This window comes from Monodelphis domestica, chromosome 3 (assembly GCF_027887165.1).
Source record: "Monodelphis domestica isolate mMonDom1 chromosome 3, mMonDom1.pri, whole genome shotgun sequence".
Classification (NCBI taxonomy): domain Eukaryota; kingdom Metazoa; phylum Chordata; class Mammalia; order Didelphimorphia; family Didelphidae; genus Monodelphis; species Monodelphis domestica.
The window spans coordinates 393,131,101-393,203,189 of NC_077229.1; the positions used below are offsets into that span (position 1 = coordinate 393,131,101).

The 72,089-nt window shown below is 35.9% G+C and overlaps 1 long non-coding RNA gene and 1 pseudogene across 1 annotated transcript; one reads left to right on the plus strand and one right to left on the minus strand.

Moving 5' to 3' along the window:
• Nucleotides 1-4,075: 4,075 nt before the first annotated feature.
• Nucleotides 4,076-4,945, minus strand: LOC100618568 (YTH domain-containing family protein 1-like; annotated as a pseudogene).
• Nucleotides 4,946-19,045: 14,100 nt separating this feature from the next.
• On the plus strand, nucleotides 19,046-55,933 carry LOC103094255 (uncharacterized). The gene is made up of 3 exons (XR_464069.3): nucleotides 19,046-19,190; nucleotides 19,945-20,043; nucleotides 55,703-55,933. It is a non-coding gene; the product is annotated as an uncharacterized LOC103094255 (long non-coding RNA).
• The last annotated feature ends 16,156 nt before the right edge of the window (nucleotides 55,934-72,089 follow it).

The following is a 72,089-nucleotide window of genomic DNA, read 5'->3' on the forward strand; positions in this document are numbered from 1 at the left end:
TGACTCTGTATTTTTTTAAAGAGTTTTTTTTTTTACTCTGCCTCAGCCTGCTGTTAAACATTTTCTTCCTAGTTTTAAAGTCTGTCCTTTTGAAATTCATTGTTTCTGTATTATCCCCAGAGGAATCACCCTGCTCTTAAAATATCAAATCTAATTGTGCAGTGATCATTGATCCTAGTGGGATTCCTTCACCAGTCTTCTCCACTCATTTCCTGTATCTGAGGGTCCCTGAATATCATTTGAATAGCAAGACATCCATTTGAATCTCATATGAACTAGAATAATGGGCTGTTTTCTTAGTACTCTTGTGAACACAGTAATGGATTCTTTCCAGACTGGCTGATGATCAACCAGGAAAATACATTAAAAAGGGACTAGAGTCTCAGGTTGCTTTTTTTTTTTCTGGACAAATTTCACAATCCTTAACCCCATGGACTGGAGTCTATAAAAAGAGCAGAATATTCTGTCTGGATAACAGGAAAAAAGCTGCCCATTCTTTGACCTGGATAGAGTGTAAAAAAATCCCCAAACATCCCAGATAACTAAGCCATGTTTTACAACTCAGTTAACTCTGTTATCAATGCATAGAACTGTAGTCCTAAAAAAATGAATTATAATAGCAGAACAAGTTAAAAAGGACCCATACATAGCTTCTACAGCTTTGGATAGGCCTCAATTTTAATAAGAACTCACATTTAACATTTAAACATTTAAAGTTTCCAAAGTACTTTCTTCACAATACTCCTGTGAGGTAATACAAATGTTGCTACCCCTACATTATAGTAGTGGGAGCTAAGATTAAATGGCTTATATTCTCCAGTGGAGAGTATAGGTAGAACCGACAGAAAAGCTAAGTGTAATTAGGCTTCTAGGTATAGCACTGGAGGGAACTTGAAAGAGGAAATCCCGTTCAATAACTCTCCTCATTTTGTAAGTGAGAAAACTGAGGCCTACAGAGGTTATAGCGATCCAAGGCAATCCTCAAGAACTCATGATGAAAAATGCCATCAGCCTCCAGAAAAAAGAACTAATAGAGACTGTATGCAGACTGAAACATACTATATTTTCCTTTTATTTCTTCACTTTTCTTTTGTTTGTGCTTTCTTTCACAAAATGACAAATATGAAAAGATGTTTTACATTATTATTATACATGTAAAAATCTATATCCAATTGTCATCTCAGGGAAGAGGGAGAGAAGGAAAGGAGAGAGGATAAGAATTTCACTCAACCTTTTAAAAATGGTTAAAATTTTTTCCACGTAATTTAGGAAAAAAATTTTTTTTTTCCTTTAAAACTAGGGCAGGCTAGATCTGGAAAGTGAAGATGACTCTCTGAATCCCCAAAAAAGACTTATGGGAAAACAAAATAAGTAAATAAAAGTAAATTTCAAAATCCTCACTCAATCAACAAGCCTATTAAGCAACCACCATGCTGAGCACAGTGCTAGGTACGAAGTCTATAAGTAAAACTAATAAAATAACTCCTACTTTTAAACTGAAATTCTAACGAGGAAGAAAATAAATACCTTGGCTATGTATGTTTACACTCATATGTAGTATAAATATAAAGGAAACTGTAGCAGTCCACCCCTGGCTATGAGCAAGGGAAACAGTTAGTATGTACAGAGTGGCTTAGAAGAGAGCATGCTCAGTCTTGAGCATGCTCAGTCTTGCATATGGCTGGGAAAGCCTCTGACCCTTGACCCCAGCTTCCCCCAGGTTAGGCGGGAAAACAGGTTTCTTTGTGTTCACCTGGCTAAGAGAAACCACACCTATACCTTGTCATTAACCAATGATAATCATCCCTATGTATTGTGTATATTTGCATATCAAAGAGATTAAATACCTGGCCACAGCAAGCTCCGCCTCTCTTCCCTCTCTTCCTCACTTGGATCTCAGTTCTCACTGATGCCTGTCCTTGCTGGAGGCCTCTGGCCAAGCTCCATCTTTGATTCCTTTCCTGATCTACCTCTCCCACCTGGGACCTGGCCTTCGGCCAGGCACTTTCCTTTCTCTATCATGTCTCTGACCTGTGTGGTATTAAATTTGGATCACTGGAAGGTATAAGCCTTCTGAGTAGTCCACTGATCGGAGTTTCTGCTGTGGCTCCTTTGTAATCAATAAGGCCTGGATTTCTGACTCATTCCTGCCACCTCATATCTCTAACTTGACTCCGCCACCCCCCTCGCGGCATACAGAATTTCTATCCTTCCTCTATCTTCCTATCTTGAGGCTTCTCACAGTTTCAAGGAAGCTTCAGAAATAAATACAAAGTAGTACAAAGTATCTAAATATAAGGGAGATTAGAAGGGAGAGTATTAGCAGTTGTAGTAGATCAGGAAAGTCATTAAAGCAGGGGTCCCCAAACTTTTTACACAGGGGTCCAATTCATTGTCTCTCAAACCATTGGAGAGCTGGACTATAAAAACCTAACCTTAACCCTAACCCTAACCGTGCAGCAGTATACACAGTGTGGAATCTCCTCCCTTAGATCACTGTTAACCATGCTGATGTCTTCCATTGTGCAGCCACATAATTCTTTGCAGGCTGCCTCATTCTAAAACTCCATGCAAAGGTATACATCACTGGAAGTAGTACTGTACGTGAACAATGCCACGATTTGGGGCTCCGCCACATACAGTGCTCTTCTCACTGACCACCAATGAAAGAGGTGCCCCTTCTGGAAGTGTGGTGGGAGCCAGATAAATGGCCTCAGGGGGCCACATGTGGCCATAGTTTGGGGACCCCTGCATTAAAGAAACACATTTTTCAAAGAGATAAACAAGTCAACTGTGTGGTATAAATAATTCTAACCTGTTTTTTTGTTTTCAGTATTTTTAAGAGAAAGTATTTTTAAAAGAACATTTTACTTGACAACACAATGCATGGTTTCTTATGTTCTCCAAAAAAACATAGAAGGAAGACAGTATATGAAGGCTCATATTTATACATATTTGGTTATTATCTTATATTGAATATAAGAAAAGGAACATAATTTTTGCCAAAACTAAAAACAATTAATAATAATCTTTGGGAAGCATTAGGCCTTTAAATTTTTTTTAAAGGATGCTTATCTTATAGTTTATTAGGTCAGTCTGATTAATAGCTGACTTAAAAAAAATACAGCTTTATTAATGGATTCCATAGCATTGTACATAGAAAAAATAAAACAAATTAATACAGATCCACCTGGGGAGGGGGGGGAAGCTACAAAGTAATTAAAGATACAACAACTTAATTTCCCCTGCATGAGAAGAAGATACATTGGAGCTGAAAGCTTTAGTCAGTCCTGATGCCTAGATAAAGCACCAGCATTTTTAAAGTTTCTTTTCAGAGTTGAGTTTGTCAACAGTTCTAGGTTTATCTTTATTTTTATTGTTTGTTCCATTTCTGCTATTCCTTGTGTACTACTTCTTCCTCTTGGCACTTTTCATAATGAGAAAAGTCATCAAAGATGGAGGTCGTATGCTTGTAGGTGAAAATAATTTTAAGCACTTGTTTAGCTTTTTCTAAGGGTACCTCCTGTGTGTCACAGAAGTTTGTTACTGGTTTGTTGTCATTATTCTCCAGTCTGATGTGTGGAAGTTGGTTGTTGGGCACATCCTTGACAAAGATCCACTTGACATCAAATTTTCCCTTCCATTTGTACTGAGGCCAAACACTAGTACTAGTACCATAGTCCACAGGTGACTTCATCTCTGCCACTCCACAAAAATGTCCACTACCATTGACACTGAAGAGCAAATAGACAGAACTTTTACTGTTCAGAGAGTGGAAAGAACTCTCCAAACTTTTGTTTCCATGTTCTGTGCAACACCAAGGGATTATTTAATGGAACAATGAATATCATCCTCAGCTCTTTATTATGAACACACGTCCATTTTTAAGGTTCCAATCAAATTCTTTAGGATTATAACTATGGGCAGCTTCAGTTTTCAAGGACAGGGTGTGATTCTCCACTTGGAACAGAATTAGTCGGGGTATTTCAGTAGAATTGCTATCGCTACTAGTTCCTCCACTTTATTCAAAAACTGCATTTCGATTGCAAGGGGCTACCCAGCGGTTTGGGGGTGGTTATTGAGGGTTCTGATATTGTGTTTGGGCCAAAGGAAAAGGCTGAGTTGGGATAGGATGAACAATCTGTTGTTGTGCCTGTGGGAGAGACTGAGGTAATGGAATCTGTTGGAGAGTAGGAGCTTTGTTCACAGGCCCCTTATTATCCCAAGGACCAATGCCCATATTGTATTTTATAGGTGGTGGAGGTAAAGCAACTCCAATTATAAGTCCACTTTTTGTTTTCACTTTAGTTTGTGGTTTTGCAGGTTTGCTAGCAATGGCGGCCCAAGATGTTGGTTTTGAAACTGGTAAGTTTATATTTAATCCACCATTACCAGAAAGAGCCAGTCATTACAGTACTATTAACAGATCCTACTGTCTTAACTCTCTCCATCTCCATCAATCTTAAGTCCAACCATTCCCTGCTCAATGTTATTCATCCCAGGTGCTTTAGTTAAAGTGTCATTATGAAATCCTGTCTATACATCAACAATAGTACCACCCAAAGAACTGGGTGGGTAGCTATAACTGTTTCCATCAGCTGAACTTTGATTCTGTTTTCCTTGGGATCCACTTGTTCCCCATGCTGAAAATTCAGGGTTTTCTGGGGAAAAAATAAACCTGTGTTGATAGATATTGTTTCAGAGACCCCCAGGTTGTCCAAAAACAGCATCATGCATGAAATGATGATCTCCATTACTAAGCTGTCCATAAATGGTGAGATATGGAATAGGTGGATCACCACCAGTAGACCATGGTGCTTCACTGAGTAAGGAAATCCAATAGATGGTGGATAGTAACTAGAAAGGTAGGGATCAGTCATTGAGGGGTAACTATTATTATGATTCGACTGTCCAGAAAGGTAGGGTTCAAAGTCATTGTCATGTACTGTATCCTTCTGACGTGGCGAACCACTTTGTACTTTATTATCTTGTCCTTTTGTTCTCCTCCACTCAGGCACCAGGCTCCCAGAGTTGGGGCAAAACAGCAATGGAGGACCACGAGGAGGAGTAGTAAAGGGCTGAGGAGATGGAGACCAGAGCCTCAAGATGGAGATAAACAGAGGAAGCCCCGACTCCAATGGCAGCAGCGGAGACTGGGATGAAGCTGTGCAGACCTAGACCTGGTTTTAAATCATCCCTCTGATGTTTGTTGTTTGTATGATTTCCTTTTTCTGTTTTCCTTTTTCTGCTTCTCTTTAGTCTTCTTTTTGAATGTCAAACTTTCTATGCAGCTCTGGTCATTTCATTAAGGATTCTTGAAAATTCTCAATATTGTTAAGTATCTATATCCATATTTTTTTTTCTTTGAAGTATTATATCAAGTTTCACTGGGCTATAATTTTAGTTCTTTTGCCTTCTGGAATATCATAATCCAAATACTGAGATACTTTAAACTGGAAGCTGCCAATTCCTACATAATCCTGATTGTGGCTTCTTTCTGGTCCTTTGAAGTATTTTTTCTTTGGTCTGAGAGTTCCAGAATTTGTCTATAATGTACCTGGGATTTTTCCTTTTGGGATTTTTTTCATGAGGTGATAGACGGATTCTTTCAATTTCTATTTTTATCCTCTGCTTCTAGAATGTCAGGAAATATTTCCTTGAAAATTTCTTGAAGTATGATTTTTTTTGTTCTTTTTGTTAATATTGGCGGTAGTTTTCAGGCAGTTCAATAATTCTTAAATTTTCTCTCTGCAATCTGTTTTCCAGGTCAGTCATTTTTACAATGAAGATTTCATATTTTCTTCTTTTTTTCCCATTCATTTGCTTTTGTTTGATTGTTTCTTAAAGCCTCATGGAGTCATTATTTTCCATTTGCCCAATTCTAATCTTTAATATATTATTTTCTTCAGTGAATTTATATAGCTCTTTTTCTTTTTGGCCAGTTCTACTTTTTGGTAGAATTTTAAGAACTTGTTTTCTTCAGCAAATTTTTGTATCTCCTTTTCATTTGGCCAGTTCTACTTTTTAAGGAGTTGTTTTCTCCTAATCAAAGTTTTTAATATCTTTTCCCATTTTTTGTATTTCCTTTATCAAGATGTTGGAGCCTAAGACCAACTTATTTATTTTAATACTTCACATGTAGCTATTTTTATAATACTATCTTCATCTCTGTTTCTCTTTTGAACATCTCCATCACCATAGTAGTTATCTCAAATTAGATTTTTTTGTTTATTTGTTCATTTTTACCTGTTTATTTTGTAATTTTTATTTTTATTTTTTTTTACTGTATAGTAAAGTTGAGTTTTGCTTATGGATTTGAGGAGAATTTGGAAGGGTTTAGGGGGTAGCTTCCTTATTCTGCCATCTTGACATCCTCTAGTTTAAGAAAAAAACAAAACATAAACACAAGAAAGTGACCTGGTAATAATTAGGCCAAATTTGTGAGATGGTATTATATCAGATATCCTCATCATATTAAGATATAATGAAATTTACAACTTTTCAAGTAGTATTTCTTGCCAAATTTCTATTTTGCCTCCATTTAGAATGCTATTTAACTTATTAGAATAGTTCTACATTATCCCAAGAAACACACAATACTTTCTTGAGAATATCTATATGGTGGAACTAGTTTTTAATGTTCCTTTAAAAAAATCTATAATTTCATCAGTTTTGGTTTCTACCAGTCCAGGTCATGACTTTTGAGAATCTTTTTTTTTTTTAAACATTATTTTATTTGGTCATTTCCAAACATTATTCATTGGAAACAAAAATCATTTTCTTTCCCCCACCTCCCCTCCCACCACCTCTCCCATAGCTGATGGACTTTTGAGAATCTTTGTAGATTTTTTTTTTTCAGTTTCTATGTATATGAAAAACCATCCATCAATGGCCAATTTCCTGATAAGAATTTTTGCACTTCAAATAGACACAAAATAGATTGCTGGACCTCAACTTAAGACATGAAAGTCTTTTAATAAGTGAAGAGGGCACGGACAGGATGAAATGCTGAGTTTAGGGAACAAGTTGACCTGTTCGTCTGGAATGTAGCATTTGGAGGAAAATTCATTAAGCTTTGTGAGACATTGAAATAGACCTTAAATAGAGATTAAGAATAAAGAATCAAAGTTAAATATAGTGTCATCAGAAACCCAAATCATAAGGTAGGTAGAGTAATCTAAATGCTTTATATTTGCTACCAGTGAAATTTATTGATCTTTTGAATTTGGGAATTCTAAGCTGCTGTGGCCCAAACTAATTGGGCAACTAAACTAATTTAGTTATTAATATGATGAATTCCCAGAAGCATGGTACAATCAGGTTCCTTAATGGAAATGGGGGAGAGCTGCCCCAAGACAGAAATGAAACAGATTATAGCTCCCATGCTGATTAGATACTCACTGGGGATATCCAATCTCAGAAAGAAAGAAAGAAAGAAAGAAAGAAAGAAAGAAAGAAAGAAAGAAAGAAAGAAAGAAAGAAAGAAAGAAAGAAAGAAAGAAAGAAAGAAAGAAAGAAAGAAAGAAAGAAAGAAAGAAAGAAAGAAAGAAAGAAAGAAAGAAAGAAAGAAAGAAAGAAAGAAAGAAAGGAAGAAAGAAAGAAAGGAAGGAAGGAAGAAAGAAAGGAAGAAAGAAAGAAAGGAAGGAAGGAAGGAAGGAAGGAAGGAAGGAAGGAAGGAAGGAAGGAAGGAAGGAAGGAAGGAAGGAAGGAAGGAAGGAAAGAAGGAAGGAAGGAAGGAAGGAAGGAAGGAAGGAAGGAAGGAAGGAAGGAAGGAAGGGAGGGAGGGAGGGAGGGAGGGAGGGAGGGAGGAAGGAAAGAAGGAAAGAAAGAAAGAAGGAAAGAAAGAAAGGGATGGAGGAAGGGAGGAAGGAAGGAAGGAAGGAAGGAAGGAAGGAAGGAAGGAAGGAAGGAAGGAAGGAAGGAAGGAAGGAAGGAAGGAAAGAAGGAAGGAAGGAAGGAAGGGGAAGGGAAGGACAGGACAGAACAGGACAGGAAAGGAAAGGAAAGGAAAGGAAAGGAAAGGAAAGGAAAGGAAAGGAAAGGAAAGGAAAGGAAAGGAAAGGAAAGGAAAGAAAGGAAAGAAAGGAAAGAAAGGAAAGAAAGGAAGGACAGGACAGGACAGGAAAGGAAAGCAAAGCCCTTACTACTCTTCTGCCTTGGAGCCAATACATAGTATTGACTCCAAGATGGAAGGTAAGGGTTTAAAAAAAAAAAAACTTGACTTGAAGGATAGTTACACATCTTAACTTAGAGATGGTTTGGTATCAAGTCTATTTCCTATGTTTTCTTAATTTAAAGGGAATTTTCAACTTATAATTGAAATTTGGGTAAAATTATAAAATAGCTTTGTTAGGTGGTAGAATTGTGTCACTTGTGAGGACTGAACTTTGCTTAGTGCAGTTCTATTAGCTGGAAAGCAATAAAAGCCAACTTGTTTTTACATTTCAGCTCCTTATGTTTCATGGTCACAGTGTCATATCAATGAAATATGTCCTTCTTGATTATATTGCCCATGAAATGCAGCTTTTGTCAATAACTTTAAGTGCAAATTTTTCTATATGAATACTCAGTAGTCATAAAAGTAATCACACAAACTCTCTTTTTCCCCAAAATGATGGTGTAAATTTTTCCAGTCATATTATAAACATTAGCTTGTTATATAGACCACATATATGGTGGGCATCACAATTCTAGCAAAGCTGGTTATTTAGCTTTTTCAGATTTCCTTATCCCTTTCCATGGAGCTCAAGAATTTTTTTTCTTCAAAAGGCCTAATTATTGTTATTAAGAACAATGGATTCTATTAAAGCCTTAGCTTTAGAAAAAAGAATATTACATATGTCAGAAGTCTTCTTGGTTGTCTCTTCTCAAAAAAAGGGGACCACTTTTCTCCTTTCTTATGGATATAAACAGACCAAATTATAATCACTAGGAAGATATTTTCTTTATTAACAATAAATTTGATAATTCAATGCTATTCATAGTTCATAATTAACTTCAATAAACATTGATTAAACACCTGCTATGTGTAAGGCACTGGGTCAGGCACTAGGGATATAAAGACAATTTGAAAAATTTTGCTTTCAATCTACTTTTCATTTTATTTTATTCATTCTTCTAAAGGTGGAGCTGGAGAAGGGAAGGAAAGACACAATATTTCAGATAAATAAATATAACTTAATTTGGAGAGGAGGAGGAGAGCAATAAAATCTGGAATAAGGGTTATTAGTTTAGTTTAGTTTAGTTTTTTTTTGTTTGTTTTTTGGTATTATGACCTTGTTGGCACACTAATGAAGCTTATTAGCCTCTTCTCTGAATAATGTCCCTTAAATGCATAAAATTGAATATATAAGATTATTCCCCCCAAAAAGGGAATCATAGTTAACATATAGAGTCATCAGAAACTAATTCATAACCTAAGCATGCAGTACATGACTAGTTCCTCCTACCAGGAAAATTGAGAATTATAGATCTCTTGGGTTTGGGAATTATGATCTGCATTGGACTAAGCTAATAGTGTCCAGAATAATTTGGACTTTAATATGGTGATCCTTCAGAAGCATGAGGCCATCAGGTTGACTAAGAGATAGGAGGACAAGAGGAGCTGGCCCAGGTCAGCCCAGTTATATTAAAATAAAGATCTAATTTATTTCCCATTCTTACTCATAGACTTCCTGAAATCTATCCATAGATCCTGTGGACCCCAGGTGAAAAGCCCTTGAAGCAGAAGAATTCAGAAAGTCTTTCCATAGAATAAAACATATATAATTGAATCTTGAAGGCAGCTAAGCATTCTAAGTGAAGAGGGCACGGACAGGATGAAATGCTGAGTTTAGGGAACAAGTTGACCTGTTCGTCTGGAATGTAGCATATGTGCATTCTGCTGTTTTTCTCTAATAGAATATAACCTCAATGAGTGTAAGGGCTGTGGCATTTTTTTCTATGTACCCTCTGGGCCTTAATTGGTGCCTGATACAGAGTATTACTTAATAAATGACTAACAACAACAACAACATTGAATACTGTGAAGGAGAATATTGTGCAATAACTATGAAAAAGTGGGCAGGATCCAGATTGTGAGCCACTTTGAGAAGTTTGTAATTTATCTTAGAGCTAATAGGGAGCCACTAAAGATTCTTGAACAGATTTGAGTTTTTTTACTTCTAAGGGAAAGAAAAGTTATAGTAATTATATTTATTTCCAGACAAAGTAAATGACATAAGAAAATGGATAAAAATGAAAAAAAAAAACCCAAAACTTAAGCCTCATGATGATATGGATTTGTTTGAACATATTATATATGAACTGCCCAGGAGCATTAGGTCATCTACTTTTCCTTTTCTCTTTCTTTGCTTCCATTTTAAAGATTCAGTTATAGTTTAGTTTATAGTTATAGTTTAGCCAAACAAATCTACTCAGTGACCCTAATGATATTTAAAATAAGTCATCATAACAAAGATTGCCTGTAAAGGGTTGCTATCCTTATACTGTGACACTAATATTTTGATAGGAGTTTTTCATATAGAATATTGTAAACATCTTTATATGGTATTTTCACATCAACCATATGTTATATACAACAAGTATCACTAACATTATTTCCAGGAGATTGTAATATCTCAAAGGCACAGTGGATTCTGTCTTATTTCTGATTATTGACATAAATGTCCTCTCAAGATAAGTTTAAGGTTTTTGGCTTTTTATTTAAAACCCTTACCTTCCTTCTTGGAATCAAAACTGTGTATTGGTTCCAAGGCAGAAGAGTGGTAAGGGCTAGGCAATGGGGGTCAAGTGACTTGCCCGGGGTCACACAGCTGGGAAGTGTCTTAGGCCAGATTTGAGCCTAGGACCTCCCATTTCTAGGCCTCGCTCTCAGTCTACTGAACTACCCAGCTTCCCCCAAGTTTAAGTTTTTTAACCTTTTTTCTCTGGATTTACAGTCAATAGAAATTTTGATGAACAAAGAGATTGAAAAGTAAAGAGTTTTTGTTTCAGGAAATCAAATGAGCTTGAAAAGAGGTAAGGATGTATATAGTCTAACTGAAGCATATATTCTGCTGTGTCCCCAACTTTTAACCTATCTTCCTTACAAACAATAACCTATAAAAAAAACCTGTTAGGTCTGTCTGAATTAACAAATACACATTCAATTTAACTGAAATTGCCATGCATTACTTTTGTGAAATTAGTCTGATTACTTGAAGCTTGCTGAGTTTCAGTTTCCTCACTTGTAGAATACGATGGTGGTGTTGGACTAGGATCTGTGTTAGTGAAGGGGAGGCATGGGTGCCCTAGGGGCATGGTGGGGGCTGCTGCATTCCCCCTCTCTACAGTGCCTGAGGACAATTTTTATACATCCCACTCCTCTGCCCAGCAGCTGAATACTAGCACACTTCTTCCACTCTCTGGGGGTAATGTGGAGAAGGGCCGAGGGGCATCACAGATGGCTTGAAGTTGCAGTTTGTGCACGAGTTCTTGAAAAGGGTTGCCAATGCTGGACTACGTGAACTTTAAGTTCTTCTCTAGCCCCCAGTCTCTTGTCCTATGAATGATATGCTTATTGTGTAGTAAAATCAGATGTTTTGTTTGGTAGATATTATTCTGACATTAGATGAGTCTTTTTGTTAGCATGACAGGTAGTGTGAATTTTAGATTTATGCCACCCTGCTTAGTCTTTAGAATTCTAGAAACCAGGAATGTATACACCCCCACTGAAGGATTAAGTGTGGGAGAGGAAGGTCTATGACCAACATGTGCTAGCAAGTGACAAATCAGAAACAATTGACAGACCCCCTGGAATGTCCTAAGCCAAGCTTAAGCTACCATTGGTACATGTGAGATGCAGGAAGTGATGTAAAGAACTACCTATATATTTCACATCACTTCCTGTGATCGCTCTCTCGGTGGTGTTGGGAGCTCTGGGCTGCATTTGACATACTTGCGGGTTTTGGCTCTGTAGCGTGATTTAGGTGAGGTGTCTTCCCTGAGCAACCTTGGTGAGTGGTAAGGCTGATTCCTCCTTTCCTTGACCTCCTGAAAAGCACTAACCTCCTGGACCCTCATCTTGGAGGGGGCCTCGTGGCTAGAAGCAGAGCTAGATTTAATCTTCTGAGAAGGCCCTTTGGCTGAGGCCTGTGAACTCCCCTTGGCTTAGGCTAGGCTGGTGAAATCTTATACCCTTTCTTCTCTCCCTTCTTAATTTCTTCCTACTATTGTAATTAAACCACCATAGAAAACCCCAGTTGACTTGAGTATTTTATTGGGATTGAATTTAAATCCCTGATGACCACTAATATAATATATTCAGTCAACAGCCCTAATTTTGCCTTTAACAGTTGTAGAGTGTCATCTGCTAAATTCTAAATCTGTACTTATTTTTAAATTTTATATCTTTGATTTTTTCTCATTTATCAACTTTTCTTGGATCCAAATAGCCTTTAGTTTTAGTCCATACAGACTGTGACCCTGGGTAGTTCACTTACCAAGTTAGTAACTCCAGCATCTTTCTAAGAATACGTATCTAAGATTATTACCTAAGAATAAAAGTTAAAGAAAAGTTGTCATATTGCATTGATGAGGGGACTTTCTTTATCAGAGAATTTTCTATACCAATGAATTGAATCACAGGTCCTAACAATGACAAAAATTAAACAAAGTTTTCCATAAGGATGGTGCTAATGTTAAAATAAAAAAAAATCTTGTAAAAGCATTGGGAGAAAGAGGAAGAGTATAAAATGATGAATTAGTTATAATTGTAAGCCCTGTATTCAAGGAGCATATAAGCTAGTAGGTGAGATAATAGCTATAAGATGAGTTAGAATATAATCAGTTCATAAAAGAAATATGATCAAAATGGTATGAAAAACTTGACGTGAAGAAGGTGGCTTCCATTTGGCATGATAAGATAAGCTGCATAGAAATGCCTGAGTTGGATCTGAAGAGACAAGAAAGATTCCAGTAGATGAAAGAGAAGGAAAGTATGGAGGAGAAAGTAGGCTAGGGATGAGAGATCACTTATGATAAAGGGATTAAATCAAAGCTCCTGGTTGCTGGAAGTTGGTTATAAATTAGTTTGATATTTTGCAAATGGTCCCTATGGCATGATTGTGTTTCTTTGACCTATCTAAGACCTCTTTCCATGGGACACCATTCTAGTTCTTTTACAGTTCATAGGAGACATTTAAAGTGATCAAGTCCTTTTTTCTCATTTAGTTGGAATATTTTTTTTTAATTTGAATACAGCAAGACATGACCATTTGGTCAAGTACAAGGATAAAGCCTTTTATTTTAGGTGGAGTTAGGTAAAGTATTTAATGGTCAAAAGACATCAACATGCCCCAATTCAGCTCTCTCGTGGCAGCACTTTGTTTATACTTGTTCCATTACTTTGTTCTGTTCTAGCTGCTGTTATAGCTATTTCCAGAAAAGACATTTTGACTAGAAAACATGTACTAGTGTAGCAAGAGTGAGGATGTAAAAGACTGGCTTTATCACTGAAGGAAGCTAAGTGACTTGGTGAATAGAATGCTGAACCTGGATTCAGGAAGATCTTAGTTCAAATTTGGTCTCAGCCATTTATTAGCTGCGTGACTGTCCCTGGGCAAGTCCCTTAATCTGTGGGGGTCTTATTTTTCTCAATTATAAAATTGTATATAATAAAAGCACCTACCACTCAAGGTTGTTTTAAGGGCCAAATGAGATAATTTGTAAAGAGTTTGGCAAGCCATTTATTAGCTGCGTGACTGTCCCTGGGCAAGTCCCTTAATCTGTGGGGGTCTTATTTTTCTCAATTATAAAATTGTGTATAATAAAAGCACCTACCACTCAAGGTTGTTTTAAGGGCCAAATGAGATAATTTGTAAAGAGTTTAGCTATCATCATCATTATATTATTGTTATTGCCCAGAAATTTAAAAAGAATCAGAACAACTACAGCTTACTTTTCATTCAGTTCCATGCTCCCATTTAACTCAAACACTATCCAAGTTTAGGCTCATTCTGCTCTCCTCACTCTTATTTCCTCTTTCTTCCTTCTTCCTCCTTTATTATACTACTGAAAATTCAGATACAAGGCAGATAAAATCTTGAGCTCTACAATCAATTTAACCAACTCACAATCAAAGCTAGTGGTGTCTCCATGTGCCACCTTTATTTTTATTTTTTCCCCTCTCCCCACATCAAGATTATGCTCTGAAATCTCCAAAGTTCTGTACTTCAAACAACAATGAGACTGCTAGGGACCTGTATCCCATACTCCATGTAGCATAGCAGGCATGTTAGCATCTTGGAAGTATGATTGATGTATTGATATTGTATCCTATGTATTCATTTACCAGAATCATGATCAGATCACTTAAAGATCATTGTATAGAAAGCAACAGTCCAAAGGACAAGTGAATTCCTTGGTGACGCGTTGCCACCATAGTGTCCTAGCTCACACCTTTTCGAACCACATTGCTTTCCGAAGTGCATGCTGGATTAAACTCCTCCTCTTTGATTCTGTGATTGTCAATTCAACCAATGTTAAAACCTATGTCATGTCACATATTCATTAATTGCCTCCCATTTCACATTCCTAAAATCTCCAATAAAAATTGGGGAATATGTGTGAGAATCCCTCTTGCCTTGCCTTTCTTGCTCTTGCTCTTGCTCTTGCCTCTTGCACTTCTTAACCTTACATCTCTTGGTCTTGCCTATATTGCTCCTCATGTCTGCTTGATTTTTGCACTGCTGTTGTACCACATATCTCCCATTAATCTTTTGGCTCACAGGCCCATGGGAGGTATTACAGGGATCCCAGCTCCCCACATATTCTCTTGTTTCTTATACTTATAATTTCTCCATTTATTATCTTGCTCAAGAGAGATATTGATGGAGCTCTCGACTCCCCACATGTTTTAACTTGTTATCTCTGAGTCTTTATTACTGTGTCTCTCCTTCTAACTGCATTATATATTCATCCATATTCCTGCAGCCACCATTCTCCTTCTCAGGTTGCCACCCATGAGTAAACTATATAGGAACTTCAGGCAGTCCCTATACTCCACCCCATTCACAACATACTATGTTTTCTCATGTGCTCTGAAGCACACAACTACTTACTCTTAGAGCCATCTTAGTCATGGCAATACTACTATTATGATATACATACTTGAATTTGTTTCTTAGCATCATGTGACTATGCACAATAGGAGTGGTCTCTTCATAAATCAACTTGCAGTTTCAGGCAAAAATACCATCTTCATAACTTTAAGTGACATTGATCCTTAATGACTGTAGCTACTCAACCCATCAGGGTATAATCATTCCCCCTTCATAATTTAACACTTTAGATTAGGCCGTCAGTAGAATCACTCAACCAATAAATATTTATTGAAAAGCTATTGTGTGTCAAGCATGATGCTAAATTCTGAAGATACAAAGATACATGAAATTATCCATGACCCTAAGCATCTTACATTATATTTGAGTTGGACAAAAAATTGAAAAGAATGAGAAGGTGCTCAGAGGTTTTGAACTGTCCTGGTAGAAGAGATCATTTTAAGTTTGTTTTACTTTTACTAGTTAATCTACATTTTCTATATTATATAATCTACATTTCTATATTATATAAATCTCCCCAGATAGTGATTTAAAGTTTAAGTTTTGTTTTGCTTCTACTGGTCAGACTGGATTTCTATATCATATACCCTCCCCCCAGATATTTATTTAACTTTTCATTTTATTTTGCCTTTGCGGAGTCCAAGGGTGCCTAGTCACCCCAAAAAAATCAGTGATCTTTTTTCTAGTCCTGATAGAAAGGAGTATATATTGGCAATCCAGCCAGAATAAGATGATAATGACATGGCAAAATAAAAAAGTGTTATTTATCACTGTTGCAGTGTCACCAACTTGTTATTTTTATTGTTCTTTAGAATAATGGGATTTATTAAGGCAATTTATCCTCAAGTCGCATGGTCAATGTTATATAAGAATGATGAAGAACAACTCTGAATATCCAAAAAGGACAAGAACTTGCAAATGAATAACAATGCCTGATTTTAAATAATGATGTGCTTTAAATTCTGGCCATTTGTAGAAGGCAGAAATTATTCCTTTCTATTGTAGCAATAAAACAGAAATAGAATTTTTTTTCAAGCTCAATTTGGAAAAATGAGAAAATTACAAGTCTTTTGTGAAATCCCAGACACCAAATAAAATGAAAACAGCTGTGTATACAAAATACCATGTAGACAGTGGTAGGGCATATATCTTAAAAAGTCAAGAAAGGATTATATAAACATATTGACCAATATACATCTGGGAATGGTACAAACTCATTCAATAGGCACAAATCACTAAATAGTTGTTGGTCACTTGAAATTCCAGTGACTAAAAGTATGGCAAGCAAGTCTGCTTCCAGAAAGTGTGCTAAATTCCACTATTCCATAGTGCTTAAAAGCGGAGCATTACAAAAGTTTGTCACATAGAAGGAACCAAGTGATCAAAGTCTACCATTAGCAATTAAAATTAATGAAAGGCTTTGTGGCAACTCTACAGCATGACTCTTGTCCCCTAAAAGAGAAAACTGTTTGCCATGAAGAGCAACATAATGCGAAGGCACTGCAAGTCAGGCTGCTTAGAACAGCGGCAACCCTAAGTCTGTGACGGTTATGAATTAGGACATAAATTCCACTGAGACAGTGCCTTTGCTCCTAAGAAAATCCGAATCTCCATCTGAAGTTCCAAGGACTTTAAATCACACACCAGTGTCTTCAGAAAAAGCTGATGGAAATTAAGAATGAGCAGGCCAATCTTATCTGCTCCTATCTGTTTGCCACCAACTGAAAAATGAGCAGAGATTAATAAAAAAAACCCAAGGCACTAGATGGGCCTAGTAACTTGCATTCCTTGGGAATTGTAATGAGCCTGAAAATATAAATGTTTGCCATTTGAAATCACAGTAATTGTGACTGGTGGGGCTAGGTGATGTGTCTTACAAGGTAAGCCCTCAGCTAAAAATAGGCCCCACAGTTCACATGGGAATGTTTGACTCCACTCTGCTTTAGATGAACCCTGAGAAGGCTCCAGCTCTGTTTCACACTCCATCTAAAGTGAGCAGCCGTCCCTTAGTTAGATTACCAGGAGGGGTCATTGTTCTGTAGCCCTGGGCTCCATTTAGAGGGAGGATGCCCTGATGTCCCAATTAGAAGAAAAACATTGCCTGAGAGAAAATGAAAAGATAAATATGAATGGCCTTACCTTAATTTATTTTGATAGGAAGCCATTCAGCGTCCTGGGAGGACAAAGCTGATTTTCATTATGTGGTTTGCAAACCAAAAGAAAGTATTCCAAGATTATAAGAGAACACAGTCCCCCTAAATTTGGCCTGAGGTGAACTGAACAGTACCTCCAGGCAGTTCACACAGACAAAGCAAACACTATCAGTCACTCCACAAATGCCATTCTCAAAGTCTGCTAGCAAATCATAGGCTTTGAAAGATGCCACTGGCTTTATTTCTCTATCCCATCTACCTAGTTATTTTCTTTGGGGCTACACTACCCAAGTGAAGGGAGGCATTTAGATGGCATTGAGCACTGTTTCAGGAGTCGGGAAAACCTGAGTTCAAATCCAATCTCAGACGCTTGCTAGACTGGATAAATGTGTTGCCTTAATCCACTGGAGAAGGAAATGGGAAACAATTCCAGTATCTTTGCCAAGGATGGTCCCTGAAGTGACAAAGATTTGCATGCAACTGAATGATGCAATAGCCCAACTGAATTTGGTTCTACATAAGAATACATGGTCCAAGGTATAATCAAGTAAGATCTGATCAGCAAGATGGTTGTGTCCTTTAGATTCATGGATGCAATTTGATGTTTTTACCTGCTTAGACTGAAATTGTGATCCCTCAAGAGCACAATGACAGCTCACAATTGGATAGATTTTGAAGTTCACAAAGTGCTGACCTCAATAAATAGAATGGGATAGTGGATGGAGAACTGATTTAGGAAATAGGGAGGATTACATTACATAAAATGCTTATGTGACCCTGGAGACATCAATTAAATCTCTCATTGCCCAGACAACTTTCTAAAACTCTTATAGAGTAATCTGCATCTATATTTATTATATACCTACAATGGAGCAGGAACTTTGCTTAAATATGTAAATGCACTTAAAAAAAACAAAAAGAATTATTTGATAATGTTAATATTATACAAATTAAAAATACACACATATATATACATGCACACATGTACACACACACACATATATAAACCCCGATACTTAAACCGTGTGAATTCTAGGACTGAAGTGAGTTTCCAGAATGAAGGGATTTCTAGGACATGGTAAAGAAAGTCTGGAGGGCACCTGGAAAATAATGAAGCTCTTCATTCAGAATTGATGTAGTAGAAAAATTGTTAGTGTCACAGGAGTCGTGATTTTATATTTCACCTCCAACACTTGACACATTAGTGATTCAGTCTGTGAAACTCAGAAGAAGTTAATAAACATAAAATTCCTTTTTATTTAGCCTGGGCAAGCTGAACATATAACACATTTATATTACAATGTACCATCAAAATCTCTTATGTACCTTGAATATTCACTTAGATGAAATCAAGATTCCCACTGAAATACTGAAGGGTAGGCAAAAAAGAAAACAAAAAACTATTATACTGTTTCACTCTCACACTTACTTCCAGACAGAATGTCCTGACTTAGCTTTGTTGTACTAAACTTTCAACCTTGTCTTGGACTTGTGGTATGGTTTAAATGTCCAAGAAAAGGTATCTTCCCTTGATTAGGTAGATTAGGTTTTAGTTGCAGAAAGGATGTTACTTGGGGTAGGCAGTCATAATGTACACTAAGGCTTAAGTGGGTTTTCTTTAAAAATGGCTTAAAGTCTTGATCCTTGGGCAGAATAGAAGAGAAAATTAGCTTCTTCTGGGCAGGGAGTGACTCAGTGTTTTATTTGTTTCTTTATCAGTAGCAGAGTGCCTAGCACAAAGTAAGTGCTGAACAAATGTTTGTTGATTGATTTTGCTAGGGCAAATTTTCCTGCCAACTGGAGGTCAAGTGGAATCTCAATTACCCAAGATAATGAATATTTAATTCGCATAAATAAATGAGTATTAGTTCATTTTTTCTACTTCATTGGTAACTTGAATGGAGGACATTAACAGCTGGGAATGAACAACTGTCAGGTAAGAGACCTAAGAAGAAGAAGAGAATCAGAAAAGGCTTCACAGATTAGATGTTTAGATTCACTGAACCTTGAAAGAAGGGGAAAATTCCAATAGATAAATATTAAAGGTGTTGGTAAGAAAGGATATTTCCAGGTGTGGGGAAGGGAATGGGTAAAGGAATGAAGAAGAGAGTAAAGATTACTGATGTGAGATGGTAGATCCTATGATTTTCTGGGTGAGATTCTTAGAAGATATTGTAACATATGGGAAAAAGTAGATAAAGGAAGCATTGGAAGGCCTTGTAGGCCTGGTTTAAGGGGTATACCCTTTATTGGGTAAACATATGGGGAATCACTAAAGAGTTTGAATCATGCTGTGACAAGGTCAGATTAAGTTTTAGAAAGACTATGCAGATAGGATTACTCCTTTTGATCATTGAAAATACTGTTCTAAATTTGGATTGAAAGGTACTATTGTCTCCATTTTGAAAAATGAGGAATTTCAGAACAGCATTAAGTTAAGTGAATTAGACAACGTTGGGAAATTCACCAAATGATAGCTAGTTTACTCATTGGCATGGCAATTTCTGATTTCATAAACTTATAGAAAAGCTTTGGGCAGATGGAAGATCCAAGAAATGCATTTTATGTACCATTAGAATGTAGAACTATGCTCATCTAGATGGTCAACTACATTGAACAAAATCTATATAAAATGGAAAATTTACTATCTGTGTGGCCCTGCCCAAGTCATTTAACTTTGTTTGTCTCAGTTTCCTCAGTACAATGAACTGGAAAAGGAACCCCAAATTGGCATCCTGAAGAGTCAGAGATGACTGAACAACAACAACCAATATATAAAGTACCTCCAGGTAGGATTCAGTGATGTTTGAGTTCTCCTAAACTTCCTGGTCAAAGATTAACTTGCTCAAGTAAGGAATTTCACTATAATATATTTATAACTAGAAATAAGCTTGGTGGAAGACAGAAATGATATCAGTAATCTCTATCTCTATCTTTAGCCTGCATTTAAATTAGTGAATACTTTGGGATGCTTAATAAATGTTTGTTGAATCAATTGTGATGTTTTGAAGGGTAATTGTTTACTAGTTGACTCTATTTAGCTAGATGCATTTTTTTCTTTTGTCTTGATCTAGAAAACTCTCCTAGCTAATGATAAGGGTGTGAGAGGAAGAAACACTGTTAGGATGAAAGTGCTTGGGGAAAAGCCTTGAATATATATTCAAAAGCCTGGGCTTTAATGACTTTCATGTCCTTTATAGAAAAATACATATAGGATAATTACAAAGTAAGGAGACAAATTTTGCTTGTGTTTTATATGGAGGTCAGATTTATATTGTCACAAAAGAACAAGTATTTATTTGGTGCCTACCATGTGCCAGGAACTATGCTAAGTTCATTTGATATTACACTATAGTAGGTCATTTGATCCTTACAACCATATTGGGAGGTAAATGCTATTTTACAGTGAAGGAAACTGAGACAAACAAGTTAAATGATGCAGATAGCATTTTCCTAACCCTAAGGTCTAGCTCTCATAACTCAAATTAGCAACGTTTTCTCATTTCTAGGAGGGGCCCAATTTAAACTTCTTTGGGTGTACAGGATAATAAGCTATACATTTTCATACAAATGAAAACAGAATCTCCCAAAGAATATACACAGCACTCCTTTCTCTTAGCATATATACTTCACACCCCAATTTGTGGGGTCAATAGAGGTGGTACAGACTGAATTCAAGAAATAGATCAATATGGTATTGACCAATGCAAAAATAATTAATAGTGGTAACTGCATATCAGAATTACAAGAAGTTGAACATTTGATATTGAGTAACTCTTCTATACTTGTCAATTTTGTATTAATAGCTGGAGAAACTATTATAGTTAACAACATCTTATCACTTATCAATATTTAAAACCTCTAGATTAATGAACTGGAATAGATACCAAATTGTGTGCTTTGCTATTAGCATTATTATTATGTTTTTAATTACCTATATTTTGGTTCTGTATTCTAATTCACAAAAATTATTTATTGGGATAACAGAAAAAGGGTATGGAAGATGACAGAAAATTTCCTTATAATTATTTTTAAGAATTATATCAGACGGGGGTCAGCAGCTAGATGGCTCAGTGGATTGAGAGCCAGGCCTAGAGAGGGAGGGGAGATCTTGGGTTCAGGTCTAATACTTCCTAGTTGTATGACCCTGGGTAAAGCCACTTAACTCCAATAGCCTAGCTCTTTACCACTCTTCTACTTTGGAACCAATTCTAAGATAGTAGGTAAGGGTTAAAAAAAAAGAACTATATGAGGAAGGTTTTGTAAGTCATGTGAAATCCCACAACATTTCCCAAAACTTTCTAAAGGAATTCCACAAGAAGGAAAAAGAATTGAGTTTGACCATCCTCATTACAGAAATAAAATGGATGAAGACTGTGAATTGCCCAAGATGACACATAGTTCAGTAAACATTTCATCTGTCAGTGTGGATCAGCACTGAGCATGGGTAATGAACTGTGCTCAGAAGAAGAGATCAGATTGGATTTTACTAGGAAACTACACAGTGCTTCTAAAATACCCTCTTTTTTTCCATCAGTCATCTGCTAATTCTATATAGATATGAATTTTGGAACACCATAATCTCAGGAGCATAAAATTTAAAAACATTTCAAAGGGCAATGGTATGATGGATGCACAGTGAGTTTAGGGAGGCTATAGCATTTTTCCATTTATTGTTTTAAAGTGCCCTCTAGAAGTGGCTCAGGAGACATTAAAAAAAAAAAATTTACCTTTCATCTTAGTGACTTCAATATTAGTATTGGTTCAAAGTCAGAATAGTCTATATGGGCTAGGCAATTAGGGTTAAATGACTTGCCACTGCTCACAAAGCTGGGAAGTAGGTCAAATTTGAACTCAGGACATCTTGTTTCTAGGCCTGGATCTCAATCCACTGAGTGACCTAGAAGTCCCTATGCTAGAGATAATATAGAGCAGTGATGGCAAACTTTTTAGAGACAGAGTGCCATGCTGTGCTGTGCTCTGCTCCCATCCCACCCTCCAGGCTGAATGCCATGCTTCCCCTCCAGAGACTGAGTACTATGCCCTGCCCCCCATTACCCCAGACAGGGGAGGGAGAAAGCACTCCCATTGGCTGCTGGGCAGATGGTTGGGAGAAGCAAGGAATGTCCTCAGGCACATGGTGAAGGAGAGGGGAACAGCTCTTCCTCGAGTACCTATGACTTTCTAGTAACACACTAGTGAGTGACTGTCAGTGTGCCCACAGAGAAGGTTCTGCATGCCCTTTTTGGCACCTGTGCCATAGGTCCACCATCACAGGTAGAAAGCATAGGTATGACCAGAAAAGAAATTGGGTCATTCATGTATAGAAAGTGAGAGAGAACAGAAAGGCAATTGAAGGGGTACATTAGTAGCCCTGAAATATTAGAACTATTAGAACAAGAAGAAGCCCTCTAGGTTCTTGGGTAGATCTGTACTACCCATTGGGAAGAAAAACAAACATGGAGAAAAATCACAAAAAATAAGGGCTTACAATCTGCATATTCATTTCATTTCATTCATTCATTCATGAATATAAGCTTCTTAAATTCAGGAGCTGTCTTGCTTTTATATTTGTAATACCAAAGATGACTAGCACAGTGTCTCGGATATAGTAGTCATTTAATGCATGTCTGTGGATTGATTGATTGCTCAAATAAGTACATATTAAGTTCGTACTAAAAATGAGATATTGTGCCAAGTACTGAGGTTCCAAACACAAAAACACAACTATTTCTGCCCTCAAAGTGCTTAGAACTTTAAAAATATAAAATTATCAGGGGGGTTAAGAAAATTGAGTAGAAAGAAATATTATAACTCATAAATAACTGAACTTTTGCATATTTACATCATTAACATTGAGAAAATATGTAATAATCTTACATACTTAAAAAAATTAAGTTATACTTAATGATGCCTTTTTTGTTGTTGTAATTACTGCTTCTTCTCATCATACACAGTCTTCTTAATTTTACAGGCAAAGGTAAGGCCAGAGAAAAGAGAAACCCTAGGGTTTGCTATCAAACTCTCATCTACAAAAGTCCTTTTATACATCCATTAGGGAATCCAAGAGCTAAAGAATTCTGTTTGCTTTAAGTAGATCAATATGATCAATATGATCTGCTCACCAGGAAACAAAAAGGGGAAAAAAATCAGGAAGCATCTCTAGGGTTGAGTGTGTTTTGGTGGGTTTTTACCTTCCCAAGGTTAGGCAAGAGCACAGGTGATGATATCGCAGAGATATTCAATGCTGTCTTGACTTTCTCTTCCTTCATGAAAAGGGGAGCCTACCCTCCTCCTGGAGTGTTAGTCCTTATCAAAGAGTCTGAAACAAAGTGTTCCCAGAACTTCTTTAGAGGCCCTTAATGGGCTTGTTGTTCAGTTCACCAAAGTGAATTCCAGGCATGCCTGTGGATCTTTGACATATGTATAGACATATGTTTAAAGTTGTCCCTAGGTCTCTTAGGTCTACTAGGGCATTTTATGTCACTCCTAGATGAAGGAATATAGCCCGCCTATTCTGCTTTGTATAACTTAAGGGATATAACATAAATTTCACTTAACAAGAAACATTTGTTTGGGGACACTGGAAGGAGGAATGGCTCAAGGAGAGAAGTGCTTAGTGAAATCAACACTTGAGATCTCTTTGATTGAAGGACATACTTACAACAGTCATCTCTGAAGTGCATGATATTCTAAGTCCATTTTGGGAGGAGGAACACCAAAAAAGGTATTAGTTTAGTGAGAAGTCATGAGCTCTGTATAATAAAATGCTACAAAACATGATGGAATGTAAGGACAATTAAGGACAATCTTTCCTTTATGGAATTTGGGCATCTTTGGGGAGCATTTTGTAAAGAAGCACAAAGTATGAGCTCTTGGGTCTTATCTTGGAACTATATGACTGATTTTCTAGCAAGCTTTAAAGCAAGAACAGTATTACTCAGGGGAAATAGAAGCAACAGTTAAGGAGCACAGTTGGGGAAAATGAATATCATCAATATTAAGATCTGAGTCCATGAATGTAATGGACTTCTCCATTAGTGGCAATGCAATGACCCTGAACAACTTGGAGGAATCTACGAGAAAAAACACTATCCACATTCAGAGGAAAAACTGTGGGAGTAGAAACACAGAAGAAAAACAACTGCTTGATTACATGGGTTGAGGGGGATATGATTGGGTATGTAGACTCTAAATGAACATCCTAGTGCAAACACCAATAGGTTCTGATCAAGGGCACATGTAATACCCAATGAAAATGCATGTTGGTTGCGGGAAGAGTGGGTGGAGGGGAGGGAGGGAAATAATGTGTTTTTTGCAGCCAAGGAATAATGTTCTAAATTGACTAAATAAACTAATTCAAATGGGGAAAAAAATTAAAAAAGAGAGAAAAAAAAACAAACTGAGTCCATATAAGCCTACGAGTCATTTATTTTATTGTTTGTTTAAAACCCTTACTTTCTGTCTTAGAATCAATATCAAATATCAGTTCCGAGGCAGAAGAGTGGCAAGGGCTAGTTAATTGAGATTAAGTGACTTCTACAGGGTCACAGAGCTAGGAAGTTTCTGAGATAAAATTTGAATCCAGATTCTCTCATCTAAAGGACTGGTTCTTAAAGATTCAGTGAACCACCTAGTTGTTCTTATGAATCTTTTAAAACAACAGTGCCACCAATAACAGTAAGTTTGGTAGCTATTATTGTTCACTTGTGTACAACTCTTTCTTTACCTAATTTTGGATTTTCTTGGCAAAGATACAGGAGTTTTCTACTTCTTTCTCCAGCTTATTTTACAGATGAGGAAACTGAGGCAAACAGGGCCAAGTGACTTGTCCAGCATCTAATAAATATCTGAAGTCACACTTGAACCCAGAACTTTCTGACTCCACTGAGCTATCTTGCTTCCCATTCAGTAGCTATCATCTATAGTTATTTTTCTTCTCCTTCCTCTTCTCTCCCCTTTTCCCCCACCTTATCTGTCTGTCTGTCTGTCTCTGTTTCTGTGTGTCTCTGACTCTATCTCTTTATGCCTTTACCTTTCTCTAACTTTTCCTCAAACATACACATGTGCTTACATGTATACATATATCGTTACATACATACAAGAGAGGCATTGTAGATAAACACTTACTTTGGAGTCAGAGGAAAAGGACAATAATTTTATTGAACAAGAACAAAAAGGTGTGGATAGGTTGTCATATTCAGAGTTAGAGATTTGTTTATGAAACAAGTCTACTGAAGTATTGGACTAGTTAAACAGATTGACAGACAGACAGACAGACAGATAGATAGATAGATAGATAGATAGATAGATAGATAGATAGATAGATAGATATAGGTAGGTTAGTAGACAGATGGGTATGTAGGTAGGTCAGTGGATAGAAGAAGATAGGACCTGGACCTATGATTTCCTTGGTATAGGAAATTTATAAATTAGTAAATTCCTAAAATGCAGATCAGCAGCACCTTCTCTGTAATTTATGCTCAGAGAATTGCAGAGAACACTAAAGGCTGTGACACACCTAAAGACATTCAGTTGTTATATAGTTAGGTGGAACAGTAAATAGAGTGTTTAGTCTGGAGTCAGGGTAAATTTGAGTTCAAATCCAGTCTCAGATACTTACTCCTTACTTACTCATATATTAATAATTTTAGCTATATGACTCTAGGTAAGTCCCTTAACCTCTTCTTTCCCCTTAGTTGTTGTGTGAGGGGTATATGAGATGATATTTATAAAGCACTTAGCATAGTGCCTGGCTCATACAGGGTGCTTGTGCTTTTATTATATGTCCAAGGTAGAACTGGAACTTGGGTATTTCCTGGTACTAAGGTCAACACTCTATCCATTATGTCATGTTCTCTAGTTTGTGTGTGTGTGTGTGTGTGTGTGTGTGTGTGTGTGTGTGTGTGTATGTGTGTGTGTGTGTGTATTGTATGTCTTTGGATAATGAGTTATAGCCAATGAAAATCAGAGAGGGATGAGGAAATTATCTGAATAATTCTGGCAAATTCTCTTCACTTTCCCAAATGACCTAATTGGACTTTTTCCTGGCTTACACAATCATCTTATCCCTCTGCTTCATGTTAGCTATGGCCATCAAGTTTAGTTTTGTTCAACTATTTAATACAAGCCCTTTTGATTTATTAGAAGAATCATGCAAAGAACATTCAGCAGTTCCTAGATTCTTCCAACAATGAAACAGCAGCATAGTAGAGAGGAAGAAAACTGGGTTCTCCCTGAGGTTGGGTGAACTTGGACAAGTTCTCTCTGGACTTCAGTTTTCTTATACTTAAAATGAAGGAGTTGTACATTGGACCTTTAAAAAATTATTATTATATACTTAGTAACTACCACCACCAAAAATTAAATAAACAAATGCATAAAACAATTATATACAAAACCACAAACTCCATATTGGTTATAATTTGTTTAAAATAGGTAAATTATATATGTGCTAATGTAAATGCCCTCTGCTGTTGAGTTCCCTTTGGACTTGTTTTACCTGGATACTTTTTTCTCTTGATTTTGTGGCTGTTATTTTTTTAAATCTAATATTCTGTGCTATTCTTATTATTTTTCTTTTATCCCTTCATATAGTTCCTTTATTTTCTTTATATTTCCAATATTTGTCATTTCTAATAAAATAATACAATCCATTACACTCAAATATCATAAGCTATTCAACCATTTCTCCCATCATTGTGTTTGTAGTATTTCCAGTTATTTTGTCGTAACAAATATAGCTTCAATGAATATTTTCCTACATACATGGCTTTTATCCTCTCAATAATACCTGTAGGATCTAATTTTAGTAATGGGATCCCTAGGTCAATGAGAAGGAACAGATTTACAACTCAATGTATATTTCAATTTTGTTTTCTAAAAAACAATTCATAGCTGATCTACTACAGAAATATTTTACCTGTTTCTCTGTTTCTATCGGTATTTCATTTGATCAGTTTTAATCTGTCTGGTTTTCAGTTAACATACATTACCAGGGCTATATTGAACTAGTCTAGTCTCTAGGTGCCATCACGATCTGTTGCCAGGACCATGTTCTTCCCAAAACCAAGTCTTTCCAGTTTACTTTTCTACAAAGGACATAATCCCTCAAGAATGTGGGATTACCTCCACAGTACAATGAATATTAAAGTAAGACTTTTCCAAAATATTTATGCTCTTTTAAACCATTGTTGTCCCATTAGAAACTATGTTTAAATTATGTGAACATTCAGGCTTAGATCTACTATTAGCCTCAAGCAGCTGTGTGGGAGCTTTCCAGATAGGTATAATATTTAGCTTATCTAAGGTTCTATTAATCTCTTTAACTTCTTCCTTATTTATTTTTTGGTTAGATTTTTTTAGTTCTGAGATGGGGACATTAAATTTCTCTGCTATTATTATTTTATTATCTATTTTCATCTGTATCACATTTAGTTTTTTCTTTAGATATCTGGATGCTGTAACTCTTGGTACAATCAGGTTCAATATTGATAATGTTTAATTATATGTAGTACTCCACAATATAATATAGTTAACCTGTTCGATCCTTCCAATTATATCCATTTTAGCCCTAACTCTGTGAGAGATCATGACTATTACTCTTGCCTTCTCTGGATGAGCTGAGGAATAGAATATTATATTCCACCCCCTTGCATTTACTCAATTTGTATCTCTATTTTCAGTGTGCTTCTTATAAACAACACATTGTTAGTTCCTGATTTTTTATCCTTTCTGGTATCCATTTTCTTCCCATGGTTGAATTTATCCCATTTACTCTCAATGTACTAGCTGTGCATTTCCATCTACTTTGTTCCTCCTTAGTGTTTTTTTTTCTTCTCCTTTCCTTCTGCTATATCCCTCCTCAGATATCCAATTTTCTTCAACCAATATCTCTCCAATTCCAATGCTTTCCAAAAACCCTCCTTTATTCTCTCCTCTTGATCTCCTTTTTCCAAATTGGCCTACATTTCCCAAAATCCACTTCTTATCCCCCAATCATGCCCTCCTACTTCTTGATATGAATTTTATTCTAAAAATGCCTCACTTCTCTTGTCCTAAGAGTCCCTTCCCTTATCTCCTCACCTTAACCCCCTACATCTTGATATGTACTTCCTTCTAGTTATTCCTCCCTTCCCTCTCTTTACTTATTCCCTTGTCCTTCTATTATTCCTTCAGTCTCCCAAGGGGACTCCCAGGCCCTCCCTTAACCCATCCCCCACCCCTCCTGTTTTTCTAGACATTAAGATTTTTACCCTTCTAATCGTGTATGTTGTTATCTTTTTATCCCCAGGACTGACACTAGTAGGCTTCTATTACTACCAGCCCTCTACCTCTTTATCCCCTATTCTGTGACAGTTCCTCTACTCATTCCTCCTTTAAATGAGATAGCTACTCTACCCTATCTCTTCTTGGTCTATTCCATCACCATTTTTGTTCATTCTATTATATTCATATTGACCTCAAGCCTTTCATCCATATATGCCCCTTCCAAATACTCAGGAAATGATGTTATTCCCAGTAGGGGTCATAGATGATATTTTACCATACAGGAATCAAACAATTTGACCTTTTGGGTTGATTATATTTAGGCTTTTATTGCCTTTGTAGGTTCTTTTTTTAAAGCTTTTATAATTATGTTCATGATTGCTGGATATATTATTCTTGGTTGTAAGCCCAATTTTTTTTGCTTTACTAAATTCTGTGTGCTTTTATGTTATAGCTACTAAGTCTTGTGTTATTCTTACTGGATCTCCACAGTATTCATTTTTTTCTTGTTGTTTATAGTATTTTCTCCTTAAACCAAGAGCCATGATGCTCTTATACTTTTTCATCTTTAGGTCTCTCTGAGGTGGTGATCAATGAATTCTTTCAATTTCTATTTTACCTTCTGATTCTAGAATTTGTAGGCAGTTTCCTTAATAATTTCTTGGAGTATGCTATCTAAACTCTTTTTTTCATCATAACTTTCCAGGACTTCCAACTATTTTTATATTGTTTCTTCTTGATCTGTTTTGTAGATCAGTTGTTTTTATAATAAGATGTTTCATATTCTCTTATATTATTCCATTCCTTTTTAGTTTGCTTTATTATTTTTATTGGCTTAGGAAATTATTAGCTTCCCTGTGCCCAATTCTAGTTCTTAATATAATATTTTCTACTGTGAGTTTCTGGATCTCTTTTTTGATTTTGATCATCTTTCTTTCATAATTAAAAAAATTATTCCATGGCTCATTTTTTTCCCCTAATTTCCCTCTCAACCTCTCTTGTATTGTTTTTGAGGTCTTTTTAAAAGTTCTTCCAAAAGCTCTTTTTGAGCTTGTGGTCATTTATTGCATTTCTTTGCAGTTTTTGAAATAGGTGTTTTTATTACACTCTCCTCTGAGTTTGTGGTGAGGTCTTCTCTGTCCTCTCCATAGCTATGGGTTCTTTCTCCTTTGCTTGCTCATTTTTATTCATTTATTTTAAGCTTCAATGACCAGGCCAATTGACTTAATTATTAATTTTTTGCTAGAGTCCCAGGGTTCCTAGTATGTACTCCTGGTATCCTTTTCAAATCCCAGTCCATGGTCAACATTAGGTGCTCCATTGAAAGCCTGCCAGCAATTCTGCCAATGCAAGTATAATCAGACAGTTCATCTTCACTTATGGAAGCAACCAGGGACTCTACTATCCTGGGAATGGACATAGATGACAAGGTCCCAGTCCTTCAGTCACCACACTCACCAGTGTGAGGTCCTGCCTCATTTCTCCTCTCTTACTATTGCAGCCCAGGATTGAACAGGTATCTAGATGAGTTCTTTGTACCTCTAAAGTCCCTTCTTTGTTAACAGCTAAGTTTGAGTTCCTGCTCTTAGTTCCTGGTGTTCATAGACTCTGTGGTATCTACTTCTTCAGTCCTCAACGATGGACAAGCAGGATTTTCCCAAGCCAGCACAGCAGACATAGCTGCTCCCAGAGCCCTTTACTTGAAGATACAAGTGGTATTCTCTGGGATGCAAGTTCCAGGGTTCAGCAAAGAAAATGAGTTTGCCAATCCTGCCCCTAGAGGCTACCTTTTTGATATCACTCTGTTTGCTCTCTTCCTAATCCCAGGGAAGTCAGAAATCTTCCTCCTTACTTATTCCTTGATTTTCAGCTTCACTCCTGACTCCTGTCCATTTTTTTTCTGTTTTAAGAATTGTTTCTGTGGAGTTATTTTTGGTTGTTTGTAGAAGGTATCAGGAGTGTGAGAAAGCATCATGCTGTACTCTGCCATCGTCCCTTACCTTATACCTTAAGGATTCTGTGAGATTAAATGGACATGTGACTGTGAAGACAAAGGAAGTTCTTCTTCTAAATTCTTTAGATAACTCAATTTAATTAGGTGCCTTTTCCTTAATTGTTTATTGTGTCCCCCATATGACAAGGAAGGGGTGAGGAGTTGTTAATAAAAAAAAGGGTTTCTTTCAAGAATAAGTCATATTCTTATATTGGAAACTACCAAATGGACACACACATATTTATATATTTATCAATAAATGGGTAGTGGTCCTCAGATGCACATATCCAGAGCTTGGAGATGGCTTTATGAATTAGAGAAGTTCAGAGATCCTGCTATAAAGCATATATGTATGTGTTGTATGTCTTTGTGTATGTATGTATGTGTAATTACATCTGTATACACACATATATGATACACATACAGACATTTATATATACACAATACTATATATACATATGTATCAATGTTGTCATTATATGCATAAATACTGGCAGTATTTGTAAAAACTGGAAAAACTAAATAGGACCCAACACATATATGTCTAACTATATACATAAATGTACACTACAACTATACTATAGTAGCATTATAATAGGAAGGAGATCTTGCTAAAAAGCTCAAAGTAAAGGGTGTAGTCAGAGGCCTAGGTTTAAAGTTAGGTAACTGACTTTTCTAGTTCTAATATGGAGCAGTCACCATGAAGTCCAGGTAGAGAAAGCAACCTCTCTTCACATTCTTTAACCTCTTATACATAGGAAGCCCCTTTCAAATGATTCCACTTGAAGAGCTGAAGTGGTGAGGTGAGTGGAGAGAAAGACAGACAGAGACAGAGAGAGATGGAGAAGACAGAGACAGAGAGTTAAGAAAGAGACAGAGAGACAGAAAGGTAAAGAGAGAGGAAGACAGAGAGACAGACAGAGAGAGGGAGAGACAGAGACAGAGAGACAGAGAGAAGGAAAGGGAGGGGAAAGAGAGAGAGAGAGAAAGAGAGACTGAGAGAGAGAGAGAGACTGAGAGAGAGAGAGAGAGAGAGAGAGAGAGAGAGAGAGAGAGAGAGAGAGAGAGAGAGAGAGAGAGAGAGAGAGAGAGAATGTTATGGGATTGGAATTATTTCTTTTTAAAAGCCCACTGACTCAGTGACTCTTCTTGTTCAATGACCAATATATCATGTCAAAGCACCAAGTCCTTTCAGCATTGAGCCACCTGGATGCCTTTATTTCTTAGATCTGTATTTATTATTCATTTAACTCTCATCACTATAATAATTCTATATGTTACCTTGTTTGAGTAATGCCATTATGAATTATAGTAGTCAGCATCTATTGTACACACACATATACATTTAAATAAATACAAAAACTAGATTATAGTAGTATTAAAATAGAAATGAGAGTCAAATGCAGTAATAATGACAGATCTCAGATTAAAAATTCAAAATGCCAGCTCTGGATATCTGACTTGAATTTCTTTCTGCCTCTGCTTGGGGGAACAGCAGAAGAAGACTCCCCAGTGTCATAGTTTGCTTGCTTCTTTAGTCAGCCCACCTGTTCATCTCCTAAGTAGGAGCAGCTGGGTTTCAGCCTTTGCTACAGGCTTTACACATTTCCCCAGGTTTCAAAAATTTCCCTCCTTTCTTCCCATGTGCCTCCATCTTTGGAATTCTTCCTTGTAGGTGAGTACATCATGTGAGGTGGCACAAAGTTGGGTTTGGGAGAGGCTCAGTAAGTTAGAGGGAGGAAACCAGGGTAAAGAATAAGCATGCAAGGCCTGGGAAATCTGGGAGAAGCACATTGGCTTGGCTGGGGATACTCCTGTCATAGATGGCTTTTTTTTTAACTGAACGTGTTCTTGGAGGTTTTCTCAAATCACTTTAAACATTTTTTTTTAGTCTCTACATTAAGCATGAAATTTTTCCACTACCAAAAACTAGGCACATGGAAAGTTTTAAAGTCCAGTCATTTTCTCTGAACCCAAAAAAGATTTTTCAATTGCTTTTCAAATCAGAACAATGTGCTTTTGAAACTCACAAGCAGCTGAGTGTATTTTACTTAATCTTTCCATAAAAATCCATGGCTGGTCTGCAATGTGAACATTTTTAGTCCCAAAGGATAAGTTTTTGGTAGAGGTATGAGCAACTTAAAACAGGGAGTAATTTAGGATAACCTCAATTATGATGTTTGCTCCAGCAAACACTGTAATAATAACCACAGCCCCCTTGGAGCTCATGGCCGTGAAATTCGAGGCCTGAATACCAGTGGTGGTAGCAGCAGCATCCGTAACTAACAAGGGCAGAAATCGACATGTGGGTTCTCAGAAGTGCATACATATGTCGAGTCTCTACTCTGGTTCAGAGCCTCATCACTATGGGCTTGCTTGCTGTGTTGGTGAAGTCAGTTTGCCATCTTAATTTTGAAATATTCATGAAGTTGAGTCTGGTGGCTGCATTAGAAAACCAAAGCTACCTACCCACTGACTGGTGGACTGTCGTGAAGGGGGCACTGGAGACCTGCTGTTTTGTTTTAAGTCTGTTGGAAATTTTTGCTCCTGCACATCTAGCTGCAGAGACAGGGCAAAGCCAGGGGGGCTGCCTTGCTGTCCTTCTCTGTCTTTCTGGCAAATTAGCGACATGGCTCTGACAGGGGTCTAGACCACTGATTGACTTAATGGGCCACTAGTACAAACTAGATGAAGCAAGGAATGGATGTCACCCAGGGAGCTGTATACATCAGTCCCAAGATGGAAAGCTGGAAATCCATAAGAAATCAGCAAAATAAATAGATCCAGCCTGGGTCTATGTTGAGAAGCAAGTGGGAAGAGAGGAGAGCAGCTAAGTCAGAGAGCTCAAACAATCAGACTCCTATAATCTGTATCCTATTGGATCTTTTATATATACATTCTTAGTAACCCTGACTTTTGGCACTTGCTGATGCTTTGCTGAACTGGATCTGTAGATTTTCTACTAATGAATGAGCATTTGTCTCTTATTATATAATACTGCCCAAATCTAAGGATCCATGGAACTTTCATATCTTTAAAAACACAATCTCTAGCTTGACTTAATCATTTTCCCCCCCTCTCACACAAGGGTCGTTAATGGATTTAGCAAAGTACATAATCTATGGCAATTAACTTTTGATGGGGAGAGGAAAGTCATGGTTAGTTGGTTGTTTTCTTTTGCCCCTGATCTATGATTTCATTCATATAGGAATCCCTCTATTATGGAAACTCCCTCTAAGCATATGGATCAGCAACTCTTCTCAAATGATTACTATATTATTGTTATATAATATATTAATAAATTAATATAATTAATTTATTATAGTCTCTTCTATTTGCTAGGTACTCTAATATGGAGAAAACTAGAAAGAGACAAAACATTTAGCTTTCAGGGAGTTTATATGCTACTGGGGAAAATAATCATCTTAGAAAGTTGCCCAGGGAGAGTGAGAATGAAGTTTTGTCCATAATCATATATGGCTACTACATCAGAGACAAAACTGGAACTCAAAGGCCCAAACTTTTTGCTATATTGTACTGACTGTCAGTATTTTTTTGTTGTTGTTTGGTTATTCAGTCATGTCTGACTTTTCTTGACCTCACTTAGGGTTTTCTTGGCAAAGACATTGGAGTGGTTCACCTTTTTCTTTTCCAACTCATTTTAAATATGAGGAAACTGAGGCAAACAAGGTTAAATGACTTGCCCAGCATCACGCAGATAGTAAATATCTGATGACAGATTTGAACTCTGAAAGATGAGCCTTCCTGACTTCAGGCTTGGCACAGTGTACCACCTAGTTGCCCTATTCACTTTGCCATCCTGACTGTCAATATTTACATGCATACAATTAAAGATCAGATTGTATGACTTTAAATCACCTACCACTAACATGACCTTCCTTTTTTGGTTTTGCAGAGTTGATGAACTTTGGGTAACCAGACCTGGAAATGTTTTGTTTTCCCAGTGTCCCATTAAAATCACAAAATGACAGGGTCTTCAGATCTCCTTGTCTAAGTTCCTTCTCATCCCATGGGCGTTCACAAACACATCTAAGAAAGCCACTAGAAAAGAGAATGCTTGAATGAGTCAGAGATACAAAATGCCTACGAAAGCATGTCATATTTCACCACGCAGTGAATGTTCTTTCCCAGCTAACATGATACTGTACTGTAAATGCCAAGTTCAGCTTTCAGAACCAGGAACCAAAACACTGTCATCACATTATCAAACAACAGATAAGGAAGGACTCAATGGTGAAGGCCTAATATCACTTAATCTCTTGTATTGTGAAATCTGTGTTTTGCAAAATGAAAAACAACAACAAAACAAAACAAAAAAAACAAACCTTAGCCACTGTTTTTCTTTATGGCTGGAGAGTATTTCCTTTAATATTTGTCACATGCAAAAGTTTGACTCTCATGTGCCACTCCCAATCTAATTCCATTTTCTTTGGCAAGTGTGCCCAACCACATTATATTGTAATAATTAGATTTGACCAGATTGTGCAGTTCAGGAAGAGGGAAAACACGTGAACCAACATTAACAGCTTTTAGTTAGCTATTCTCACTTTAGTCTCCCAAGTATTGTTTTACAATGAGAAAAGTATTCATGAGAAGTTACCTGCCTATATCTCACATTTTCAGGAAAAGTCAAAATAATACAATTAGATCAAGGGCAGATTTTACAGAGGTGGTTTCTGTCACCTTTCTGCACAAATGTTACAAACTTTGAGGAAAATTTAATTTAGAAGAAAGTAAATAGAAAAATCAGAAAGAAAAAAGATCCCTCAAAGTCAACAAAGTAATTTCTTTTCATCAATTCTGTAGGATAGGGAACATAACTTTTATTATATCCATTTTACTAAGTTGCTTGCCAAGGGTCCTAAACTGTCAAGTTTCAAAGTCAGGGTTCCAATACTGTCTCCCCTGACCTTAGGATTTGGATTCTTTACTCTGCTACCTTGAGATCTGTGAAAGTAAATGACAGCAATTTCTGCCCTCAAGAACCTTACCAAGTAATGAGCAGGATAAGACACTATCTCATATTCCACTGCATAGAGGGCCAATATGTACTAGAGATTAGGGAACTCATTGACCAAGATGGAAACCTCCTTCTATGGAAAAAAGGGGCCATAGTACAAAGTGCTCTTAAACAGGGGTCATATCACATAAGCTCAGAAGCCAGATTTTCTTGGAAATGTCCAATCTACCTGGTAGAGCCCTGGAGTTGTAGACCTTCCTTCCTTCCTTCCTTCCTTCCTTCCTTCCTTCCTTCCTTCCTTCCTTCCTTCCTTCCTTCCTTCCTTCCTTCCTTCCTTCCTTCCTTCCTTCCTTCCTTCCTTCCTTCCTTCCTTCCTTCCTTCCTTCCTTCCTTCCTTCCTTCCTTCCTTCCTTCACCTTTTCACCTCCTGGAAACTTTGAATGCTCAGGTTGTTGACTAGAGTTCTTTTTAACATGCCTTGTGCTGAGATGATGATGAGATCAATGGCCAATAGTTATATTATGTGTCTTTCTACAGCTATACTGGAGAAATTATATAAATCTGGATAGCCTTTCTATTTATGAAATGACCAGATTTTATTTGCTTTGATCCATCATGGAAAAAACCAAAACAAAAAAACTCTTCCTAATGAATAAGTCTTAGCATATTACAACTGTGCTTAAAAAGTTTCAGTGACTATAGGATAAAACATAAAATTCTCAGCTGGCACTTAAGACTTGTCACAATCTAGTCTAACATATCTTGTTTCACTTAACTTCCTTTTATACATTTGAAAGCTGGACTCATCTGTTCCTCAAATTAATCCTACTTTCTCCCATTATTTAGCATTGGTGTTGGCTACCTCATGTGCATTGTTATAATAGTTATAATAACAGCTAGAATTTATTTAGTACCCACTATATGTTGGGCATGTGCTAAGCTTTTTATAAACATAATCTCACAACAAACACTTGGAGTTAGGTATGATTATTATCCCCATTTTCCAGATGAGAAAATTGAATTAAACAGATAAGTGAGTTTCCTAGTATTATATAGTTACCAAATGTCTGAGGCTGGCTCCTTGAATTTATCAAATACCAGATTGTTACAGTCATTTACTCATTTACTACTATGTATTGTGTACCTATTCCATGATCTACTATTCTATTTCATAGTCAGTACCAGATTGTTCCATGATCACATAATATAGTTTTAAATCTGAAACTGATAGGCTGCCTTCCTGTACATTTTCTTTTATTGATTCCTTTGATATTCTTGACTTTTTGTTCTTCCAAATGAATTTTGTTACTCTTTATCCCATTTTTATTGAATAATTCTTTGGTATTTTGATCAATATAGCACTAAGTAAATTAGCTTAGAATTGTCATTTTTTATCACATTGGCTTAACCTATCAGGAGCAACTAATATTTTTCCAGTTGTTTAGAACTCTTTTTGTGAAAAGTGTTTTGAATTGTGTTCATATAATCTCTGAATTTTTTTTGGCAGGTAGACTTCTAAATATTTTATATTGCCAGCAGTTACTTTAAATGGAATTTCTCTTCCTATCTCTTGCTCCTGGGCTTCCTTGGTAAAATTTAGAAATGTTTACGTTTTATGTAGATTACTTTTATATCTCAAAACTTTGCTGAGGTTATTGTTTCAACTAGTTCAAGTTGATTCTCTAGGGTACTCTAAATATTCCACCACATCATCTACAAAGAGTGACAGTTTTGTTTCCTCATTGCCAATATTAATTTCTTCAATTTTTTTTCTTTTCTTATTGCTATAGCTAGCATTTCTAGTACAATATTGGATAGTAGTGGTGATAGTGGACATCACTGATTTACTTCTGATCTTATTAGAAATGCCTTAGGTTTATTCCCACTAAAGATAATGTTGGCTCTTGGTTTTATATAGATACTACTTATCATTTTTTGAGAGGGTGATTCTTGTGCTTTCAAGTATTAATAGGTATGGATGTTGTATTTTGCCAAAGCTTTTTTTTTTTTGCAACTATTGATATAATCATATGATTTTTTTGGTTATTGATGTAGCCAATTATGTTGATAGTTTTCCTAATATTACATCAGCTTTTCATTTCTGGTATAAATTTCACCTGGTCATTGTATATGATTTTTATGATATATTGCTATAATCTCCTGGTAGTAGTTTATTTTAAAAATTCACATCAATATTCATTTAGGAAATTAGTCTATATCTTTCTTTCTCTAGTATTTGCTCTCCTAGATTTAGGTATCAAAACCATATTTGTGTTATAAAATAAATCTGGTAGGTTTCCTTACTTGCATTTTTTCAAACAGTTAGTATCACATTAGGATTAATCGTTCTTTAAATATGTGGTAGAATTAATTTGTAAATCTATCTGATCCTGAGGATTATTTTTTCTTATGAAGCTCATTGATGGCTTATTTAATTTCTTTTTTTAAGAGAGGACTATTTAAAGATTTTATTTCCTCTTCTGTTCATCTTGGTAGTTTATATGTTTGTAAAATATGCATCTATTTCATTTAGATGGTCAATTTTACTTGCATATAATTGGATAAATAACTCTTAATAATCCCTTTAATTTCATTTTCATTGATAATGGATTTGCCCTTTTCATTTTTGGTACTGGTAATTTTTAAAAATCAAGTGAATGAATATGTTATTTATTTTATTTTTCCATAAAACCAGTTCTCAGTTTTATTTTCTTAGTTAAAATTTTTATTTTCAATTTTATTAATCTCTCCTATGGTTTCAATATTTCCATTTTTGTTTTTAATTGGGGATTTTTAATTTGTTCTTTACCTAGCTTTTTAGATACATACCCAATTCATTGATTTCCTCTTTCTCTTTTTTATTGATGTATGTACTTAAGATATAAATTTCCTATTAGCTATTGCTTTGTCTGAATCCCCAAAATTTTGAAATGTTGTCTTGTAGTTCTCTTTAATAAAATAATATATTGTTTATATAATTTTTCTTAGATTCACTCTTTCTTTACAATTAGATTATTTAGTTTCTAATTAACTTTTATTCTATGCTTCCAGAGCCCTTTACTGAAAGGAATTTTTATTACATTTTAGTCTGAATAGGGTGCATTTAAAAATTTGATCTTTTTGCCTTTGTTTGAGGTTTTAATGTTCCAATACATGATTGATTTTTGTGAAGATGCAATGCACAACTGAGGAAACAGTTTATTAATTTCCATTCCTATTCAGTTTCCCCCAGAGGTTTATATTTAACTTCTAAGATTCTGTTTATCTCCTTGAGTTATTTACTTATTTTATAATTTGATTTTATCTACCTCTGATAAGGAAAGCCCAAAGTCCTTCACTGGTATAGTTTTACTGTCTCTTTGGTCCTATACATCATTTAACCTTTCCTTTAAGAATTTGGTTGCTATACTATTTAGTGCATATATGTTTTGTATTGATATTAGTTCATTGTCTATGGTTCCATTTAGCAAGATCTAGTTTTCCTGCTTATCCCTTTTAATTAGGTTTGTCTTTGCTTTTGCTTTGTCTGAGACCATGATTGTTGCCCCCTGACTTTTTTTTTTTAATTTTAGATGACAAATTCTGTTCCAGCCTCTTATTTTTCTTTCTTTCTCTATTTCTTAAAAAATAATAGATTGTTGATTTCTGGTTTCTAATATATCCTGCTATCTTCTTCTGTTTTATTGGTGAGTTCATCTCATTCATATTCACAGTTATGATTACTAACTATGCAGTTCTTTTCATTCTATTTTCTTTTGTTTGATCTTCTCTTTCTCTTTTTTCCTGTCACTCTTGAGTCTATTTTATTTTTGGTCACTCTTTTCTCTTATTTGCCCTCCATTTTATTACACTCTCTATCTATCTTATCTTTTTTCCATCATACTTTCTTGTTGGATAAGATAGATTTTTATTAACAATTGAAATGAATAAATATTTTTATCTATGTATGTATGTACATATACATATATACATATGTATATACATATACATATATACACATACATACATACATACATCATATATTTATTTCCTTTTTAAACCAAATTAGTTGTTCATGAAGTTTAAACATTGCTGGCCCCTTCTATTTTCTCCATTACAAAAGCATTTCCTTGTGCACCTCTTTTATGTGATTATATATATTCTATTCTATTTTATCATATATCATTATATTATTATTGTACATTTTATTATATTATGCATAAAATATTCATCCTCTCTCTCCCCCTTCTCCTAGGGTAATGATGGTGAACCTTTCAGAGACTGAGTGCCGTCCCACCTTACTCCAAACAGGTGTTACAGAAAAAAGAGTGTTTGCCATAAACTATGACGGTGAAAATATGGTTTCCAGACAGTGTCTTGAGTTAAATCAAAAATAAAGTTGTCACCATGGGAAAAATTCCCAAATATGAAATACCCAAGTCAGCTGGGTTTTATGGAGATTTTAATTAATACAAATTAAGGAATTAATGAAATGGAGAGAGAGAGTAAGAGGAAATAATGAGAAAAGGGGCCTAGGCCATTGGCTTTAAGAGAGACCAGTCAGTCTTTAATCCACTCACCACAAGATTTTTCCGAGCAAGATCTAGTGTTCAGAGAGACCCTCCAGTTCAGCTCCTGAGCTCCACTTCAGCTTCCAAGGCTGCATTTCCTTTCAGCCAACGAGACAGAGACCAGCCTCCAGTTCAGGCTCCATAGCTGAATTAAGTTCAGAGGCCTTTCTGACCTCCTTTTAAAGAGAATTTTCTCCTATGTCACCTCCCCTAAGTTTTCACATCTACCAATCACAGTAGACATTTTCCAAAGGACTGATCATTCTTAATTCATACCTGAGTAGACTAAACTTTTGAGTAATTCACACCTGTTATCACCTTTCTTTGGGTAGACTAAAACAGCACACCTCTTGCTAAGCTTGTTTGAACTTTTAGTGATTAATTTGGCCTTCATAGGTAATTAGCACCTTTTTTTAATTAGATCTAAAAATAGACCCAGCTTAAGGGTTTTAGCTTTACTTTAAGTATGGGTCAAGTACTTTTCATTGTTCAGTAAGGAGTTTACAACTTTATCTTCCCCTAAGGCACTGTCTAAGTATGGTTAGAGTAATGTTAAAGTTCCCACCTTCCTGACCAAAGTCCCTTCATTATTTTAAAAAGGGGAATGGTCCTAACCAAATGTTCTAAGGTAGAGTCTGAGAATTTTTAAGATTCACAAGTCTGAGAAATTTTAAGATTCACACAGGGGAGGGAGGAAGTTTTCCCATTGGGCTCCTAGGTACAGGGGTGGATGTCTGCAGGCATGTGGGGAGAGGGGGAAGGGAATCGCTCCAGCCACACTCTGGCACATGTGCCATAGACTTGCCAACATGTTCCTAGAGCATTTCTCTTTCTCATCTATCCATTAAAAAAAATTATCCCAATATGATTGACTCACTTTCATATTCTTATTCTATGTGTAATCCTAACTATCCTAACATTACAATTAGTAGTATATTATGCTTAGTAGATATATGTATCTTCTTTCCATACAGAAATGTTTTAATTTCTCTTCCATATTTACCTTTTTTATGCTTCTCTTGAGCCTTGCATTTCAAAGTCAAGTTTATTATTGTTGTTGTTGTTTTTTTAATCGGGAATGCTTAAATATTACCTATTGAACATCATCAATATCCATTTTTTCCCTTAAACTATTATGCCCAATTTTTCTGAGTAGGATATTCTTCGTTGCAATCTCAGCTTTTTTGTCTTCTAGAATATCATCCTAAACCCACTCTTTTAATGTCTATTAAAGCCTGTGTGATCTTGACTGTGGCTCTACAATATTTTAATTATTTCTTTCTGGCTACTTAAAATATTTTCTCTTTGACTTAGAAGTTCTATAATTTGATTATAATATTGTTGGGAGTTTTCATATTGGGATCTCTTTTAGGTGGTGATAGGTAGATTTTTTTCCCCTAATTTATATTTTATCTTTTGGTTCAAGGATGTTAGACTAGCTTTCCTTAATGATTTCTTGAAATATGATGTCTAATTTTCACGTTAGTTGTTTTCATAATAAAGTTTTTCATATTTTCTTTTGTTTTTCCCCATTCTTTTAACTTTATTTTAATTGTCTCTTGACATTTCATGTACTCATTAGCTTCTACCTGACCAATTCTAATTTATTTTTATTTTTTAAATTTCATTTGGTCAATTTCAAACATTATTCCTTGGTTACAAAAATCATATTCTATTCCTCCCTCCCCTTGCCCTTCCCATAGTCGATGCACAGTCCTTGATCAGAAGCTATTTCCATGCTGTTGATGTTTGCACTAGGATGTTCATTTAGTGTCTATATCCCCAATCATATCCCCTCAAACCATTTAATCAAGCAGTTGTTTTTCTTCGGTGTTTTTACTCCCACAGTTTTTCCTCTGAATGTGGATCGTGTTCTTTCTGATAGATCCCTTTGGTTTGTTCATGAACGCTGCATTGCCACTAATTGAGAAGTCCATTACATTCGATTGTACCACAGTGTATCGGTCTCTGTGTACAATGTTGTCCTGGTTCTGCTCCTTTTGCTCTGCATCACTTCCTGGAGGTTGTTCCAGTCCCCATGGAATTCCTCCAATTTATTATTCCTTTGAGCACAATAGTATTCTGTCACCAACATATACCACAATTTGTTCAGCCATTCCCCAATTGAAGGGCATCCCCTTATTTTCCAATTTTTTGCCACCACAAAGAGCACAGCTATGAATATTCTTGTACATGTATTTTTCATTATGATCTCTTTGGGGTACAAACCCAGCAGTGCTATGGCTGGATGAAAGGGCAGACAGTCTTTTAGTGCCCCTTGGGCATAGTTCTAAATTACCCTCCAGGATGGCTGGATCAATTCAGAACTCCACCAGCAATGAATTAGTGTCCCTACTTTGCAACATCCCCTCCAACATTCATTACTTTCCACTGCTGTCATGTTAGCCAATCTACTAGGTGTGAGGTGATACTTAAGAGTTGTTTTGATTTGCATCTCTCTGATTATCAGAGATTTAGAGCACTTTTTCATGTGCTTATTAATAGTTTTGATTTCTTTGACTGAAAATTGCCTATTCATTTCCCTTGCTCATTTATCAATTGGAGAATGGCTTGATTTTTTATACAATTGATTTAGCTCTTTGTAAAATTGAGTAATTAGACCTTTGTCAGAGGTTTTTCTTATGAAGATTATTTCCCAATTTGTTACTTCCCTAATTTCGGTTACATTGGTTTTGTTTGTATAAAAGCTTTTTAATTTGATATAATCAAAATTATTTATTTTACATTTTGTGACTTTTCCTAAGTCTTGCTTGGATTTAAAAATCTTTCCTTTCCCAAAGATCTGACATGTATACTATTCTGAGTTCACATAATTTGCTTATAGTTTCCTTCTTTTATATTCAAGTCATTCACCCATTCTGAGTTTATTTTCATGTAGAGTGTGAGGTGTTGATCCAATCCTAATGTTTCCCACACTCTCTTCCAATTTTCCCAGCAGTTTTTATCAAATGGTGGATTTTGGTCCCTAAAACTGGGATCTTTGGGCTTAACATAGACTGTCTTGCTGAGGTCACTTACCCCAAGTCTATTCCACTCATCCTCCTTTATGTCTCTTAGCCAGTAATATATTGTTTTGAAGACCACTGCTTTATAGAATAGTTTGAGATCTGGTAATGCAAGGCCACCTTCCTTCGCATTTTTTTCATTGTTTCCCTGGATATCCTTGATCTTTGTTCTTCCAAATGAACTTTGTTATGTTTTTTTTCTAACTCAGTAAAAAAGATTTTTGGTAGTTTGATTGGTATGACCCTAAATAAATAAATGAGTTTGGGCAGGATGGTCATTTTTATTATGTTTGCTTGTCATACCCATGAGCAGTTAATGTTTTTCCAATTATTTAGATCTAGTTTTAATTGTATGGAAAGTGTTTCATAGTTGTGTTCAAATAGTTCTCGTGTTTGTCTGGGCAGATAGATTCCAAAGTATTTTATATTATCTAGGGTGATTTTAAATGGAATTTCACTTTCTAATTCTTGCTGCTGAGATGGGTTGGAGATATATAGAAATGCTGATGACTTATGTGGGTTTATTTTATATCCTGCAACTTTGCTAAAGTTGTTGATTATTTCCACTAGCTTTTTGGTTGATTCTCTAGGATTCTTTAATTAGACCATCATATCATCCACAAAGAGTGATAGCTTGGTCTCCTTGTTGCCAATTTTAATACCTTCAATTTCTTTTTCTTCTCTAATTGCTACTGCTAGTGTTTTTAGTACAATGTTAAATAATAGAGGTGATAATGGCCATCATTATTTCACTCCTGATCTTATTGGGAATGCATCTAGTTTATCCCCATTGAAGATGATGTTTGCTGATGGTTTTAGATAAATACTGTTTATTATTTTAAGGAAAGACCCTTCTATTCCTATACTTCCTAATGTTTTCAGTAAGAATGAGTGTTGTATTTTGTCAAAGGTATTTTGTGCATCTATTGAGATAATCATGTGATTTTTGTTGATTTGCTTGTTGATATGGTCAATTATGTGGAGGGTTTTCTTAATATTGAACTATCGTTGCATTCCTGGTATAAACCCGACTGGATCATAGTGAATAACCCTTGTGATGACTTGCTGGAGTCTTTTTGCTAGTATCCTATTTAAGATTTTTGTGTCTATGTTCATTAAGGAGATTGGTCTATAGTTTTCTTTCTCTGTTTTTGAGTTGCCTGGCTTTTGAATCAGTACCATATTTGTGTCATAAAAGGAATTTGGTAGAACTCCTCCTTTGCTTATTCTGTTAATTAGTTTGTATAATATTGGGATTAGCTGTTTGCATATTTGATAGAATTCATTTTTGAATCCATCTGGTCCTGGGGATTTTTTCTTAGGGAGTTCTTTGATGACTTGTTCAATTTCTTTTTTTCTGATATGGGGTTATTTAGGTATTTTATTTCTTCTTCTGTTAATCTAGGCTATTTATATTTTTGTAAATATTCATCCACATCACCTAGATTTCCATATTTATTGCCATATAATTGGTGCATACATGTTGAGTACTGATATTTCCTCATTGTCTATATTGCCTTTTATCAGGATGTATTTACCTTCCCTATCTCTTTTAACTAGATGTATTTTTTACTTTGGCTTTGTTAGATATCTTGATTGAGACTCCTGCCTTCTTTTTCTCAGTTGATGCCCAATAGATTTTTGCTCCATCCCCTTATCTTTACTGTTTTTCTACTTTCTCATGTTTGTTTCTTATAGACAACATATGGTAGACTTTTGGTTTCTAATCAACTGTGTAATTTGGTTGCATTTTTATGGTTGAGTTCATTCCATTCAAATTTAGAGGTATGATTACCAGTTGTGTATTTCCTACCATTTTGATTTCCATTCCTAGTCCTGACCTTTCTTCTTTTACTATTTCCTTCTACATCAGTGTTTAGTTTTTAATCAGTCCCCTTAATTCGCACCCTTATTTTACTTCCCTTTCTAACCCCCCCTTCTTATTTCCATTTTATTTTCTTTATGGTCATTTTAAACTATCCCCCCCCCCCCCGCCTTCTCCCTCCCTTGTATCCCTTACCTCCCCACCAGGCTGTTTGTTACCCTTCTATTTCTCTATAGGGCACAAATCAATTCTCTGCCTCAATGGATTTGATTGTTCTTCCTTCTTTGAGTCAATTTCAATGCATGTAAGAATTAATTATTTCCTATCTCCAACCTCTTTATCCTTCCAGTGTATTGGTGTTCTCTCCCACTCCCACCATGCTCTTCTTTATGACATAAATTTACCTCATTTTGTTTCTTTTTCCATTTCTCTTAGTATTAACCTCCTTTTTTACCTCTAGTTATATATATATATATATATGTATATATATACATAGTTATGCATACTTATATCTATATGCATATTTATGTCTTGGCATTTCATCTGACATAGTTTGTCATTGTTCCCTCTTAGTATAATTCTTCTATTTACCCAGATGATAATAACAATTTTTAAGAGTTACCAATATTCTCTTTTCTTATATGTATACATAGCATTTTAACTTATTTGGTCCCTTAAAAAAAAGGATTTTTTTTGGTTTGTTTTGTTTTTCCCCTTTCTTAATTACCTTTTGGTGATTCTCTTAAGTTCTGTGTTTGGATACCAAATTTTTGTTGAGGTCCAGTCTTTTCATTTTGATGACTTGGCAGTCTTCTATTTTATTAAATGTCCATACATTAAATGTCCCTGTCAGTTTTTCTGGGTAGTTGATTCTTGGTTGTAGACCTAGTTCCCTTTCTTTCCAGAATATCATATTCCATGCCTTTTGGTCCTTCAGTGTAGATGCAGCCAGATACTGTGTTATCCTAACTGTAGTTCCATGTTATCTGAATGACTTCTTCTTAGCAGCTTGCAATATTTTTTCCTTGGTCTGGTAGTTCTTGAATTTGGCTATAATATTCCTGGGTGTTGTCAATTGAGGATTAAGTACAGGAGGTGATCTGTAGATTCTGTCAGTCTCTACTTTTCCCTCTTGCTCTAGAATGTCAGAGCAATTTTCTTGGATAATTTCCTGTAGAATGATGCCCAGGCTTTTTCTTTTGTCATGATCTTCCAGTAGACCAATGATTCTTAAGTTGTCTCTCCTGGACCTGTTTTCTAAATCTTCCATTTTGTGGATGAGGTATTTCATATTTTCCTTAATTTCTTCATTCTTTTTATTTTGTTTTATAGTTTCCTGCTGCCTTGTGAAGCCTTTTTCTTTCTAGTTGTTGGATTCTATTTTTTAAAGACTGAGTTTCATCCCTGACTTTTTTGTACTCTTCCTTCTGGTCTGATTTTGTCTGGACATCATCTTTCATCTTCTTTACCTCATCTTTCATCTCCTTTGCCTCGTTTTCAAGCTGATTAATTTTGACTTTCAAGACAGTATTTTTTGTTTCCACATGATTTATTTTGCTTTTTAAGTTTTTTTTCCCAGTTGTATTCAGCCTCTTTTAATTGTTTTTTGAATTGTATTTTGAGTTCTTCCAAAGCCTGTGTCTAATTCACTGGAGTTTCTGTGTTTTTGCTTGGTATTCCTTGATCCGCCTCTGTTTCATTTGCTTTTTGTTCATTGCCTGGATAGAAGCTATTGATTGTAATTTCTTTTTTCTTTTTCTGTTGTTTACTCATATTTCCCCCTTCGCTCCCCCCTTTAGATGCTTGTAGTCTTGCTCCTCTCATTTTGTGCTGGAATTGTGAGTTTGGGCTGTTCTGTCCTGAAGGGGCTTCTTCTCTATTCTTCTGTTTGATCAGGTATTCTGATCTTCCCTGTCTGACAGCAGAAGCTGAAAAGGAGCTGGAGTTCCTGCCCTGTTGTCAAGGTTGTTGCTTGTAGTTTGTTGCAGCCTTTGCCCTTGGAACTTAGTCAGTGATGCTTTCAGATCAGTCTGTGGGAAAGGGGTGTTGAAGTTTGAGCTTCCCTAATCTCTAAAGGCTTCTTATCTGCCATTATTGATGAGATTGAGCCAAGGCAGAGTTGATCTGCAATGTTGTCTGTGCCCTGAGGCCAAAACCCCCAGAAAAGGTGGGGGACAAGATGGAGAGTTTTGCCTGTAACTGGGCTGCTTGCTTTGCACTTCTCCTCCAGCTGCCTCTATGCCACCTGTGTTCTAAGCCCTGGAACTGGCACAGCTTTGCCAGCAAGGTTCTCCCTCAAGACTAGTGCCCTTGCCTGAGATTCCAGTCACTGGGGAGGCTCAATTCTGTAGGTGGGGGAGGGGCCCTGGGACCTTCCTTTTTCCTTCCCTTTAAACCCACATGTTCTAGAGTTCAGGCTTTTCTGGGGGCATACCTTTTAAATTATATCCAGGAGGAGGATTCCCTAGCTCTGTCCTGTTGTTACATTTGGTTTTAAGTCCCCTTGAAGCATTGTTTTTTTAAATGGTGAGGAAGGGTTTGTGGAAGTCTCAACTTTTGCTGCCTCTAAGCTGCCATCTTGTCTCTGCCTCCTCTATAATCTCCCTTTTGTTTTTTTAACCCTTACCTTCTACCTTAGAATCAATACTATGTATTGGTATTGGTATTGGTATTAATTCCAAGGCAAAAGTGGTAAGGGGTAGACAATGAGGGTTAAGTGACTTGCTCATGGTCACACAGCTGGGAAGTATCTGAAGCCAGATTTGAACATAGTACTTCCAGTCTGTAGGCCTGATTCTCAATCCACTGAACTACCCAGCTGCTCCCTCTCCTATTCCCTTTTGATCTGCCCTTGAACTGCAACCCAGAAGCAGGTATGGGTAATGGAGTTGTCGAATAGCATTTGATCCTGTGTCCGATACTAGCATGAAAGTCCCCTATAATCTCTTTCTGACCATTTTCCTGGTCACCTAATGCCATCTCCAGCTTGAAAGTTCCCAAAGGTGCTGCTGCGGTTGTCATCACCATCTAGTCTCATCATATTCAAGTGGGCATCAGACCACTCTCCTGCCCTGTGTCACAGATTTCTCTTTTTGACTTCCTATGGCCTGGGCAGGAAAAATATCTCACTCTGATCTTTTGTTGTTTCTGATATTCAGAAATCAACTTTGTGTTATTTTAAAGTTGTTTGGAGGGGGAAAATTGGGAAAGCTCAACTGAGCACTTTCTCTACTCTGCCATTTTGAGTCTACACCTAGAAGTTCCCAGTGGTCTCCTAATTGCCAGATTGAATGGGCTTTTCTCAGTCTTTATACTTCTTTATTTCCTTGCAGTCCAAATTTGATACTATGATCAATCTTTCCTTGTGGATATTCTCTTCTCTCTAGGTTTTCATCACAGTTTTCCTGTGGTTTATTAATAGTCTTTTTGCTGGTTTTCAACCATGCCATGACTTCAACTGTGGGCATCCCCAAAGTTTCATATTTGGGCTTCCTTATCTTTTATTTTATATTATCTCAGCTCATGATTTTATTAGCTCCCATTGTTTCATTTATCATTTCTATGCAGATAATGCCAAAATCTATATAACCAACCCTAGGCTTTCTTCTGAGGTATAATCATACATTTCCAATTGCCAGTTATATATCACAAACTGGATATTCAGTAAGTATCTCAAATTCAACATGTCTAAAACAGAACCCCTTATCTTTTTTTTCTCAAATTCTCATTTCTTCTGAACTTCTCTCTTAGTCTTGAGGACATCCATCCTCCCAGGCACACAGACTTGATACCTCAGTGTCAATAACCATCAGTTGTTGTTGTATTATATCCAATCTCTTATTAAATATTTTTTTCTACCCCTACAACCTCTCTCCAATATATTACCTCCTCTCCACTCATAAATCTACAACCCTAATTCAGACATACATTATCTGCCCTCCAACCCAGACTATTGGAATAGTCTCCTAATTACTCTCTTTGTCCACGTTTCTCTCTACTCATTTAATTTATTATCCAATTATTTTTTGATTCAAATTTCAATGAGCTCCAGTGATTCCCTATTGCCACTTCTCTGCCCCATCCTCCTAGATGATCCAAAAGCATCTCTGTTTGCCAAGTGGAGCTCTTCATAATCTAACCTCTTACTATCTTTCCAGTCTTCTTTCATTTTACTCCCTTTAGTTAAATAGTGCTGTGATGTACTGACACTGGACAACTTGTGGTTTCTTGAACAGGACATTCCATCTCCCATTTCTATGTCTTTGCACTTCTTCCCTATTCCTGGAATTTTCTGCCCCTTCAACTCAAATCCCACCTTTGATAGAAGGTCTTTTCCAATTCCTCTAGTGGCTGATGTCTTATTTTTTCAGATTACCTCCATCTGCTCTGAATATATCTCATATCTACAGTCAATACTCAACTTTCCCAGGGGTAATGTTTCTAAAAAATCGCATGAAAGTAGAAAACTTGAATACTGACCCATTGGAACTGTGGGAAATGGGGGCCAGTATATTCCTGCAACCACCAAAAACTGTAATACTTTACTAGGGATTGCTTTAAGTATACTTTTCTCTAAACAATTCTTTATAACAAAACACCAATTCTAATATATACTTTTCCTAACATATAGTAGATAAGAAATAACCCATAAATGCAGTACATAAAATAAAATTGGTAATATACAAAATATTTTTTCTTGCCAGTAATTTTTTAGAATTCTGTGACTTTTTGTGCTGACACCTTAGAAAACAAGCTAGCATTGATTTCAGGTAACACTTTTCATAATGCGTGGAATCTATACTACCATAAATGCTGTATGACAAAGAAAATCCTTAAAACTAAAACATTTTTTAGCTTGAATCTTACTTTCTATTTGGTCAGATGACAGTGTGAGGGTGTTGTAATGTATTTCTCCTTTTTATGGACATAAATGGATCATTGACTCATTAACACCGAACTCTATGAGCTGACAGCACAAAGTTCAATATCTTTATTTTCTTATTAAGCTGCATCACTAACTTTGCATGCTTGGGCTTACAGCCCAAAGGGCTCACACTATATTTTAGGGGAATAATTGCAACACAAAGGTAAACAATGAAAATATGCATGGAATGCATGGGAGTACATTACAAGGGTAGGTTGAACAAGAACAGTAAAGTGCTTAGTAGCATACCACAAACTTGCATGCACCTTGCCTTTCTTTTCTCTACTGCACATAACTGAAAATGTTTATAGGTGCCAATGTTCATGCACATACTTGAAGTGGCAAGTGATAAACAAGAAAAGGTGGAAGATGGACTGCTTGTTTTTTATATAGGGTTTCCTCCATTAGGATGTAAACTCTTTGGACTGCATTTTGTTGCTCCAATTCGTAGTACATTATCTGGCAATTAGAAAGTGCTTAATAAATGCTTACTGAATGATGGACTTGTATTTGACAAATAGTCATCTTGCCTCAGTCTTCTACTTACCAAGGCAGCCCGTTTTACTTTTTGGATAGCTCTGTTAGGTAGTATTTCCTGACATTAAATTTAAATTTTCTTCTTTGCCACTTTGTCTTACTACTCCCAGTTCTGTTGTCTAGGACCAAGGAGAACAAGTCTAATCTCTTTTGGCTGTGAAATCCTCAGATTCTTGAAGAAAGCCATATTTCCCAAATGTTTTTTTTTTTGTTTTCCTGGCTAAATCTCATCAGTTTATTCAATCTCTTCTAATCTGATGTGAACTCAAGGCCCTCACCATTTCTCTGGATGCTTTTTAGCTTAACAATATCCTTCCAAAATGGTGACACAAAACCAAATGCAGTACCCTTAATTTTGATAGGGAAAAGAAACTGGGGATTATCACATTTTTTCTCCTGGAAGAAATACCTTTCTGTGATTTTTTTTAATTACATGTAGAAACAATTTTGGACAACTTTTATCTGACATTTAACCATTTAGATTCTCTCCCTCCCTTCCCTCAACTCCCTAAGACAACAAATATTTTTATATAGGTTATACCAGTACCATCATGCAATAAACATTCCTACATTCCTCATGTTATGAAAGAAAACAAATATGACACATACAATTAAAAACACTTATGAAGAAAATAAAATGTAAAATGGTATGCTTTGATCTGAAATCAGACTTGAACAATTCCTTCTTTGGCTGTGGATAGCATTTTTTAACACAGATTTCTTGGAGTTATTTGGAACCTTGCTTTGCTGATAATAATTTAGACCATCACAGTTGATCATACAATATTTCAGGTACTCTATACAGAATTCTCCTGGTTCTGCTTACTTCACTTTGCATCAATTCATAAAAGTCTTTCCAGGTTTTTTGGAACTTATCCTGTTTGTCATTTCTTAAAATGCAATAGTATGCTGTCATAACTATATACCACAGCTATTTCAGTAATTTCCTAATTGATGGACATCCCCTCAGTTTCCAATTATTTGCTGCTTCAAAAAAAAGTTGCTAAAATATTTTTTGTTCAAGTAGGACCTTTCTCCCTACTCTGATCTCTTTGGTATACAGGTCCAGCAGTAGTATTGCAAAGGATGTGCATACTTCTATGGCCCTTTGGGCATGGTTTTATATTGCTTTCCAGAATGGTTATATCATTTCACAGTTATACCAAAAAAGACATCTCTCATAAAAAAGCTGAAGGTCTTACTAGTTTTTATGCTGCCATGTTATACCGTCAACTCAGTTTGAGTTTATAGTCCCCTAAAAACCCCAAGATTTTTTCAGTCAAACTGCTTTCCAAAGATGCTCACCTATTCTCAGTACAGGAAATAGATACTTTTTTATTCATTGAACAATTTTATATTTATCCCTATTTAACTTTATTTTATTGGATTCAGTCCAAAGTTTTAGCCTGTCAAGATTTTTCTGAATTCTGACTTTGTCATGAATGTGTAAGTTATCAATCATGGATCATTCATTAAGCATTTACTACATATATTACTTTCTACCTTCAAGTCTTTCCTCATCTGTTTAAAATGGAGAATTTAAATGAGATAATTTCTAAGATACTTTCCAACTCTCAGGTTTTGTTATCGAAATTCTTTGATGAGACTGTGTGTCAGTGAAGGCAAAGTTAAGCAAAGTTAAAGTTAAGCAAATAATTCTGTTAATAAAGAAAAGAAAAGGAAATGAAGGAAAGAGGAAGAAAAAGAAGAAAAGAAAGAGAAAATAAACAAAGTGGGTTGGAGGATTCTAAGGATTCCTGGATTCTAAGGAATCCAGGCTACCTGTCTATACTAGTTTCATTCTCTAGATAATTATTTACCTTCCAACTTTTTTCATTATGTAGACATTTTAAATCTTAAAAATGATTAATACTTAAAACCATTTTCAAATTCCTCATCAATCTAAATCTTATTATGAGAATTAATTTGGAAGATCCAAAGGAACAAAGTAATAACTATAGACTTACCTACTATCTTTTGATATTTTCTAATTTTCTTCTCATATATTTGTCTAACTTTTCTTATCATCAGATGAAACTTATTTATGTCTTAATATATGACAGAAGAGATGGATTATCTTTAAGGCTTATGAAGATGACAATAGTTTTCCATGCTATTATGCAAGATGCCAGATGTGAGTGTAATTAGAGAGTTGTGTATGTTCTCTGTGTTGTAACAATGCCAAAAGGAAACAAGGTAGGTGCTATAGGAATGCTAGGGTGATAATTTCTGTCCATTTTAAACCAGCAGAGCTGTTCTTCATTGTCCTCCAAGGCAGAATACCTGTTTTTTAGAAAAACATTTTGTCAGCAAAATTCTCAGTTTAAGTGGAGAGGGAAATGAAGTCTACTGGGTGCTTCTTATATTTCGGACAGTGAAGAAAAAAATACAAGAAAATAAATAAAGTCAAACACTCTGGGTTTCTTCTTTTGGTGGCTCTTTAGTACCGAAAGTACTCTGACACTCACCCTTGATATTTTTTCAGTGAATAATTCACTTCTTTGAGGTGGCTTTCTCTGGGCCTGTGACTTGTCTAACAAACAAATTAACAAATGTGATAATGAAGGAATGCTAGAGGAGATTGAAAACATTTTTTAGTATAATGGAAAGATTACTTATGGGGAGTCAAAGAATCTTGATTCATTTCTTACCTTTATCACTTACTACCTGTATTAACTTAGAAATGTTACTTACCTTCTTGGACCTCAGTTTTCTCATCTGTAAAATGAGGATGGTAGGATAGATGCCTCTGAGGTCTTTTCCACTTTCTAGTTCTATGATCCTATATATTTTTAAAATTAATGTTCTCTGTTCTTTAAGTCAAATGGCTGATTTAAAGGGTCAAAGTGAAAGGGTCAGATTGATTGTCAGGCAAGGAGATAGAGATCTTGCAACACTTCTGCAGTAATAATGATAATAATTCATATGTATTCAGCAATTTTTAGTTATATAGCACTTTTCATTCCTTATCTATTTTGATTTTTATGATGCCTCTTTTAGATTAATATATAATATTTTCTCTCCGTTTTGTAAATGAAGAAAGTGAATCTCAGGAAAATTAAATGACTTGCCTAAGGTTAAACAGATAGTGAACCAGCCAAAATTTGAACAAAGGACAATTTGAAAAAAATTAAATTCTCTTTCTAGGACAGGACACTGTATTATATACTTACAAATAGGATCCACTCTCTGATTGTTTACAAAAAGATGAATATGGGAAATCAAGGCTAGGTTCAATTTTGAAACACACTTTTCTGTTTAGGAGTTAGGAATTTGAGTTCTATATTTGGATCTATCATCAATTCATTTAGTGCTTTTTTGGCAAGCTATTTAACCTCTGTGAGTCTCAGTTTCCTCACCTGTAAAATGAGAAGGTTGGACCAATGAATCTCTCAGGTCCATTCTAGCTCTTCCATAGTCTAGCTTTGAGTTTATGAATCTTAGAGCTACGAGTCTTTGATTCTCTGATTACCTTTCCAATATTCTTTTCCTCTCTGTTTTTCCCCCATTTTGAATGTAGCTGGTGACAGAATGGCAATAACAGACAACTGTCTTTCTCTAAAATCGAGCGAGGTTATTCAGTACAAATGGAATGAACCTCATTTTTTTCATTTCAGATCAAAGCAGAAATCTTTTGAAGTTTAGCTATTTGATAAAAAGTGTCTTTTATAACAAGCTGATATAGGAGTTAATAGGACATAGAGATATTTTATTAAACTGCAAACCATTATTAATATTGCAGTTTTAACTTGAAAGAAATATGTGAAATGACACCGGAAATTAATTAGATTATTTCATCATTCTTTTACATTATAAACTTTGATACACTTGCATAGATATATAGGTACATTGATAAAAAGACACAAAGACAAACAGAATTTTAATGAGTGGGGAGCTTTTATCTACTATCACTTTGTGACTTAATTTTTTCTGTTTATTCTGCCTATTGATTCCAGTTGAAACCTGCTGTTTTAATGTTGTTATTGATATTCTCTCTGGGTTTTCTTCTAATTCTGGCATTGATATTACCTTGATCGGATTTAGTTTATTTGAATTGCCTGTAGGTTTCAGTCTCCGGAGTTTTTCACTGCTTATAGACATGCAAAGATAAAACCTCTCTTTTTATCTAAAAATCCTTGAGAGACTCTGAAAGATACAGTCGTTTTCTGAGAACATTAAAAAGCAAGAGACAACAATCAAAAGGAATCTACTTCTCACCCAGTCTATTCAAGACATCATTTTTATACACCCTGCATATTCCGACACCCACTGACTTCTAATCTCATCAGTTCCATTTTGCATTTAGAAACTGTATGTGGGGAAATTGTTTTGTCATAATGTCACAAGTGGTTCAGGCCCAGTGTCACAGGCTTTGCTTTGAAAGGAGTGTTTATTTTCCTGGCTAATTTTGTCAAGGGGAAATAATACACATGAAGCTGTTTCATGTGGTAGTGTTGGTGTTCATGTAGCTGTCAAAAAATACACCCCAGAAATGTTATTGTCCGTGGCTGCTTTGGAAAGTAGCAGACAGAGAGGCCTAGAAATCTTAATCATTTAAGAAATGGAAGCCAACTGTTTTATTTAGTAAACGTGAATCGGAGAGAAAGATATAGTAGCAGAAATTGTTTTTAGGTTTAATATATACTAAGAAAATATTTGTGTTGATTATTGGGTGTATAATTGACCTTCAAAGTCATTTCTGTTTCTAAAGCATTCTTTGTAGCTTATCTTCACCAAATAATCCACATTGGTGTCCAACTACTATTCTCAAGGAACTCTGAGAGATATAAATAGGGCTTAAATCCAGAATGTACTCAATTATTGTACGTTGAGGGAAGGAACAAAATGAATTTATTGAAGTATTACAAACCGTAATGTGTAGAAAAATGAAGCTAATAAAGTGACAATTTTAAAATTATTTTATAAATGATTCAAAGGCTTTGTTATGCACTGACTTTCTTATCAGATCTGTTGATGGGGTAGAAAATGCTTTTTCTCTCTTGTTCCATCATTTCTATCCAACATTTGGTTTATATTCTTTAGAGGTAGCATGATATATAGTTCATAGAGCTCAGGCCAGGAAGAGCTGAGTTCATGTTCTGCCTCCAATTCCTACTGACTATGACTCTGGGCCAGGCACTTATCAGCTGAGTGCTCTAGACAATTCCCTAAGAGCATAAACAGAGATGAAAATATTGACCCACCATAGTAGAGGCAGTTTCCTCATCTAGGAGTTCATCTATGCCAGTGAAATCACAAGCCTATACCTCTCCTATTCTTTGCTATAATGCAGCTCAGTATGCCAATATGATAGTACTGATAATGATCTGTTTTAACATTTCAGATATCCTCGATCAATAATTTCCTCAATTCTGGAAATATTGGGTACTTTGAAATAGAACACTATCTGACTGGTATGTATATGTTAAGTGAAAGTCAGAGGAAAAGAAGACACACTTTTTTACCTAGGCGGAGAGAAAAGTGGCATGTTATAGTAACCAAAAGATGGAAAAAACTGGGCAGATTAATAAAAAATCCTCTTTAAAATATATATTTGCTTTTTACAATAAACATCCTGGGTTTAATCCAGTCTGTTTGTTTTCTTTTGACAAATTATTCTATAAACCAATAACCCTCACTCAAGGAAGATTTCTCAGCCTAACATTTCTTTAATTTAATCATAGCAACACTTATTTATCTGTCATCTTTGGAGAATGAGATATCTCCCATTAAGTGAATTAGTGAATTTTCCAGATAACTGAACCTTGTTGTTTTAAGAGCCAAAGTATATATAATTTAACTTTTTCTCCAAAGCATCGTGGGCTTCCTTACCTTTTTGAACAGTGTTGCCAAATGTAGCTTTAACTTTTCGGGTCATCTTTGTGAATATAGAGTATTGCATGTTCTAGGGCATAGTAGTGACTCCAGTATCTTTTGTGATTTATAAGGTTATTCTGCACTACAGTTAAATTGACAACAAAATTATTACGTACCATCCATGTGAAAATAATATTCCATATTTCTATAGCACATGAGGATTTATAAAGTATGTTCCTCATAATTAAGGGAAGACAAGTGTTATTAGCTTTATTTTGCACATAAGGAGATCATGATCCAGAGAACTGAAGGATACAACTAGTCAGAGTCAGGATTCCAATTCAGGTCTCTCTCCTTACTCCATGCTGAGCCTTTTTGTTGGGCCATGAGCAATCAATGAAGATGTGTGACTCAGTTCTTGCTCTCAAAAACCTTTCAAAGAGTAAATTAAATAGGATTGTGTCCCAAATAATTACAATCCAAAGGAGAAAATGCTAAGCAAATAAGATAGACATTTCCAGAGTTGTGGGAAAGGCGAGGAGAACAGAATAAATATTTTTATAGCACATACTATGTGCCAGTCACTTTGTAAAATGCTTTACAAAGATTTCATTTGATCTTCAAAACAACCCTAGGACACAGGTGCAATTATTAACCATCTATAGTTCAGGAAAATAGGCAGACAGCTGTTAACATGACTTGCCTAGGACCACACAGATTTGAACTCAGTAATTTTTGACTTGAGACCCAGCACTCTCTTCACTGAATTATGTAGCTGCCTTTGTGGAAGGAAAGATGTCATTTGTAGGGAGGAAGAGGAGGAGATTAGGTGAGGCTTCCCATTGGAAAAGGTGATATTTCTTCTATATAAAAAAATATTTTGTTTATTTTTCATAATTTTTTCCCCTTCTCTTCCTTTGTTGGAAGATTGTTAATTGCCATTTTTTCTTGTCATTGGTTTTGTCTCTAGAACTGTTTCCAAATTTTACTTTTAATCTTCGGGTAAGTGAGGAAAAAATTAACAACAACAACAACAACAACAATAGCTAGTATTCATATAGCAGGAATTATGTGCCAGGAATTGTGCTAAGGACTATACAAATTTTATCGTTAGATCCACACAACCACCTTGGGAAGTAGATTAGATTTTTGATTAGTAATTTTTATTTGTGTCTGACTGTGACCCTATTTTGGTATTTACTATCTGTTTGATCTTGGACAAGTCATTTAACCCTGCTTGACTCAGTTTCCTCATCTGTAAAAAGAGCTGGAGAAGGAAATGGCCAACTACTCCAGACTCTCTGCAAAGAAAACCTAAAATAGTCAAAAACAGCTAAAAACAACTGAACAAAAAAAAATGTTCCAAATACTACACTCAGTGCTTTACTATTACTTCATTTGATTGTCACAATAATCCTGGAAAATAGATGCTATTTTACAGGTGAGGAAACTGAGACAGAGGGCAAGTGACTTGTTCAAGGTCATGTAACTAGTAAGTATGTGAGGTCAGATTTGATCTCTGGTTTTCCTGACTCCAGTATACTAGCAGTTGTACCACCTACATGCATAGTCACACTAGTAAGTGTGAGAAGCAAGATTTGAAATCAGTTCCTCTGATTCCAGAGCTAAATTATTTTTACATGTTATCATACTTTTTCTTATGTCATTTCCATGTCATAGATATTTTCTTAGTATCTACACTTCAAAAAATAGGATAGCAAATATAGGTAGCTGAGGGGCATAATTATCATAATTATCACCAGGGGATTCAAAGAAAGGAAGTATGGTGTAATGATATGGATTCTGGATTTAGACTATAACCACTTGGGTTATTCTCATCTCTGGTCCTGATTATGGCCTCATGATCTTAGTCATGGTATGACCTTGGTCAAGTCATTTGAACCTTTTGGGCTCAATCACTTCATCTATTAATTTAAAGGTTTTGACATGATAAACATCGCCAAATAAATGTAAGGAAGGTCACCTAGGAGTGGGATTATATTGGTTTTGCTTGGTCTCAAAAGGCAGAATGAGAAAACATGAGTGGAATCTAAGTGAAGATGAATTTAGTCTTAATGTGAGAAACAACTTTCTGATCATTGTAGCTGATCCAAAATGGAATTATCTGCCTCGGGAGTTAATGAGCTCTGTGTCATTGAAAACATTCAAATGAATACTAGATGGCTACTTGTCAGATATAGAATAAAATTTCTTAGCCTTTTTATCTCTTGTTCTCCTTTGGTAGTCTAATGAAGCCTAAGAACATCTTCTCAGAATAATATTTTTAAGTAATTAAATGAAAGAATAAATTTCAGTTAGAGATTAATGAAAAGAAAGATCTATTTTTCCCTCCATTTGTGTTTTACACACTCTTTTAGATCTAACCAGTGAAGCCCTTGGCAATATTGATTATATTGGGTATAAATGGAACTAACTAAACATTGGGGTCACTTTCAGTGCTGAAATTTGTGTAATTAGGTAACCTCCAAGGTGTATACACATATTCATACATTCACACATATGTATATACACTGTAAGGATGATATTAGAAAATAAGTATTGTTTTATTAGTTTAGGGATAAGAAGTAAAGTGGCTGCTTGAGAAAAGAACTGGAGTCTGAAGCAGAGCTGAGAGAGCATGTTAATTTCTAATGTGACAGTTATAACTGTTTTTCTGTGTCAATTACTCTCTCTGGCAGTTGGCAGAGACACACTCTAGGAGACTCTCAGGGTTGGAGGAGGTAACATCTTTGCCTCTCTCTCTGTCTGAGGGAAAGATCTGAAGGAGCTCAGTGCTTTCCTTTCCCAATTTGGGAAACACTATTGACTATCTATTGTGGTTTTTATAGATTATTTAACTCTGAGAAGAATAAGGAAAAACCTGGTCTTTGGTTTGGACTCTGAATCTGTTAAGACTCAGAGTCCTGAATGAATTCTTGTTGAGGCTCAACCAGCTAGCCTTTGCTATTTTATAATTTGAAGGTGAAGTTAAAATTTATAAGGAGAATAGGGGTAGTTTTAATTTAGATAGTATAAATTTGGGTTAGTGTAGCCTATGAAACACAGGAGAAGCAGAACCTGGGAGTTTATTTGGGTGGATTTAGAATCCCTTAGAATTAGAAATCCTTCTTTATCCTTATATATTTTTATAAATATTTTATGTTTATAATAAGAGTCTCTTTAGTGTCCTTGCACCTGACCCTGAAGGGAAGTTCACATTTGAACTTCACTTCATCACTGATTGCATCTATCAAAAGTATCCAAATTGTTTTGAACCTATATTGGAACAGTTTTTCTATTTATATTTTGTGTAGCTTACCATTATAATTTTTTTAGTTTTACAACACACACACACACATATATGTATGTGTGTATATAATTGTATAAATTTATATATGTGTAAACATATATATGTATGTATATAAAATAGAGAGAGAAAAGGGGAAAGGGAAAGAGAGGGGAGAGAGAGAGAGAGAGAGAGAGAGAGAGAGAGAGAGAGAGAGAGAGAGAGAGAGAGAGAGAGAGAGAGAGAGAGAGAGAGAGAGAGAGAGAGAATTCAAGATGTCACAGAAGCCAGATGACTAGAAGGGTCTAATATAACCCTTATCATCCAAAGGCAATAGAATCTAAAGGTGAGTGGCAAAGTATGATTCTGGAGTCATAAGTAGAACTCTTTGTGTTATCTAAACATCTCAGGTTTAATAGCAACAGAGAAATTATAGCAGAAAGCACAGTCAATATTTTGTTGTTCTTATGATTGTAGAATATTGGTTGAGGAGTAGGATAATAACCAAAACCCAAACTAAGCAAGCAAACAAGCAAAAGACGTTGGTCATAAGAAAGAAAAACCTATAAAGAGATAGTGTAAAAAAATAGTGGTGACAGAGTTCCTTCATCAGGATTTCTGAGCTTTTAATTATAAGGATAAAGTCTATTTTTCAAAAATAGACTTCAATTAACAATAAAATCACCATCCAAAAGTTCAAAAATTCCCTCCAAAGAATAGTCAGGATGAGATGGGAAAGAACTTTGGATTTGGAGTCAAAGGATGTAGGTTCAAATGCCAGATGTCTGGCTTATTTTCTGTTATAATGAAAAAAGTTCTGGATTTGTGGTTAGAGGACACGAGTTGAAATTCTGACTCTAATCACTAAATTTCTCAGGATTTCTGCTTCCATATCTGTAAAATTATGGAATTAGACCAAATTGTTTTTAAAGTTTCTTCCAGTTCTAAATTTGTGGTCCTAGGAGTTTTTATTTACCATTGGCAAATTCAGTAAGTGAACTTGCACTGAGGATACAAAGATAGAAACAAAAGCAGAAACAGTTCCTGCTCTCAATAAATTTTTATTCTAATATACACATATATTCAAGAGCCACCAAATCTATACAAAACACATAGAAAGTACATATAAGATGGTGCTGTGTGTGGTTGTGTGAATGATCCTATTCTATGTAAAGAACTGGAAAACATTCTACTTTGATACCTTTATCAAGTGAGAACACCTCTGTTGAGTCATCCAGTTAATTAAAGGATTCAAATATCTGTGAAAAGTCCTTAATTTGAAAGACACAAAAGCCTTTGGATGAAATAGAAAGAACAGTGGCATTGACTGAGGAGACAGTCAGATCCTGTGGGGTTTATATAAAATAGCCAACCTGTTAGAGGGTCAGACCATCTAAATGGTGGTAACAGATCCAACCGAACACCTTGACCAGAAGTCCTTGTGACTTCAAACAGTCATCAGATTTTGGGTTTCCAATGAATGTCCCAGCAGTGTTTCTTCATCAGTGGCTGGTGGCAATATCTAACTTGAGACCAAGGACAAAGTAGTCTCATTAGGGAAAGGCAACTAACTGAAAACGCCACAAAGACCCCAGTTGATACCCCTGTATCATATATATGCAGAAGAGAATGAGGACTTTATAAGAGGAAAAAATGACTTTCATGCAACTCAAGCTGTGAGTTACCCCCTTTGTCTTATAATGTCCTCTCTAGAGATCACTTTTCTGTGGACTTTGTACTTGTGGCAGAGTGCTATCTTTTCTGAGAGGGTTATACCAACTATTTTTATAATACCTCAGTAAACATATTTCTAGAAGCTAATTAAGTCTGACTAGTTAAATGAGATCAATAAATAATCACTTAGGGAAATATATTGTGGAAGGCTTATGACTTTTAGTACTAGAGAAACCACTACACTCTTCAGCCCTTGATAGTCATCCCTAGAATGCTGAAGTAACAAATAGCCAGCCACCTTCTGGGGACCTGACCTTTGAGTAAAAATAGAGTTGGGAGAATGATACAAGGGAACTTTGGAGGAGAAGGCACTAGCATCTGGGAGACTGTGAAATGTCTCCTGGAGAAGGAGGAAATGGATTGAGTCTTGAAGGAATACCAAAAATTCTAAGAGATAGAATTGAAGAGAGAGGGCATTCCAGGGGAAAGTTATCAAAGTTATCAAAATCATGGAGCTAAGAGATGGAGTTTTATGTTTGAGCAACATTATGTAGTTGTAGAGGGCTGGATAATATATAAAAGGCTGGAAATTTAGGATCCATTTTGATTGTAAAAAACTATAAATATTAAACTGAATTTTTTTTGTATTCAATCCAAAAGGCAATAGACAACCACAGAGGCATAATTTTGTGACTCCAAGATGCTATATTGTAGCATAAACAACAACTATACCCTAATAAAACCATCTTGGCAGATGGAGGGGAAAGCAGATTGAGGGTAAGTCATAGCTCTCAAAATTGTCCATGAGTTAGGGGGATGTCCACTGTAAGCATGTGAAAACCTCCAGTGGTAGAATGGTCAGATGAGAACAATTTGTTCCAATGTCCCTGAAGGCAGCTGAAGCAGCTGCTGTGGAACTTGCTTTGAAGGTGCCAGGCTCATCTATTGCATTCTGGAACATTACCTGTCATCCTGACCTTTTTTTTTTTTGCCACTGGTCTTGCTTGATTCTGGAAGAGAAATTGAGGAAACTCTACCTCATTAAATCCAGTTTGTATGCAAGTCAAGACATCATCCTGTGATGTCATTGGTTTTCTTTGAATGATTGGAAGAGGAATGGGTTTGGAGGAAATGAGTTAGATGATGATTTTGATGTTGAATATGTTAAGTTTGGGATGCCTATGACATTATCCATTATGAAATATCCAAAAGACAACTAACTGGTGATACAGTACTAGAATTCAGAAGAAAGATTCTAGTTGGACATGTGTGTGTGTGTGTGTGTGTGTGTGTGTGTGTGTGTGTTTGCAAAAAGTTGATCCCTGGACCCATGGAAAGCACATAATTAGTAATGGGTACTTGTCTACTCATAAGTAAAATAAGGAAGTTAGGCTAGATAATTTCTCTAATTTTTTTGACTTTGTATTCCTAGCTGAGCCCAGTGTCTGGCATATATGTATAAAATATGATGGGATATATAAATCACACACATATCCACATATACATATATTCCACAATTATTCTATCCTAGGGGTGGAAGGAAGAGAAAGGTAAAGATGAGAAAGCCTGAATGTTTTTATTTTTACAATTACATTTGGATACTATGTAGCAAATGTATTTGAATTTAAATACATTTTGTTGATATTTAATATGTCTTACATATAAGAACATGCTTTGTTTGTTTTAATGCATGCTGTGTTGTTACAATATAATGAATGTAATAAAGGATGATGGAAAGAAAATGGCTCTGAAATGAGGAGACCCAGCATCAAGATTAGACAGTGGCTAGAGCACTGGATCTGGGGTCAGGAAGATCTATGTTAAAATCTAGCTCAAAAGTTTAACTTGTTCTGTGACCCTGGGCAAGTGATTTAATCTTCATCTTCCTCAGTTTTCTAATTTGTAAAATGGGTACAATAATGGCACCTACTTCTTAGGGTTGTTGTGAGAACCAAATGAGACAATATTTGTGAAACATTTTGTAAACTTTAGAACAACGTGTAAATGCTAGCTAGTATTATTGTTCTTACTTATCTCTTCTGTCTGAGTACTAATTTGGATTTTCCTCCATTCCTTAAGTGCATTCTCTATCTACTTTTCCTTTGAAACTCAGCTTGTGTTGCCTCTGACTCAGCCTATCGGGATTCTCTGAGCTCCTAATGCCCTCCCCTGCTGAAATTGCTTTACACTCACCTTGTCTGTATTTTATGTTAATTAAGTCATATGTGTACATTGGTTTTGCCCTCTAGAATGTAAAATCTTGAAGCAAAGACTGGTTTGTTTGTGTCTTTGCATTTCAAGGATCAAGTACCCGATAAATAGGGAGTGCTTTATAAATTTGTAATTAACTAATAATATACCTTCAGACAAATCACTTCTCTGAACCTCTGTTTCTTCCACAAAATGGATATATTTGAACCACCTATCTTACTGTGAGGAAAGTACTTTGTATTCCTTAAAGTATATAGATGTATATACATAGACACATATCATGAGTTAATATTATTACATCACACATGTTCTTATGTGGCTATGTCCTACCTACTCAGACTATGAGAACTGAAGAGGATCTTAGAAATCAGCTCTCTCTCTTTTTTAACTGGGAAAATAAGGCCCAGACAGGTAAATGCCTTGCCCAAGGTCTCACAGAGAGAAAGCTGATTCTCTTACTCCCAATCCAAAAAAATTTTTCCCCATTTTGGCATGAAATATATTCAAATATATTTATATTTCATTATTTAACATTTTGACATTCAGATGCTTTGATTTATTCTTTTTAATACCATTATTATATAAATGGCATAAAACATACAACACATGCATTATACACAGGATAGTTGCAAATATACTTGAGTATATTCATAGAATCTTCATAATGAATATGACCAGTTTCATTAACTAGCAGACTATCAACTCCAATAGCTGAGAACTTGTCCATAGATTTACATGTGTGGACTTTGTGTATCAGTCATCATTTTATATGCTCACATATATCTCAATAAATATCTCAACCAGTTTTCTCTTTTGTTTGTAGATGCAATTTGTGCTTGATTAAAAAAAAGAAAAAAGTTGTTTGTGCTTAATATCATATACCCTGGAGAAACTGTTCAAGAACTGTTCATCCTTATGGAAAGATTCCGCCAATATCAGGGAGACTTATCTGTTATGTGAGTGCCAGTTGAGTTGCAAAGCTGCCCTCGGGCATTTTGTCAGGTGCTCTTACTCAAGAATGATGTTCTCAGAGAGCAGAAAGTAAAATTCCATGAGCGCTTTGGTCTGTCCCTTTAAAGACCAATGCTTGGTAGAACTTGGTGCTTCTAAATTCTGAGGGTAATTGTAACCCTTTCTGGTACTCAATATCTCCTCTCTCTCTCCTTTGGATTTGGTACCTTAAAAATATAATAAACAACAGATTATATTTCTTTCTCTTTCCTTCCTTCCTTCCTTCCTTCCTTCCTTCCTTCCTTCCTTCCTTCCTTCCTTCCTTCCTTCCTTCCTTCCTTCCTTCCTCCTTCCCTCCTTCCTTCCTTCCTTCCTTCCTTCCTTCTTTCCTTCCTTCCTTCCTTCCTTCCTTCCTTCCTTCCTTCCTTCCTTCCTTCCTTCCTTCCTTCCTTCCTTCCTTCCTTCCTTCCTTCCTTCCTTCCTTCCTTCCTTCCTTCCTTCCTGCCTTTCTCTCCTGGAGCCAATAAGTAATTCCACTGGGTTATACATGTATTGTCACTCAATACGTATTTCCATACTATAACAGATTAAATTTTATCAGAGTGTGTGGCACATATACACATAATCCCATAATAACATATATATATATATATACATGCATACATATATCTTTACATTTAAATCTCTTGCTCATTTTTGTAGGAAACTTGTTGGTTTTCTGAGAGCAGTCATTATGGATTTTAAAAATTATTTTTGACTCTAGGGTCAATCTGGTTTCCTTTTCACTCAAACTAGATGGATGGCCCTTATGAGTTCAGTGGTGTGAAGGCTATATGAATCCTATAGGAGGTATCTTTGTCTTTGATAGTCATAGGACAGGTGGGATGGGAACAAATTCCTTCCTTTCTCCTCTTTTCTCCTCCCTCTTCTTCCTTTCCTTCTTTTCTCCTTTGATCTCCTAATTCCACAGCAAGTCTTTCACTTTTATAGTCCAACATTTTTTTTCTTCCTCAGAGTTTTTTCCCCCTTCTTTTTTGACCAAACCTGGAATTTCATCAGTATACTTAGCTCCCAGTAAGAGATTTCCTCTACCTATGTAAATTGACCCTTCCCCTGGCAGCTAGGTGGCACAGTAGAGAAAATACTGGACCTGGAGGCAGGATAACTTGAGTTCAAATCCCATCTCCGACACTAGCTGTGTTACCCTGGGCAAGTCACTTAATCTCTTTCTGCCTCAATTTCCTCAACTGTAAATGGGAATAATAAAAGCATCTACCTCCCAGAGTTGTTGTGAGAATTAAATAAGATAATATTTGTAAAGTGCTTAGCACAATGCCTAGCACATAGAAGATGTTTAAAAATTGCGTGTGTCTTTTGTTTTTCTGCTTTTATTCTTAGAGACTTGGAAAGCAGCCTAAGGGCACTGAAATGGTAAATCTTACTTTATTATTACTTACTTACTAGTACTCAGTGTGTTTATGTCAGAGGCAGGACTTGTTTCAGGTTTTCCTGAATCTGAGGCTAGTTCCTATCCACAACATCAGCCTGCCTTTCAAAGGCTTAGTAAACGAAAAGGAAACCACTGAAATTGCCATTTCTTTTTGTCAGGTCTCTGTCTTTGCTGAAAGGGCCTTTTGGCTAAGAAGAGGAGTCAGCCACCTACATGGTGTCATTTAAAGGGTGTCAAAAGTTTAATGATCCACTCCTCCTCTGTGGTCCCTGTAATTCCAATATTATCCTTATGGTTGACCCTTTCCACCTGTACCAATTGAAATCCTAGCCATCCTGAAAAATACAGATCACATGATACGATACTTCCTCTTAAAAGCTTTGCCCTGAATAAGAAAAGACTTCTGCTTCCCATAAGCTCCACTTTACATGTTTTTAGGACATTTTTTTCTACTGCTTTGTCTGTAGTTGTATTATTTCTAAGTGTTTCTTATCATCAATATGCAAGGTAGATAATACAAATATTATCTCCATTTTCCAAACGGATAAACTGAGTGTCAGTGAAGTTAAGTACACTATGTTACACAGTCAGGTATCAGAGCCTGGTGAGTAAATTTGTTTGTGAATGGGAGTTCTTTTGGAAAGTGTATAATTATTCTTTATTTGATTTGCACACTTGGATTTTAAAATCTTCTCAAAAATGGAAAATCCCTACATATGTAAGCACAGAATAGGCATACATCTATGTCCACTGAATCTTGCTATAGAAAGCTACAGAATCAGATGACTAGAAGGGACCTTCAAAGGGTCATATAAACTATCCCCTTGCCTCTGGGCAGAACTGAACCTAAATTATTCTGAACAAATGGTATTTTTCCATTTTTTGAAAGACCTCAAGGGAAAGAGATGTGAGAGTTCTTTAAAAAAAAATTCTGTGGAGAAAACCAGAAAGAACATGTTTAATAAAAGTCTGCCCCATACCCACAGCCCTCTAACATACCACAATGCACAACAGTTTATAACTGCAACCTTATAAAATCTAAACTACCATGCTGTTTGATATTTCATCTAAATAAACCAAATAAAACCAAAGCAAAGAAAATAATTACTAGAGGCCTGTCTAGAAATCAGGACCTGAGCCTGAACTTACTTAGCTCTTTTAATAGCCCATTTAGAAGAGCAGAGAGAAAAAGAAGGGACTAAATATATATATATATATAAATTTTCCTGCAAACCCAAAGTTTTGAAAAACTATTACCTGAAGAAGAAAAAAGTGTATATACATAGACATGTATACATATAAATATTTGTACATATATTTAAGAAATTATTATTTGCTCACTTTTCTAGATTCTTCAACAACCATTTGTTAAAAACAAATGCCCATTTAAAAAAGGTTTGATTGGTAGGCATTTGATGTAGTAGAAATTATATGGTTTTTGGATACAAGAGACCTGAGTTCAAATCCAATCTTGACTACTTCAGTCAATATGACCTTAGGCAAGTCACTTGAGTTTCTGGGTCTCCTTTTCTTCATCTTTAAAATGAGGCATTTGGACTAGATGACTTCAAATATCCTTGCTCCATCCCATCCATAATTCTATATCATTTCTATCTTCAAGTAGTTTATAGGAAACCTAACAGATTACGCAAATACTGTTACTGTGGGGAGAAATTTACTTCCCATTTTGGGTGTTTTCACATTGGTAATAAATGTGGGTGGCAATAATAACCATAATATCGTTTATTGAATTTACTATGTGCTACTGACATGGCTCATCTACCACACAGGTTGGGGAAACACATTTTAAAAGCTATAAGGTGTTTTGAAAACATAGTGCAGCCCATAAATGCCATTGATTGGCAGCGGAACCAAATTATTTTGGCCTGATCCTATAGTGAGTAAACTATTTTCTCTGCATAAAGTGAATGAAATGTGCCAGGGCACTAAGAGTTAGATAGGAAATTTAAGAAATTAAAAAGCCCCATGTAGTCAATGACATTTTACAATGGGGTGAATTAACTGGTAATGCTTTGGAGGAGTTAATTTACCTCACATGAGTAAGCACTTTACAGTCAGCCAAGGAACGACTTGCTCATTGTGGAATCAGGCCCTTATGTTTTGCTTAATAAGATCAAGGTGAAAGAATAAGTAGGACTTGGGGTAATGAGATAGATCAGTGATAACAATTTCCCCTGGTCTGTAGTCTCTGCCAGAGAAGGCATTTCCATATTCTGGAATTCAGGTTAAGATTAGGGGGGAAAATGGATGATGACACTTATTTTATTCTTCTGGCTATGGCATTTTCCCCTAATTTTTTTTTTTACAATAAAAACTCATGAGTTTGAGGGTTCACCAGTTTGGAATGTGCAGTCATTTGACTTGGTATCTTTAAATTAACCCAGCTTTATCTGTACTTTCCCAATAAAATATAGCTTTTTCAGACTATGGGAGTGGAGATAAATCCATAGTACCTAGCCCTGGACATGTTATTATTATTAAATGTGCATTGATTGATTAAATATAAACTTTTATTAAGCTTCTACAACATGCCAGCCACTGTACTAATCTCTTCAAAGGACAACTGGCATATCCTGCCTTGTTCTACATCACTGTGAGACAACAGGGAGGAGAGAAACATTGGTTAGCAGCCATAGGTGGTAGGAGTGGACAGATGAGTGTGTTAACCAAATCCTATGGCCCCCAGAAAGAAATGAGAGGAGTAACCTGATTGATGGGACTTGGAAATTTATTTGGGATTTAGGAGATCCCACCTCATCGCATCTCCTCATCTCCAGACTCAGTGTGTTCTTGTTTTTCTTCCCTTCAACAGGCCCTTCCCCTCTCCCTAGTCCCAGCCTGACTGGAGTCCCTGCCAGAGACCACAGGAGCCAACACTAAGCGGCTTGGAGCTGGGGGAGCGTCTTCCATCCCTGCCAGCAATGAGGAATAACAGCAGCTTTGACCCCACTGCTATGGGGGAAGGGGAGGAGGGGGATAACTATGTTCCTACCATCCCAAGTTGGAATTCTGAAGGAGCTTAGAAACACTGTGCCATGTGGTGGTCAGCCTCTGAAATATTGCAAATATGGTATTAAACTTGCGGCGTGACATGGATTAAATAGGTTTTGATAGGCTATCCTAAGACTCTAACCACCATATGTAATTTTACTTTTTATGGGAAAATGCTTTTCAGAGTTTCATACTATTTGCTCATAAATTGGGAATGCCTGTAAATATTTTATAAAAAGAGGTTGTATTTCATCTATCTTAATTATATTGTCCAAGACATATTTCTTTTGACTAGCATTAAGTTCATTTAATTGGACCCCATGAAATTATGAAGGGGACACCCCATTAGGTATTCATTCCATCTGTCTTCCTTGCCTACTCATTTCTAGAAGTGGTTTGCTATCTCTGATCAGATAGTACCTGCCTTTCTCTTGACAGTGGCTTTTTGAATAGGTGAGGAGGCTGAGACCTCTCAGGGACTGTAGTAAGGCTCATTTCCTTCCTCTTCCAAATGGAGATGAGTCAAAAAGTTATAACTCTTACTTAAGAGGCGTAATTCTGCTCTAGCCCAGTGACTTCTTCCTTTTATAGTTCTTTCCCTACTAGTATTAAACTCAGGGGCCAAGGATTGCCAGCATCATCTGGCCTTTCCTGACACCCAGCAGCAGCAATAGTTCATATTTTCCTAAGTGTTTCTGAGACCTTCTGAATTGTAGGACATGTGAAGAATCAGATATGCCAGAAGCTCCACTCTATTTCTCCTTCATATGAGATAAAGTTGTCCAGACCTTTTCAATTCTCCCACTAGCTCACTACCTATTTTTGTATTTTTCTTTTTCTACTTCAAAAAATCTTATCTTCCTATCTACCCATCTTCCATCCTTCACATCCCTCCTCAGCATGATCAATCCCATTTGTGGAGAAGGATTTTTCATCCATCTATTTCGTGGCCTTTGAAATCCACTGAACTTCTTTTTATGGGAAAAAAAAAAACCCCAGAGAAACAGGGAAAGTTACACCTAACAATGACAAGGAGAACAGTTTTTAGAAAGGACAAAGGAAGGGAGAGGAAAATGAAATAGGTACTTTAAAGCATTTTTATATCGTATATATTTTTGATGGGGCATTATTAATTTGCTCTTCTTAATTTTCCTTAGAGGAGCCCCAAATATTAAAAAAGGCAGGAAACTATTATTTATTTTGTGTCTGACTGACATGGCTATTCAGTATGATGATGGGCTAATTTTTGGTCTCTATAGAACCGTCAATTGGCATTACTGGAGAATTCTGGTTAGTTGGCAGAAACTATGTTTCTTTATGAGGTATCTTTTCATTAGTGAGGATTTTTCAATTTATTTGCCTTTCCAGTGCTTAAAAATATTCACTTCAGAGCAAGAGAAATATTTAGTTACTTGTCGAATATAAAAAATCTTTCAAAACAAAACAAGGTATTCCTCTCTTGTCTTCCAACTCCTACCTTCCACCCTGAACATATAAGGAAGTGCCAAATTGAAAACTGGAACTATTCCATCATTTGTTCAATAACTAATAAAGGAACAATTAATATTGGATATATATCTGTATATGCCAAGGCAACATTGTCTATATCTTAAAAAAATGGCACTTCCTCATTGTGTGCCTTTCTGTTCTTGCCTTCATTTGAGTGATGACTGTCCAGTATATCTGTCATGGATGGGTAAAGACCAAATGCTAGCCATCTGAAGTCCCCATAGAGGAAACAAAATGGACAAAGTCTTAAATTATTTCACTTTTTACCTTTGTATTTCCACGGCTAATCATTTAAATAAGAAGGTGAACATCAGCCATAGGGTCTTAGTAAATGTTTACTGATGATATCTCACAAATATATTTCCATTTTTGTGGTTTGCATTCTACAAAGCTAGATTGAATCAGTTTTTTTTTTATTGAACACATTTGTGTGAGGCAGAAACCCTTAAATACTAAGCTTTGAAAATAAAAGGGTTTTTCCCTTATGCTGATTCAGTTCAATCTGCAGCCCTAATGTGCCCATTTCCGTTTTAAATAGAGACCTGGAACATGATTGTTTTCCTAGCACTTGGTTTCAAAAAGATTTTGTGGTTGGCAAATCTTTGTCAATTATTACAATAGCAACATGACAGTGACTTAGATTTCTAGGTTTGTGAATGATCAGCATTTGGAAAGTTAGCATATTCCACATTTGTTTGATTTGGGGAGTGGTGGGGAATGAAAAATGCCTGCTTATGCCTTTTTTGGCACCAAGGAAAATTTAGAGACTGGACTAACCTAATCAAAGAGTATATGAATGCTGTGGCAAAGTTAACTAAAAATTCAAAGCCAGTGGCTTGGAATATGCTTCCTCATTCATTGCATCTGTTTCTTACTGACCTACACTGGTGTTTAGCTAGGTAAAAACCATGCAGGATAGTGTCCTCATTGTTGGGCAATGGCTCATGATATCTTTAATCAAGTATCAGATGCATGCAAAGGTTAGCTGATGGGAATTAGGCATGAAGCTCATATTGGGATTGGAAGTGCTGAATGCATAATTTCACAGCTAATGAGTGGTACAAATGGCAAAGTTCACCATGACTTCCCCAGTGCCTCTGAACCTTTCTTTAGAGCTAATGGGGAAACTATTATTATTATGTTCCAAAGGTACTATTGTGCAACCTGTCACCTATTGATTATTTTTTTTTCTCTTCATTTTAGGACATTTTATTTTTCAAGGTGGCTCAAAACTCCCATCGTGTCAACCCGTTCCATGAAGCAGATGCAGGTTGAGAGAACACTACATTACACATTCTCGTCACTGCACCTGAGGTCATATTTGTTAGTGCTAGAGGTTGTTAGGCCATTATCAGCCACTGATGCCTCTCCAGCTGTGAGACTAATTTGGATTCAGTGAGGAAACATTGAGCTGAGCTCCCTTCAGTCATTCACCACTAGGCCTAATAGGGTTTGTGTTCTCGGTGCTTTTAAGAGTAGTCAGTACACAGTGGTTTACAAACCTATCTTAGGAAGAGAGAATAAGAGGTCAAAATACAATAATAATCCAGCCTTTGAGTTTAAGAAAAGTGATAAAGGCTATACAATTCAATAGCCAATTTACAGAATAAATTTTAAAAGTTCAAATTAGGCATGTATGAATAGTAAATCATGTCATTTATAATTCATGATGAATAGCAAATTATTCTAATGGATTTTCCTATTCTATTTATATTCTAACTATTAGAACGATGCACAGAGGAACAAATTCATAAAGTAAATTCACACTCCTTCCTTTGGGGTGTTTTTCCTTCTAGCCTCGAGCCTCTCTTGTGTTTACCT